At 37.9% G+C, this 72,089-nt stretch overlaps 2 protein-coding genes and 1 pseudogene across 4 annotated transcripts in view; 1 reads left to right on the forward strand and 2 right to left on the reverse strand.

Moving 5' to 3' along the window:
* Positions 1 to 6,670: 6,670 nt before the first annotated feature.
* Positions 6,671 to 24,429, reverse strand: LOC131166501 (2-oxoglutarate dehydrogenase, mitochondrial-like; annotated as a pseudogene).
* Positions 24,430 to 33,232: 8,803 nt separating this feature from the next.
* LOC131165546 (F-box/FBD/LRR-repeat protein At5g56420-like) lies at positions 33,233 to 52,328 on the reverse strand. Of its 3 annotated transcripts, none has more exons than XM_058123446.1 (5): positions 52,052 to 52,327; positions 50,286 to 51,324; positions 49,993 to 50,151; positions 49,545 to 49,894; positions 33,233 to 33,435 (listed from the first exon to the last, which is right to left on the reverse strand). In XM_058123446.1, exons 2-4 carry the CDS (start codon positions 51,306 to 51,308, stop codon positions 49,571 to 49,573), a joined length of 1,506 nt encoding a protein of 501 aa, XP_057979429.1. In that variant the 5' UTR covers positions 51,309 to 51,324; positions 52,052 to 52,327; the 3' UTR covers positions 33,233 to 33,435; positions 49,545 to 49,570. The 3 variants fall into 3 exon arrangements, with proteins under 3 accessions (XP_057979429.1, XP_057979430.1, XP_057979431.1); XM_058123447.1 differs by lacking the exon at positions 33,233 to 33,435 and adding an exon at positions 48,052 to 48,113 and having other exon boundaries at positions 52,052 to 52,315; XM_058123448.1 differs by lacking the exon at positions 33,233 to 33,435 and having other exon boundaries at positions 49,452 to 49,894; positions 52,052 to 52,328.
* A 16,863-nt stretch (positions 52,329 to 69,191) lies between these two features.
* Positions 69,192 to 72,089, forward strand: part of LOC131165547 (cyclin-SDS) — a 6,525-nt gene continuing 3,627 nt past the window's right edge. The window contains exons 1-2 of the mRNA XM_058123450.1: positions 69,192 to 70,504; positions 70,662 to 70,829. Of these exons, the coding sequence (XP_057979433.1) occupies positions 69,284 to 70,504; positions 70,662 to 70,829 (1,389 nt within the window). The 5' untranslated portion in view covers positions 69,192 to 69,283. The remainder of the gene's footprint in view (positions 70,505 to 70,661; positions 70,830 to 72,089) is intronic.

Genomic DNA, 72,089 nt, shown 5'->3' on the forward strand with positions numbered 1-72,089 from the left:
ATCAGAATACTGAAATATCGTAAAACATATCTCCGTACTATATTCATATTCACAAGCCACGCGATACTGTAATACATAATTTTTCATCATTTAATAAAGTGTATAATATTTTAAAAATACCTAGCATAGCATATTTCCCTTATCTGACTACTGGAAAGCCCCTATGGAATACTAACCTAACACCCGCAGGGCCTTCTACACAACACCCTGAAAAAAATATTCGCCAGAACAAAATATCAATATTTCATCGCCTACATCATTTCTTATAACTCCCATAAGGTCAAAAATAGGCTAAAAGGTCTTACCCTGAATTTGGGATGAAATCCAACTTCATTTTCCCAACGATCCGCTCTAGCAAACTTGTAGAGAACTTCGCCAGAAGCGTCATGGTAGCCTCAAATTTTCGATTCGGCGACCGGCGGGGCCAAAAGCGAAGACAGAAGGGAGAGAGACATCGGAGAGAGAGAAAGGAGCGTTAAAAGTGAATAAAAATCCAGTTTTTAGCTATTTATAGGGCCAGATTCGTCGACAAGACACGTCACCTCGTCGACGAGTCATTCATTAAATTAGTTGACGAAACCCTGTATTCATTGACAAAATTCAGAGCAGCTAAAAACCCCCGCTCAGTATTTTCTTGTCGACGAAACCTTGTATTCATCGACGAATTTCCTTATGCACTCATTGACGAAGCCCTGTATTCATCGACGAGTCTTGGCAATCCCTCGAATTTATTATATTCTCCAAAATGCAATGTCATCGGCGAACGCGCGTTCGTCGACGAAGTCTACGGCCTCCTTCTGTTTCTGTTTCTATTTCTCTCCCTCTTATTATTATTAAAATGTTATTATTCTTCAGGTAACTACATACATGATCCCATTTCCATTCGGGAATGAAAAGTGGCTACAACTGACCAACCGGTCTCTAGTGCTTAGCCTTAACCTGCTGACACGTCAAACACTGCTGCACAAATGCTGCTATTTCCCTCTTCATACCACTCCACTAGAAATGATCCCGTAGATCCCTATATATTTTCATACTACCAGGATGAATAATGTATAGAGATCTGTGTACCTCTTCTAGAATCATTTTTTTGATGCTGACATCCGCAGGCACACATAATCTGGTGCGAAATCTGAGGGGCCCATCATCGGTATTACTGAATTCCTCTCCTTGACCATCCTGTATTCTGGCAAGCACCTCCATTAACTTTGGATCATCTATCTGAGCAGCTTTAATTCTCTCATACAATGCAGGTTGTATCACTAAACTAGCAATAAGCACATGAGGATCATTCTTCACTAATTTCACACCGAGTCTTTCCAAGTCCATTTGAATTGGGTGCTGAACTACCGCTGCTAGTTGTGCTGTATCTCTTGATTTACGGTTCAAAGCATCAGCCACCACATTTGCTTTACCTGGGTGGTAACTGATGGTGCAGTCGTAATCCTTAATGAGTTCCAACCATTTCCTCTGCCACATGTTCAAATCTTTCTGTGTAAAGAAGTACTTTAGGCTCATATGATCAGAAAATATTTCACATTTCTTACCATATAAATAGTATCTCCAAATCTTCAATGCATGTACAACCGCAACCAATTCTAGATCGTGAGTAGGGTAGTTCTTTTCATATTCTTTCAACTGCTTGGACGCATACACCACTACCCTACCATGATGCATCAGTACACAACCGAGTCTCTCAAAGACGCATCATCGTAAATCACAAAACCCTCACCTCCTGATGGAATCGTCAGTATTGGTGCAGTGATGAGCCGCTGCTTTAATTCCTGAAAACTCTGCTCGCATTCTTCATCCCACACAAATCTGGCATTTTTCCTGGTCAAACGCATGAGAGGTCCTGATAAAGCTGAAAACCCCTCAATAAATCGACGGTAATAACCTGTCTATCCCAAGAAACTCCAAACTTCCTGTACATTCCTCGGCCTGGCCTAACTCACCACCGCATCGATCTTGCTAGGATCCACTGATATACCGTCTCCTGAGATCACATGACCTAAAAATGCAACTTCCTCAAGCCAGAACTCACACTTTCTAAACTTGGCATAAAGTTTCTCTTCCCCGAGTGTCTGTAGTACCTACCTCAAATGCACCTTATGATCCTCAAAACTCCTTGAGTAGACTAGTATATCATCAATAAAAACTACCACAAATTGGTCCAAATATTGGTGAAAGACTCTATTCATCAAGTCCATAAACACAGCTGTGGCATTCGTCAAACCAAATGGTATAACAAGGAATTCGTAGTGCCCATACCTAGACCTGAAAGCTGTCTTTGCTACATCCTCTGCTTTTACCCTCACTTGATGATAACCTAATCTGAGATCAATCTTAGAATATACCCGTGTACCCTGGAGCTGATCAAACAAATCGTCTATACGGAGTAGAGGATATTTATTCTTAATAGTAACCTTATTTATTTCTCTATAATCAATACACATTCTCATAGACCCGTCTTTCTTCTTTACGAATAACACTGGAGCTTCCCATGGCGATACACTAGGTCGTATAAATCCCCTATTCAACAAGTCTTGCAACTGATTCTTCAATTCTCCCAACTCAGCGGGAGCCATACAATAAGGAACCTTTGAAATCGGTGTCATTCCTGGAGGTAAATCTATAGGAAAATCCACCTCGCGTTTGGGAGGTAACCCTAATAGCTCCTCTAGAAAGACATCTAGAAATTCTCATACGACTGGGGTACTGGCAAGCTTCACTTCATTCTCTGACGCTTCCTTTACAAAAGCCACAAACCCTGACCTCCATCCCGGACTAATCTGCTCGCCCGCACGACTGACACTAGTTGCGTTGGAGCACGTACCCGTGAACCAACGAATCTGAATTCCTACGTACCAAGGGGTCTGAAAATTACCTCTTTCTGATGACAATCAATGTTGGCATGATTGGCAGCCAACCAGTCCATACCTAGTATTATATCAAACCCACACATATCAAATACAATCAAGTCAGCTAGTAATACTTTCCCTTGAAACTAGGATCTAATACCAAAAACCAGCTAATTCTAGCTCAAAACTTACCCTCCTAGCGGGGTAATGAAAACTGTCTCAATGGCGGCCTCGGTCCGCCTATCTTTCTGGGTTCCCTGAAATGGTTTAAGTTAGGGTGAGACACCTCTCTGTAAGGGAAATAAACTAAATACAGTTGTGTGGCAACATGAATATTTAGTATTATAATAAATAAACAGTACATGTCACATGCTTAAAAGCACTGATCATATCATAACTAAGTAAACATACAATTTCATGGTTTTACTAAATCATACTATATTTCACTGTTCATAAAGTCATCTGATATAACTAATAATTCTGAAATTTACCCAGGATGAATAGCTAGTTGATGTCATGTATTATCCCCCATGACGGGTTGTGCGGCCCAAAGATAGGACCCGACAATAGCTGACTGACCATTGCCAGTTTTATTTTGTTTAGTACAAGGTAATAAATGTGTAATTGTAATTTAGAATATAAGATAGGTAGTGTTTTGGTTTTGGGAGAATTTTCTTTTATGAGTATATTTGTAATCTCCCAGTACCCTGAATGTAACCATAGTATTCCTCCGCCATAAGTGAGGGTTAGTAATAAAATAAGTAGTCCATTTTCTGCTAAGAATGGTGTTCAATACAGATAATAAATTTCGAGGACGAAATTTTATAAGGAGGGGAGAATGTAGAGATATGAAGAATTATAGTAATTAAATAATAAAGAAAAAAGAAAAATAGGAAAATTTTAAAAAGGGAACTTACAGGGTCTCGTCGATGAACGCAGGGCGCTCATCAACAATCATCTTTCTTGGGTTCGTTGATGGGGACATTCATCTCATCGACGAGAAATTACCGAGAGAGCCGTTTTCAGGGCCTGAATCTCGTCAATGAGGAGTAGGCACTCGTCGACAAGACTACTGTTCAGACTCGTCGACGAGGTGACGTGGCTCGTCGACGAGGCCACGTGGACAACATTTTATATATAGCCCTAAAACGAATTTTAATGAAAGAAATTCATTTTTACAGTTTCCTCTCTCTCTCTCTCTACACGGTTCCTCTTACTTCTCTCTAGAAATCTGACTCCATTTATCCCCGATTCAACGATCAGGAGCTACCACGATGATCCTGGGGAGATTCTCTACAACATAGTCGGAGTGAAATGTTGATTTGAGAAGTTTGGGAATCATCCCAAAACCAAGGTAAGTGGATTATTTGAGTATTTCCAGTATTACCAAGTTTATTTGAGCTTAAATTTTGTATTATATGAGAATATACTGAAATTTTGTGAAGTAAAATTAAAATATTAAATTTTCAGGAATAGGGTGTTTTGGGACCCTACAGGCAAGAGTTGAGGACCACAGTAGGTGGTATTTCAGGAATCTAGGTAAAATGATATACAGATTATAGTTTAGGAATTGTGCATATATGGATTTGGGGAAATATGTATGCAAGAATTCTTAGGTGAATTCAATTGTTTGAATGGGAAATTATATGTGTATATCTCAGAATGTTGAAATTATAAATGTTGCACATGTGAGACTGTAAATAGCAGCTAGTGTTCAGATAGTCAGGTAAGAGAAATATGTTATGCTAGGAATTTCAGTATGATTATCAGCAGAAATTCTATGTTTTACAACATTATTATTACTTAGATTATAAAGTATTTGTATAGCAGAAAATATAAATTTTAGAGCATGTGAATTTATTTATTTAAATTGTGTGGCATGAGCTTATAGCAAATTAGTACAGTATTTATGCAACTACAGATACCATGTTTTACAGTATATTAGCAGAAAATATCATAAAATATATATATATATATATATATTTAATAGAATGAAGAATTTTCAGCACATATATAGATAGAAATTATACAATATATTTAGAAACATCATTTACAATATATGTACGAAAACATGTATTTTCAGCAAATTCAAAATATCATGATTTCGAAACCATAACACCCAAATACTCAGATATTCAGACAGATATTCAGTTATACAAATATTAATATTCAGTCAGTTATTCAGATTTACAAATTTATTCAGATCAGTTTTATAGTATTATGGTTATTTCAAAATCATGATAAAATAGTAATATGGATATTTCAATTACATAGTGAGAGCCATTAGAAAAAGAACCAAGTGTTGACGATCCCAATAATTGGAAAATTTTTCAGCATTAGTGGCATCTGAAAATTCTAGTTCTGAGGAAGCAAGTTGATCCCAAACATAGTACATCTCAAATAGGAAATTATTGATGGATTGCCCAGTTTGTTGTTGCATGCAGTGTAGGGTGCCCAAAAGTTGATATTGATGAGACAAATCCGCGATGGTGTAACATTTCTCTAGAAAATCCCAAAGTGATTTGACAGTTTTAAATCTCCCAAACTGGAGATTAGTGGAATGTATGCACGTGTTGCAAATCCAAGTGATGATCTGGTGGTTTTTGCTATCCCACTCCTTAAGACGGTCTATGTATTTGCTGGTGGTTTCACCGTCAATTTTCTCCTGTTCGGTGATATCGCCATTTCTTTCTTCCTTTAAGAAAGCTGGGCATAGCCTAAGCCCATACAATGTAATTAGGACCTTCCATAAAGGCAATAGGTTTTAAAGCCTCAAGATGCTCCATAGTTTACTATTGCACAGGTGAATAAAGAGAGAATAATTGTATGAAATCACTCCAGGTAAATTCCCAGGGAAGTGGGGGGTCACAATAGACGACTTAAGTCTCATTATCTTAAACCGAATTTTCTTTCGACATGTAATTAACACAATATATCACTACACCTATACACGACAATAGCTAGCTATTGGGAAAAAGGCAGTTGCGGTCGGAGGCGGTGACCGGAGACGAGCGGTCAAGAGCGGTGACCAGAGACAATCGATCGGAGGCAGTGATCAGGGACGAGTGGTGACTGGAGACAGGCAATAGGAGGCGGTGACCGGAGATGAGCGATGACTTGAGACGAGCGGTAGGAAATGGTGGCAGCAGCCGAAGGCGACAACTAGAGGCAGCCGTATAGGTATGGAGAGGATATATAAGAAGTTTTTCTGATGTGAAGGATCAACTAATAATAGTTGCAATCACAGAGCATACTCAACTCTTAATATACCAAGGCTGCACAAAAAGTATTTCTGATGTAAAAGATCCACTTGTAGTGGCAATCACAGACCATACTCCACTCTTGATAGGCCAAGGACTAAAAAAATAGCGGCTCTGATACCAATTGAGAGAGAGAGAGAGAGAGAGAGAGAGAGAGAGAGAGAGAGGGAGGGAGGGACAATACCTGAGAAAAAAATTGTATTGAATGGTGTAATTTGCATTTAAGAGGGGTATTCTATTTATAGCCTATTCTAAGGGGAAAATTGTTTATCATCCCAATGTGGGACAAGTGTTATATGTTATATACATTAACAAAAGGGAAAGTAAAATTTTATGGAAAATATGTATACATAAAAGAAGACTCCGGTAAATTACAGTAAAGAGGAAAAAGCCACTTCAAATTATCATGGTATAAAATAATGAATTATAATACATTGAACAAAAATTGTTAGAAGGGCATTGAACACTCGGTGTGGATCTTTTTGTCTAATTATTCTTCCCTTTTGAGATTAATTCCCAATGAAACCCCACAAAGAGAATTCACCAAGGCTAGTTGATGGGTTCAGGCTGGACAGCTTTCTGGACAAGCTTGGTCTGTTCTTTTACGTGCACCAGGAAAAACCCGGCTATGGAACCAGAAGGAGCATGACCAACGTATTTGATGTCATCCATCCGTAGTTCCTCTACCAACTGCTTTCACGGCAGCACAGAGCCAGGGTGCTATGTAACTGTATGCACCCATATTCATTGGCTCTTCCTCGCACCAAACAATCTCAGCATCTGAAACAATCACACAAGAAAATAAATCAGAAAATGAATACTCAATTGTGAGTTGGTTCCCAATTTCCCAGCAACTGAAATTTTTAGTAGCCATTCAGGCTCATAAGCACCTGCAATCAATTGTTTCATGCCATCAAAATGTTAAAAAGGGGGAGGACGGATCTGCAGACTGTCAGATATTTGTTAAATATCGCTTGAACAACACTATCTAGAGGTTTTGCTGACAAAAATGGCCATGGATTACATAAACCAACAACATTCATGGAACGATCTTTCTGCCTTTCCAAGTCCATCAGCGTGTCAAAATCTGACACATACAATTGAAATCTCAGTCACCTTCAAACGAGGCTGCCAAAACAACCATGAGAAGTTAATTTACATAGAGGAAAAGAATTCCATTTTTTATGGGCACTTTCAGAAAATAAAACTTGGCAAGACGGGATTGAGACCCACCCAAGGCACACTTGGTCCAAGACACAGAATTCCGGGGTGCAAAACAAGGGATGTGCACATGTACATGTGTGTGCATACAAGCACTTTGGTGCAAACATCTAGACGCATACAGATCAGTTAAAAGTGGTCAGACAAGATTTCATTAGTATCCTGTTCAACAACAAGGAATTGCTATTTACGCACAGCCCTTGGTTGCTTGAATGCAACCCAATTCACCTATCACAGGAGCGCATAAGCAGCAAAGGCTGCAAATGAGCCTGATATCAATGAATTTATGTTAGATGACACAATTATAATAATTATTCCATTTCTTTAAAAGCCCATAAAATAGGTATGAAGAATATTTTCAGCAGAGCTAAGTTCAAATGAGGGACATTGTGTCCCTTATTTTTCGTTCAAGATAAAAAAACACAATATGAATCAGAAGAAGTGCATTCCGATATGTTTCGGAGCTTAGCAGTAGGCTTAAGAGGGAAATCTGAGCGGGCATCTTACTGAGTTGCTCAACGATCTTGTACTCAATCCTTTTCAATTAGTTCAGGAATTCCTCCGCTTCTTTTGATCACTGACAGGCTGCTTTTGCTTCGGCGCCTGCTTACCTTCTTTCCCTTTCAGACACGGTTCAGTTCAGATCTTACCGGGTATAGCTGCAACACGATCGGGTATGAAGAATATTTTTCATTGAAATATGCCAATATTAGCAAAGCTAAGTTCAAATAATGAGGGACATTGTGTCCCTTATTTTTCGTTCAAGAAATTAAAAAAAAAAAATGTGTAGCATTCAAATATTAAATGCTAAAGCTGTCTCCGCAAGTGTGATTCAATCCTCCCTAATACCCCCCCCCCCTCCCCCTCCCCCACAAAAAATAATCCAAAATAAACAAAAAAATAACTTACAACATCAAAATACTATTTATTTTGGATGTGGATTGGTGATTCTCCATTCCTGGATTGCCCACTATGTGATGCTTCCCTTCACTTAATAGGTGTATATTGAATATGAACTATATAGTTATATTACTAGTAATGATAAATTATGAGAATATTTCTTGTTTTGCCCACCCTAACTAGAAATCCTAGTTTTGCCCCTCTTGACTATGTCTACAGTGATGGAGAGATGGAAAAAAAATTATTTAAAAAAGAAAAAGCAACTAATATGGAAGTAATAATAGTACTAAGAGACCATATAATATCATGCATATTATTTTATATATATATACCTTCAATGCATGTTGTGTAGCCTCACACCATGAAAAGGGTGTGCTCCCACTCTGCAAGGTTCATGCCTATTTAAGGTACTTTGCCTTGCACCTTGCTGCCTATGCTTTTTTTTAGGCACCCAGACCAATTAAAAATAAAAAATAAAAAAATAACTATAATTTTTTTAATAGTATAAAATTAAATATAATGATATTTTAATGCAAACAGGTAATAAATTGTGTTTGAGTTGGGCCGTTCTTAACCCAATCAAGTGAACACAAGCCTCAATCCCCCAGACACAGGAAATTGTTGTACTTTCATTGAAGCAAAAATTCAATGGTGAGACTGGTTTTCACACACAACACACACAGATATTTGCAATGAACTCTCCTATCGTTATTGAAATACATGTTTTCGTAACACTTCAGCTCTTGCTGGATTAGGCCATAAGGGAAGGGACAAAGCTGTTCAACCCTACAGATTGCAATGTCATTGTCATTGACTTTTCTTCTATCCTCATCAAGCTCATAATAAACCTAAAAAATGGCAAATGAAACTAATATTATGTACTGCACTTTATATCAGAAACAGAACCAAAGAATTGAAAACCAACAAGACAAAATACAATAGACTTGCTCTAATGATCCAGACTACTTTTTTTTAGCTTTTCTGTTTTTTTTTTTTTTAGGAAAAAGAAATGGAAAAGGATAGAATGAGAAAAGGTGAGGGGGAGAGAGGAAAGGCAGGGTAATGGATCCTCTCCAGTCTTGTCCTGCCTAGAACACAAAGTAACAAACACCTCTCCTGAGCAAAAAATCAAATGTCTGATACCCTCCTCAAGGTCAGAGTGGTCGTTCTGGTTCTTAATAAGGTGCTTGAATCTGTTCCCTTGATTGTCAAAACCTGGGTGCCCTTAGACATCATCAAATTCAGATAGATTAGATTGGGAGTCCTTGTGCTGAAGCAGGTTCTTTGAAGACATCACAATGAGAGGCATTGCTAGTGTATCTATGGAAAAAAAAAAATCTAACACAAGTGCGAACTCTATTAACTGAAAGCAAATTCATATACCAATCTGTTGCACTCACCTGATGCCGTAGAATATGGAACGAATTAGCAGGTGTTGTTACATTAACGACCTGCCAATTGCACTCCTGTATCTGCTTCCGAAGTGTTGGATCCATCTGTGGTATAACATAGGGATTATCATCACTTATCTGCCATTAGATTATATAGAATATATTATTTCAGGCAAGTAACACAAATACTGCTGACCTAAAGGAAAGGACACAAAAAGAAACCATTATTCCATTCGGCTGGAGAAGTTTGGAGGTGAAAAAAAGGGCTATGAAGGATGGAACAAACAGAGTGAGTGCACTCTCCAGCTGCTTTTCAAGGTTGCCTAATGACATCTCAATTGAGCAATAATAGAAATCATAATAGACTAGACCAGGTTTTGGAATTGGGATATTTCAGTGCTCTAAACCAGGAACAGATAAAGTTTATTTTTTTAGAGCATTCCCCTTCCAATCCCTATTAAATGCACAAACAAATAAATACACAAGTATGTATGTTTATTGTAAGCATCTGTGCACAGATATGTGAGAGAAAGAGGGGAGTGGGGGGGGGGGGGGTGGGAGAGAAAGAGCAAGAGAGGGGAGTCTCGTAATGGAAGTTGATACACACTGGAATGTTGACAGAACAACCCTTTGGCCAAAAAAAAAAAAATGGAAAGGATGGACTGAAGTAACATGTGGGGAGGCAATACAAGGCACATTCCAATGCAGTACCTGAAGGAAACGCTCTAGTCGTGCTCTTGAATGCTAAGGGCTCTGATCATCATAACCATGAGGAAGCAACAAAACAAGCCCACTTTGATGCAGCCACTTTAACTCCCCATTACTCAAAAGCTGATCGAATATCACTTGAGCTCCATTAGCAAAATCACCAAAATGAGCTTCCCATATTACCAAGAAATTGGGATTTTCCATTGAGTAGCCCAACTCAAATCCAAGAACACCAAATTATGATAGAGAGCTGCACATGCACACATACAAATGCAGATTGTATCTTACTATAGATCAAGCAAATTTCAAGAAATAATAAGTCCACAAGGATGATATAGTTTCTCAGATATTAAATTACATATATGGTCTAGAAGTCCTTAAGAAGAAAGAAAATGTTCCAACAGCACCATGTTTCAACTCAGAACATAAGGGAGAAGATAAGGGAGTTCTTACCTTCTCCCTGTCCTACAAATAGGACAGGAAGGTCTAAACTTTGAGACATACAAACGGTGACTAAACTCTAAAATAATATACATGCATTTCTTAATCCAGAGGGTTGATAACTGGTGATCAGAAGGTACATGCCTGAAAATTTTATAATCTAACTTTGACATTCTTCTGTAAAATAAGGAAAATTAGAGCACATCTAATAGAAATTCACTAACAAGTTTTACAGTTCTATAATGCAAAAAACATATGTAAACTCGGCAAGTTGAGTGAATGGACTACCTAAAAGTCTAAAACTACCCACAGCTTGAAGAAGAAGACAACCTATTCATCTAGGGCAAGTTAGTGGTTATGGTAGGAAATTCCCACTCCTATGATGTTGTGAGGATTAGAAGTTGCATAACTCCCAGGGTGCTGCAAGGATTAAAAATGGTGTAGACAGAGATAAACTTGTACACTGAAAGCAGATTGGAATTTTTTTTTAACAAAAAAAAAAAAATTTGGGTTCAAACAGTAAGATAAATCACCTTCCCAAAATAGTTTTCCCTCGAAGGCAAAGCTAATGCTCCACCCTTCGGATTTGGGAATGTAAAAATGTTTTCAAATTTAAACGTCCTGATATAATGGATTTAAGAGATACGGTCTTCTTCCAGGTTGACGATTGGTTAAAACTTGATATTAAGTGTTAAAGATTGTTTTTCTTTAGCTGAGAGTCCATTTCTTGTTGATACACTGGTAGAGCTTTTCCTGGAGATGCATGTGTAGCAGTATCCCAGTGTTTCTATATCTCACCCAGGTACAGAGACTACCCCCTTTGTCTTAGCTTACATACAATTACCTTGTCTTAAAAATAATTAGTAAAAGGGCGTCCCCGGGCCATAAGGCTCCTGCTTTTCAAGAGTAAGAGGAGGGTTGTCACAGTGTACGCAGCCTTACCCCTACTTTTATGCAGAGAGGTTGTTTCCTTGGACTCAAACCCATGACCAACAGGTCACAAAAGAGCCAAAAAAAAAGCTTAATAACTTCAAACCCTAAAAAACAAAGAAATAAGATATTGACAAGCTCCCAGATCTTATTCCTTCAAGCCCCATGCATAGAATCCAAATTCTTAAAGTTCCTAAAATTCAGATCACAAGTTATATGGTTATGTGCTTTAAAACACAGAACAGAAATTACACAAACATCCTAAAATAAAGATAAGGGGTGATTTTTTCTTGCAAATTAGGAATTAGGAAAAGTTTGAAAGGAGGATATTCGGATCCACTGCAGAAAAATGCATCAAACCATCCCACTTAAAACACACCTTCCCCTGAATCCCCCTTTCCAAACCCTCCCCTCACACCCCCCCTGCCCAAAAAATAATAATAATAAAAATTAAAAAAGGAAAAAAAAGGTAGGGAGGGGGAGAGAGGGAAAGGCCGAAGTAAACCCGGGCTATACCCTGGTAGTGCATCCAAAATGATTCCAAGCATGCAGATAGCCTCATAAGCTAGGCTTCAAAATGCTGAAAATTCAGCTAAACAAAACATATAATAATTTTTTCAGAAATTGTTAGTCAAAAAAATCATGAAAATTTATTCAACATTCCATGGCAGCATAAGTGAACTATTCTGAGAAAACACTAAATGGAAGGAACCAAACGGAGAAAGCTAAAAAATGATTGTGAACTTATCTATGACTTTTGTGCATTCGGGGTAATCAAAACAAGCTCCATACAGGATAACAGAGTGGCCACTGAGTTGCAGAACCACAAGTAACAAAGAGCTTAAGCCAAAAAAAAAAGATCTATTTAAATACAGATTAACATATACACATTAAAAGCATGATAAATGCTTTGTGTCATAAAAATCAATCCAAGAGGTAGAGAAGGACTTGGGAACAACGTGCAGATCATTGAGACATGAATGAAAATATGGGGCATTCTTCCCGCCTTCCTAGGAATGTAAAATAACTACATATGATAATAGTGGAGATAGAATCAGATACAAGGTCTCCACAATTTACATGTTTCTCACAGTAAACATCTCCACATTTTGGTTCATTATAACATGAACCCAAGGACAGTACTTCTTCCCTGTTTCCTGGTCATGAAGGCATGAACCACAGCATGCCAATGATTAAAAGTACCTCTTTCAACATCCTGACCAATCAACCGAAAATGGCTACTTTCAACTAGCGATGTTGCAAAAGCAAGTGCTTCCCCTAGAACCCAGTCAATGCCTTCCCCAGTTTCAATCATCTGTGCATGCTGTCAAAGTATTGTGTGAATGGCCGAAGGGTTTGGCCTTGAGTTCTGTATATCATATATAGACTTTACAAGAATGCTATACACGGAAACCAAATAAGTTCCCGCATGATTCTAGCCCTATACATGTAAACTATAATCTGTTAATAATATGTGCTAACTGTACGGAATAATTAATGGAGAAATTAGGAAATAATTGTAGGCTGAAATAGGAAAGAAGTAATTGCTGTTCCGTTGACAGCCCCCCTCAAATGGATGCTTGATGCAGGTTTATCAACAAGCATCAATTTTCTACTTAGGAAGCAATGTCGATGACGAGTGAGAGCCTTGGTGAAGATATCAGCAATTTGTAATTCAATGGAAATATGTGGAAGAGTGATAACGTGAGCTTCAAATGCTTCACTATAGAGTGACAATTGACTTCAATATGCTTTGTGCGCTCATGATAGACAGGATTGGCCGCGATTTGGATAGCACTCATATTATCGGCATGTAGAGGTGTAGGATCGGTCTCAGAAAAATCTAGCTCAGCAACCAAACCTCGAAACCAAATAATTTCAAAACAAGCAAGAGACATCGCCTAGTATTTAGATTCCATAGATGACTTATAACCTCTGCCTTGCTTCTTACTCTTCCAAGAGATCAATGCATCACCTAAGAACACACACCAACTAGTGATGAAGCGCGTGTATCCACACAACCAGCCCAATTAGCATCGCTATAAGCAACAAGGCAAGTAGAATTGCCTGCAGGGAAGAATAAACCATGAGCAGAAGTACCCTGAACATAGCGTATGATCCTACGGACAGCAGCCAAATGAAGATGACGAGGAGTCTAAAGAAACTGATTGACTTGTTGTACAGCAAAAGAAATGTCTGATCTAGTAATAGTAAGATAAACAAGGCTACCCACCAACTTCCGGTATAAAATGGGATCAACAAGTAAGTCACCCTCCTCTTTGTGAAGCTTGACATTTAATTCCATGGGAGTATCAACAGAAGTAGCCTCTTGAAGGCCAGCTGTAGCCACCAAGTCACTAGCATACTTATGTTGATTGAGTGAAATACCAGAGGGACTACGATGCACCTCAAGACCAAGAAAATATGTGAGAGACCCAAGATCGTTTATATGAAAGGACTCTGAGAGATGAGTCTTGAGCTGAGCAAGTAAAGCAGAATCAGAACCAGTGATCACAATATCATCAACATAAACCTAAAGAACAACAATACCCACGTCTGATTTCCAAAGAAACAATGAAGTGTCATACTTGCTCTGCTTGAATGAAAATTGTAATAAAGGGGTGCGGAATTTATCAAACCAGACTCTCAGAGCTTGTTTGAGACCATAAAGAGAGTGACGAAGTTACACACATGTGAAGTCCGAGAGGGAAACAAACCCAGGGTTGGCTTCATATAAATACGCTCTTTAAGATCCCCGTGAAGAAAAGCATTCTTGACATCCATCTGATGTTGTGGCCAATCACTGGAAGCAACAAGAGCTAGAATCGTACAAACAGTAGTCATCTTAGCCACAAGAGCAAAGGTCTCTTCATAATGGACACCACATTCCTAATTATTCCCAAGTGCAACAAGGCGAGCTTTGTAATGATCCAAACTTCCATCAGATCAGATCTTAATTGAGTAAACCCATTTGCAGCCCAGAGGAACAATGGTGGGAGGACAAGGCTCAATGTCCCAGGTGTGATTGACCTCTAGAGCGGCAATTTCTTCTTGCATAGCTTGTCACCAACAATCATGCTTGGTAGCGTGTGAGTAGGATGTGGGAATATCTACATTAGACACTGAAGTAGTAAGAGCTGAAACAGAATTGCCAAAACTGGAAGAGGGAAACCCATACCTATCCGGGGGTACAGACACTCGAGGAGAGCGACGTACCAAAGGCTCTGGAGGTCTGCAATTGAATGAATCTGGAGCGTGATAGGATCAGATATCGGGTGAGCCACGGGAAGAGACTGTGGGAGGGAGCGTTTCGTATACACTATACCTGGTTTAAAACGAGAACTGACTTGACAAAGATCTGAGAACTCCTGCTCAAAGGAGGGGAGAATCACAGTAGAAGAGGAGGGCACAGAGGACACAAGAAAGAAAGGTTGATTTTCAAAAATACCGAAAACCAAAGAACCAAAAATTCCATAAGAGAATAGACCCACGAAAACCACAGAAATACCGAAAAAAAATTATTGGGTGCAGCATTGGTCAACACAGACCTAACCGAAAGGCACAAGAGACACCTCTAAAACCGAGAAGACAAGAAAATTCGAGGGAAAATAAGAAATTAGCAGTCGGTTCTAATACTATGTCAAAGTATTGTGTGAATGGCCAAATGGTTTGGCCTTGAGTTATGTATATTATATATAGACTTTACAAGAATGCTATACAAGGAAACCAAATAAGTTTCAAAATAATTCTAGCTATATACATGTAAACTATAATCTGTCAAGCCCTATACATGTAAACTATAATCTGTTAAAAATATATGCTAATTGTATAAAATAATGAATGGAGAAATAAGGAAATAATTGTAGGCTGAAATCAGGAAAGAAGTAATTGTTGTTCCATTGACAGTTCAAAAATCTTCTTTACTGCACTGTGGGGCTTGAAATTATAAATTTCAAGATTTCTGGTTTGACCTCACTAAACAATATAAATTTTGGTAAAAAGAATTTCAAAAACCCAGGATGCCCAAGAGACCAAGATTATAAATGAAACCTGCAAGACACATCCAACATATTTCGGATTTATGACAGTTGTTCAGGTGACTTGAACCCAAACTGTTAAAGAAAGTTCTCAAACACAGTGATGTATGCCTCCTTGAGATTTTCTTATTCCTGCCAGCACGTCAACATTTATTTTATTGCTGATGGTCAAGGACTCCAACATGCAATATGGGCTCTTGTGATGTATTATTGCTCATGCAGTATGGGCTCTTGTATTTGCTGCCTGCACACCAACACAGCAACATGGTAGCAGCTCAGGATTGATTTATTATTGCTGCCTACACACCAACACAGTAGCATGGCAGCAGCTCAGGAGTAATTTATTATTGCTGCCTGCACACCAACACAGCAGCATGGCTGCAGCCCAGGAGTGGTGGCTAAGGAATGCTGAATGTGTATATAAGTCTGTATTTTGGCACAATACCAACTAAGAGACTAACGTCCATCACCATTTTTTTTTCTCCTCTGTTCTTCAGCCACTATGGCCTCTTCAGACTCCTCTGACAAATCCCAAACACCTCCTCCCATCAACACCACAATTCTAAACTCGGCTAGTCATTTTATTACTAGTAAACTCAATATTGAAAATTACTTGCTCTGGAAAGCCCAAATGGTTCCCTTCCTTAAAGGCAACCAATTGTACAGCCATGTTGATGGATCTTCCGTCATCCCTCCACCACGATCGATAAAATTCCCAACCCAGAACACACCCAATGGCTTTTGCTTGATCAGCTTATCATTTCAGCCATCAATTCTTCCTTGTCCGATCATGTTCTCGCGCAGGTTCTGGAATGCACCACCTCGCATGAAGTCTGGACCACCTTGCACAATCTGTTCACAGCTCAGTCTTCGGCTCATGTTATGCAAACGCAATACCAGCTTGCTACACTTAAGAAAGAGGCTGAATCGATTACGGAATATTTTCACAAAGCTAAGACACTTGCTACCTCACTTAGAGCTGCTGGTAAAACTCTCTCTCCATCTGAATTCTCTGTGTATTTACTGGCTGGTCTCGGCACTGGCTTCGATTCTTTGGTTACCTCTCTCACAACCAGACCCAATCCCTTATCTCCTCATCAGATCTACAGCTACTTATTAAACCATGAATCTCTCCTCAACCATCAAGCCCAAATTCTTCTCACGGGCAATCCACTAACAGCCAACCTTACTACCACAAAAACACCCCCATCCTTTCAGTTATCACATAGGGGATGAGGGGGTTGAACCTTTCGTTGGGGAAGGGGTCAGAATAGAGGTCCCTCAAGTTATTTCTCTAATCGACCAGACAGTAGACCATTGTGTCAAGTATGCCACAAACCAAGGCATAATGCCCTCTCTTGCTACCATAGATTTAATCAAAGTTATCAAGCACCAGCTCCAACCTCTCTGACAGCCAATTTTACATCCGTGCCCACACCACCACCTCAATACAATGCTTGGTTCCCAGATACGGATGCTACTAATCACTTCACAACAAACTTCAACAACCTCAATTTGGACTCTTCTTCCTATCAAGGATTTGACCAAGTCAGCATTGGAGATGGCTCATAACTACCAATTCAACACACTGGTTCAGCTCATCTTCGCTCCTCAACTGGCAATTTTCTTCTTTCTCATATTCTTCATATTCCTTCAATTGCTAAAAACTTACTCTCAGTTCGTCGATTCTATCTTGATAATTCCGTTTACTTTGAATTTCACTCCAATTGTTTCTTTGTGAAGGCTATACACAACCAAAAGGTCCTGCTTCAGGGCATCGTTGAAAATAGCTCATATGCCCTGCCTCATGATGTAACAACCCGGCCCTTTACACGGACTCAGGTGTCACTTACATACATCAAATACCTATACCTGTTCAAGATATGGAAACAACCCGCCCTAAACAGGGACATACGGGTGTAAATCATACATAATCATGATGTAAATGTCGCGGAAAAACATAAACATCCATTGGGATTACTACTAGCCTTATACCAGAGTTCACTAATACATCCATAATTTACATACATTCGGACTTAGAGTAATCGTCATATTACAACCCTCCAAAAAAAAGACTTTCATCAAATTTAGTACAAAATTTAGATGCTTACGTAAGCTAACCAAAATAACCACCCCAGTCCCTTTATCTACTAGGACCGACACAAGGACAGACCTGAAAACAAAGGTTGTAAGATAGGGTAAGACACCTCTCAGTAAGGAAGAAGGAGTTACAATAGTGTGTGACTGCATACATGCATATTTTCATTCAACATCTGGAATATAAATCAAATATTTTCAATACAGTAATGCATCAGGTATATCATCATTCATATTACAAAATTCCCACATCTGTCTTTTGACCATTTAATGATTTATCAGATGACCAACAGCAAAATATCCCTATAACCAGTTTTACCCCGTGGCTCGGGTTGTGCACTGGTACTCGTCCAATGCCCTGTTCATGCAAACACTGCCGAGTACCTACATACGATCCGATTGCCTCCATTGGCCCAATATCAGCCAATGGTTTCACCCTGCTAGCCGACCATCTTGGTACCCACATCGTTTAGTACGTGTGGTTGCACGTGTACATCTAGTTACGATATCGTACCGTATCATATAACAGTGGTTTCATTTCACCCTACAAAGAAAGTATTTTTCAACCCTCCCGGGACTCTCAAACTATGGTTCCGTGTATCATAAATTCAATTTATACAAATATGATAACCTGCGCATTTCCAGTATTTTTCACAAATTCACATAATAGCATTGGGTTCAAACCGGTGTCTTTCCACTCAATTTACCCTTCTTTGTTTACTGATGCGGCTCGATGTATTACCAGCCTCTGTTTATTCACATTATCAATATAACAAATTTGGAACTTCGTTCCCATATTCTATATCAATAGTATAGAAAATCCATTCATTCCCATATCAACATATATCACACAAGTTTAATACCAAAACCCGCTAAATGATAGAAATTCAATATACATAGTTTAACTGAATAAATAAAGGATTCGAGCCTCTCCTACTATAGTATAAATACAAATAAACAATATTTGTAAAATTTGGAGATCACACGTCGAAATCCTCGTTTTTACCAAAAATTGTAAAATCGTCAAACCGGCATTTCTACTCGGTAGAATTTCACAAATAAGCATTTAAATCATACATAATAACATAAACTAGTTTTTGAGCGGTTTAGTTTTCCAAAATAGTTGTTGTAATCAAGTTCCCCTTATCTTATATTGGAAATGAAACTTCGTATGAAAACGGTCCAAAATGACAACCCGAGATCCCGAAAACCTAAAACCACAGAACATAACCTTACTATGTTTTCTACTGCTATCCAAATATCCAATCAAAATTAGAATCAGATTCCTACCTCGATTCTTGGGAAAACCCGAAACTCTCCGAAACAACGATCTGATCCACTAAAAGTGTAGAGTTTCCTCTTCTGATCCATGCAGTACCCTCCGTTTTTGGAAACGGATGACGAACGGCGAAGGATCTTAAAGAGAGAGAGAGAGAGAGAAAATGAGAGAGAGAGAGAGAGAGAGAGAGAGAGAGAGAGGGAGAGAGAGAGAGAATGAGAGAATGAGAGAGAATAAGAGAATTTATAGAATAAATCCTAACTTAGCCCTTAAGTAATCTAAATAAATATCTCCTCCAAGATATTTATATATAAATATCTCAAAATATCTTCTCCAAAATATCCTTTTTTTTTTTTTTTTCAGGGTCGGGTTACTACACATGATGTCATGACCTCAACCCCTGCTCCTCCTCAAGCCTTTCTTGGTGAAAGAACAAGACCTCAAACATGGCATATGTGCCTGGGACATCCCTCAAACAGGATCACCTCTTTCGCAATCCGTCGGTTTCAACTCCCTATGACTACTCCCAACATTGATCACTCATGTACAGCATGTTTGCAATCTAAAACACATGTCTTACCTCACCCCTTATCAGCTTCTAGACTTACGCAACCATTCGAATTGCTTTTTCTTGATGTTTGGGGCCCTGCCCCTGTATTATCCACCACTGGGTGTCAATTCTACTTATCCATTGTGGATGATTTTACCAAATACATATGGTTATTTCCACTGCAATCAAAATATGATGTGTAAAAATTTTTCTTAGCCCTTTTACGTTATGTTAGTAATTATTTTTCAACAAATGTCTTGGCTGTGCAATCCAATTGGGGACGGGAATTTCGCCCTCTTCAAAAATTACTTCAATCATGTGGCATTGTTCATCGTATTACATGTCCTTATTCTCATGCCCAAAATGGAAGTGTAAAACAACGTCATTGCCATATTGTCGAGACTGGCCTTTCACTTTTAACTCAGGCATCAATGTCATCTCAATATTGGTCTGAGGCATTTCAAACAGTTGTATTTCTCATTAATCGAATGCCCACTCCAATTCTCAATCATAACTCACCTTTTCAAACTCTCTTCCGTCATCCACTTGATTACAAGTTCCTTCGCACATTTGGCTCGGCCTACTGGCCCAACTTAAGGCCTTACAACCGTCATAAAATGGTTCTTTGATCCAAACTCTGTGTGTTTATGGGCTACAACCAAGACCACAAAGGCTATCATTGCCTTCATGTTCCGTCGGGCTGTGTCTATGTCTCCCGAGATGTGCAATTCAATGAGGTCCATTTCCCCTTCGCTTCGGCACAACCAACTACCCTTTCACAAACTACCTCTTCGCATCTTCACTATCCCTCCTAGCCCACATCCACATGGCCCTCCCCTCAATTGCCCATACCATGCGCCATGTCTTCTCCTGATCCTTCACATCCCGAGTCTGGCCCACCTACACCTACCCACTTCTCCTCAACTTCTTCCACCTCATTACATTCACCCACTCAAATTCTAGAGTCTTTGACTTCTTCTCATGGGTCTTCATTGCCCCACCATGATCGCTCACCTTCTGCTATCCCAACGCAGAATCATCACCCCATGGTTACCAGGTCTAAGGTCAATACTCACTGACCTCTCACTCGTACACATGGTACAATCCCTTGGCCCTCTAGTAAACTCTCCCTTGCACTCACCACCTACCAATTCCAGAAGAACCACAATCTTACACTGAAGCTTCCAAATTTCATAAATGGCGTGAAGCCATGAAAATTGAATTTCAAGCTTTGTTACAAAATCATACCTGAGATCTAGTTCCTCCATCTTCCTCCTTCAATGTTATGGGACCCAAGTGGATCCTCAAAACAAAAAGGAAGGTTGATGGTTCCTTGGAACGGCGCAAGGCTCGCCTTGTAGCCAAAGGTTTCCATCAGCAAGAAGGTCTAGACTACAATGAAACTTTTTCCCCTGTTGTCAAACCAGTTACTATTGTAACTATTCGGATTCTGCTCTCACTTGCTATTTCCTCAAACTGGCCGTTACATTAACTGGACATACAAAATGCATTTTTACATGGTGATCTGGAGGAGGCCGTGTATATGCAACAACCACAAGGTTTTGTAAATCCTGACTTCCCCACTTATGTATGCAAACTGAAAAAGGCAATTTATGGCCTTAAACAGGCCCCTCAAGCCTGGTTTTTAAAATTGAGCACCAAATTGTTTTCTATAGGTTTTACTGAGTCCAGATCAAATTCTTCATTATTTATCTTTCGTAATTCATCACAGGTGGTCTTTGTGTTATTCTATGATGACGATATTTTAGTTACAAGTTCTAGTTCTTCTCTTATTTATGATTTTATACTTGCTCTTAGTGCATCATTTCCGGTCAAAAATCTTGGTCAGCTTCATTATTTTCTAGGTATTGAAGTTTTTTGAAATTCTCATGGTTTGTTCATGTGTCAATCCAAATACATTACTGATCTACTGCATCGCACTAACATGCCCAATGCAAAACCAATTTCCACCCCAATGTCTACTTCTACTAAGCTTACAACTCTTGATGGATCCACGGTTGAGGATCCTCATATCTATCGTAGTGTAGTAGGTAGCCTACAATACCTAGCATTCACTCGACCGGATATTTCTTTCGCTGTCAACAAAGTTTGTCAATACATGCAGAGTCCACAACTACCTCATTGGTAGGCGGTCAAAAGAATCCTATGTTACCTTAAACTCACTCAAAGCTTTGGTCTTCATTTTTCTCCTTCGTCCTCATGCAACCTTTCCGCTTTCTCCGATGCCAACTGGGCTGGCTACTCTGATGATAGAAAGCCCACTGGTGGGTTTTGTGTCTACTTTGGATCGCATCTTGTGTCATGGGGTTCCAAAAAGCAACCAATGATTGCTAAATCAACCACAAAGGCTGAATATAAAGTTGTTGCCAATACAGCTTGTGAGCTTATATGGATTCAATCTCTCTTAAAATAGCTTGGAATATTTTTGTCTAATTTCCAACATTGTGGTGTGATAACTTAGGGGCTACCTACCTGTCGCCTGTCAATTAATCCAATTCTCACTCTCACACTAAACATGTAGAACTGTATTATTACTTTGTGCGAGATCGTGTAGCTGTCAAAACTCTTCAAGTATTTTTATTTCCAGCAAAGATCAAATAGCTAATATTTTCACAAAACCACTTTCCACTTCTCGGTTTTTACTATTACGATCAAGCCTCACCATCTGCCAGGTGCCGCTTGAATCATGGGGGGCAGTTAAAGAAAGTTCTCAAACACAGTGATGTATGCCTCCTTGGGATTTTCTTATTGCTGCCAGCACGTCAACATTTATTTTATTGCTGATGGTCAAATACTCCAACATGCAATATGGGCTCTTGTGATGTATTATTGCTCATGCAGTATGGGCTCTTGTATTTGCTGCCTGCACACCAACACAGCAACATGGTAGCAGCTCAGGATTGATTTATTTTTTCTGCCTGCACATCAACACAGCAGCATGGCAGCAGCTCAGGAGTAATTTATTATTGCTGCCTGCATACCAACACAGCAGCATGGCTGCAGCTCAGGAGTGGTGGCTAAGGAATGTTGAATGTGTATGTTAAAGTCTGTAGTTTGGCACAATACAGTGTGAAGAAAAACTCAGAATCAATGGAAATAATTTGAGGCATTTTGTCAAGCATTTACTTTGCATTCTGTTAATTACTTTAACACAGACCAACAAGCTGAAAGCCAATCACTTTTTTAAGGGACGTAGTCTTTGCTGGCCAAAAACTCCTCATTTAGGATTGTATTTACCTTGTCACATATCCTATCAATGTCTTCCTGCATCACATGCCTAGATACCAAAAGTTTTTGCTAAATCTGAAGAGATGAGAAATGATTACAGGTGACCTGTAAGAACCCAGTCCAGATGTGAATGATAATAATAATTCATTTACTCATACCAAAAGCAGCAGCATAATAAAATAAAAATCGCACGATAAAGAGTACAACTGCAGGAACAAACTTGAAAGAAAGTACCTGTGAATTGAGACAATCCAACTAAATAATAATTTTCAAGAAACAGTGAATTCCAATGTGCTAACCATATACATCTGAGGCTGTGTCAAGGATGGCTCATCAATCTCATTATGGCCAAAACGGCGGTAACACACAATATCAACTACAACATGTGGATGAAAAGTCTGGCGCCACTCTGCTGAAAGCTGACAGGCCTTAACAACTGCCTCCATATCATCTCTATTTACATGGAAAATGGGTGCATCCAAGGCCTTGGCAACATCCCTACAACACACTGAGGATTTCCCCAACTTCAGATCAGGTGTAAAAGCCACTTGATTGTTCACCACGATATGTATAGTCCCCACCAGTGGTGTAGTTTGGAAGAGCACTTAGATGTAGTGTCTCATAAACCACACCTTGTCCTGCAAAACTCCCATCCCCATGAGTCAAAAGATTCAAAACACTCATGTTCTTTGTTCTCTCTACACTCTTGGAGTAATATTGTTCAGCTCTAGTTTTTCAAACCACAAATGAATTTGCAACCAAAGATAATTGAATACTCTTCTCACCTCTTGTTCGACGATCATACGAAGTTCCCAAGTGATACTTAACATCTCCAGTTCCTGTGTAAAGCCCCTCCATGGGCTTTGCACCACCACTAAACTAACTACAAATCTGCTGTAGTTGCTTCTGAACAACATTACCCAGCAATAACTATGCTCTCAACCCCAAGATCTGCTTCCCTGTTAAACATCTCCTTCATCCCGGGAACCAGAGTTTCCCCACCTTCAAGCCCAAACCTTGTTGCTGCAGCCCACTTAGTGGCCAGAAAATTCTCAAACAGCATACGCCATACCAGTCTAATGAGGGTAACCACACAATGCCACCGGCTACATTGCCTTGGTGTCGGGATTTCAATTTTGTCTCTCAACCAGTTACACTCCTCCCATTCTTGAATGTGCCTTTACTCATATCCTCTGCTCCCACAGTATGCCTGCTCAAGACTGGCCAATATTGCTCTTAGGGTCTGCACAGGACGGTTCTCAGATAAAATTCTTAGGAAAATTTCTAGCCAGTTCTGAGATGGGAACTGGCAAGATAGTATGCCTGCTATGAGGCACAGGCCGAGGGACGGGTGTAGCTTCTGCCTTCAATCCAAAAACAGTAGGGTGAAAATATTGATTATGGAAGGGAAGGACCCACGTTCTTGTGGTGTATGATCCAGGCTGAGATAGAGTTCTCCTAATGGCAAGCTTTGCCAAACTGGAACCAACTCCAAACCACCCCATAACTATTGCTTCAAATCTCAGGAAAATAAATTACAACAACTTGCCTTCAGCCAATTTCAAACCTTACTCTTGAACAATAGCATCTCCTCTCCCTGTAATTTGTCCTCTCAATCAATTTAACCACAAAAATCATAATCAAAACAATTTTTGTTCTACAAAATCTAAATAAATCTATCCTGTAGTTATGCAGTTCGGCTGAGTAATTTTTATTGAAAAAAAAAAATCATGCATGTAGCATCTCCTCTCCCTTTAATTTAGGAAAGTTAATTCAGTTGGCAGTTGTGGTAGTTGAGGTTTTTATGGAGCTTGTCGTTACTTAATCAGTGTAATTTTTGCACTTATAAATAGGGGAAGGCAAGAAAACATCTGCATGATTAAATCAAAATTCAATTTCCCACTGTTTGCTTAGCTTCTTCTTCTCTCAGTTCACTGTTCATGATCTGATCAACTAGATTAGATCATGACACAGAACAACCCGAAGCATAACATAAGATGAAAACATTATTCGGCAACGAAACAGATACACAGCGAAATGATTTGGTAAGAGGAACCCGAGATCATAAAAATGGTTTCTGACGGCCTTTAGGAGTCACAGAAACCCTAAAACCGAGAAGATAGATATGAATTCTACAACGAACAAAGAGGGCGGGAGTCCGCCGCGATGTTCGAATCCTTCCTCCGATGGTACATATCCAATAAGGTCATGTTTGCCTTCCGGCTTTCTGGCCCGTGTCCTTCTGGGGTCCGTTTCGTTATTACAATATATTGGCTGTGTTACTGCAGCTGATGGGATAATTTTCGATCATTATTTTTTTTTTTCCTTCTTATATAGTTGTAATTGAAAATGATTTAGAATCCGTTTAATACTAAAAAAAAAATTTATTTTTTATTTAAACTTTTAATTAGTTACAAAATAATACCACCTAATTTTTTAGCCTTTTGATATTTAAATAAAAATTTACAAAACAATAAAGAGATTTTTTAACTTTCTTCTATAAAATTAGAAAATTAAAAAAAAGTAATATTTTCTAATTATATAAAAAATTAATTATTTTTCACAAGTAAACAGATCCTTAATTTTTCTTCTTCATACTAAAAAATTCTTAATATTCTCAATTATTATTTAGTGATATTATTTTTAAAATATGGAAGTATAAATTGCTTTTAAATTTTAAATACATAAAATCTCTCAATAACTCTTTGTCTTAACGAAGAAAAACAAAGTGAAAAAAAAAAAGATTTTGATTCAAGATTCCTAAATACCTCCACAATTTCTCTTTTTTCGTAAATAATAAATATTTGAGGAGTCAAAAAGCATTTACACTCATTTTCTCTAAACATTGTGTGTGTGGAGAGCTTGTACACTCTTACTAGAAGAAGTGTTCAAATAACTCACTTTTCCTTAGTTAAAATTCACAATGTATCAATTTTATTACATTTGTTAATATTTTTTTTATGCAAATGAGATCCAATTATAGGAAAATGTGAGTCTTACACAGAATGAGGATTTAGATTGAGTTTTGTTTATATGAAAAGTTCACACTCATGTAATACCGGCAGATTAAAACAACATAGAGATCCTACTTAGTATCCCTACTCCATGCATATTTTTTTCAACCATAGCAAGATATGGTTTTTCTTTGCCAATACTATATTTGCTAAAAGTATTTTTTTCATTTTGAATGAAATGCTAACTCTAAGAATTGTGTCATCCTCATTAATGGCATTGTGTCACGGGCTAAGCTTGTTCAGGGCATTATGCTTGCCTATGACCGCTTATCTCGTGTGTTTGGGATGGGTTTCCATCATGTAAATACTAGTGTAGGGTTATTTTCTAATATTTCTTTCATTGTAAGCCAAATAAGGCAGTATGACTCCTCGGTCACTTTGATGTTTCCTAGTGCTAGAGTGAGAATGGCCTAGAAAGCTCTTTAGGGGAGGGTGAGTTCATCAATCATTGTAAAACTCACTAGCAATTGACAACGTGCTTAGCCTACTTGCCTCCCTCGCTAAGTACAACATGTCAACGGAGGATTTGTTAATGAATTACGTTTGCTTCAATATTTACTGCTTGGTTGCCACGGCTTTCATGAATTGATTATTATTTCCGCTGCTATCTGATTGAATGTTAATGAAAGTGCTTCGTGGATGAATGTTGGTAAACAAAAGGCTGGATAGTTAAGCAAGAGTGCTTTAGCTAGCGCCGCACGGCCCTTCACAACGGTGTGAAAAAGGCGGACCGTGACATTTGGTATCAGAGCCAAGTCGGTGACACTTGGTGAAAGCCCAAGGTTGAGTTGCTACGTGAATTCGATTGCCTTCGTTGTTAGATTTGGGAAGCTTTGGTAAGTGACCATGGCACCAAACAATGCTGAGAGGATCAGCGTGCTGGAAGCACAGGTTGAAGAGTCAACCAACACTATGGCCGCGGAGGTGGCCCAGATGAGAGAACTTGTTGATGAAGTGAGGGGATCACAAAAACATCAAGCAGGTTTGATAGGCGACATGTCAGAGGACTTTCGCCACACTGTGGAAACTTTGCAAGCCCGGATGGCAGATCTGGATGCAAAGGTAAATGTGATGGTTCTTGCTATGGGAAACTCCAACACTCCGGGAGTTAGCAAAACCAAGGTGCCAGAACCCAGGACGTATGGGGGTGCCCGAGATGCCAAGGAGTTAGAGAACTTCTTGTTTGATGTGGAGCAGTACTTTCGCGTTGTGAGGATGGCCTCAGAACAGGCAAAGGTGGATACTGCAACTATGTACTTGGTTGGTGATGCCAAACTGTGGTGGCGTACCAAGTACAGAGAAATTGAAAATGGAAACTGTGTGATTGATAGTTGGGCAGACTTGAGGAGAGAGCTCAAGGCCCAATTCTTTCCTGAGAACGTTGAGTATAATGCAAGGAGAAAACTGAGAGATCTCAAGCATACGGGGTCAATCAGTGAATATGTGAAACAATTTTCTGCTTTAATGTTGGATATTCGGGATATGTCGGAGAAGGACAAGTTGTTCTATTTTCTTGAGGGGATGAAACCGTGGGCAAGAACTGAACTTCATAGGCAAAGGGTTCAAGACTTGTCAACTGCACAAGCGGCTGCAGAGCGCTTGACAGACTACGCTGGTGATGAGACCGCTTCGTCCAAACGGTTTGGCGGAGAGGGGAACAGTGGAAAGTCTTTCAAGAATGGCAAACCCAAGAGTGGGGGAGCCGACTCTAAATCATCAACCTCACAGGAAGCTTCGTCATCTCAAGGGTTCAACACACCCAATGGAAAGGGGAAAAGTAAAATTGAGTGTTTCTTGTGTCGAGGTCCTCATAGAGTTTTTGAGTGCCCTCACAAAGCATCACTTAATGCCTTACAGGCTTCCATTGTAGAACAGGCAGTGGAAGATGATGGGGAAGAGGATGATGCCCCGAGGGTGGGTTCAGTGCAGTTGGTGAACGCATTGGAAAAGCAGGCAAAAACACCGAAAGTTACATGAGCAAAAGGGTTAATGTTTGTGGACTTGAGGATAAATGGGAAGAGTACTCGCGCTATGGTGGATACGGGAGCTACTCATAATTTTGTTTCGCAGTTGGAAGCAAAAAGACTCAACTTATCCTTAGAGAAGGATACAGGACGCGTGAAAGCAGTTAACTCTGTAGCCCAGCCTACTCTGGGAGTAGCCAAGCAAGTGGTGATAAAGCTTGGACAGTGGGAAGGTCATGCGAATTTCACAGCGGTGCCATTGGATGACTATCTAGTCATTCTAGGAATGGAGTTCCTAATGGGGACGAGGGCAGTGCTGATGCCTTCGGCTGGTTCCCTGTGTCTGATGGGAGATCACTCGTGCATGGTGCAAGTCGTTGCAACGAAAGGAGACGAAGGGAAGTCCCTTTCAGCCATACAACTCAATGAAGGATTGGGTTAGGGTGAGCAGACACATCTAGCCACGGTGGTGGTAGACAAAGAAGTAGGCCAAAAGCTAGAGCCTATGACCATCCAAGCGGTGTTGGATGAGGATAAGGAGGTGTTGCCGGATAAGCTGCCTCACAATTTGCCTTCACGACGGACTGTGGAGCAAGAGATCAAGTTGTTATCAGGAGTGAAACCACCTTCTAAAAGGCCATGTTGGATTGCACCTAGAGAGATAGTAGAGTTGGGGAAGCAACTTGATGAAGTGGAAGCGGGATGTGTTCGCCCTTCCAAAACACCGTTGGGAGTATCGGTGTTGTTTCAGAGGAAACATGAAGAGCATCTACGGAAGGTGTTCGACAGGCTGAAGGGAAACAGTCTGAATTTGAAGAAGGAGAATTTCTCTTTCGCTCGGCGGAGCAACAAATTCCTTGGTCAAGTCGTTGAACAAGGTCGTATCCGGAGGGGTATGGAGAAGGTAAGGATGATTCAAGAACGGAAGATCCCCACAACAGTGAAGGAGTTGCGTTCCTTTCTTGGCCTTACTAGTTACTGCAGGAAGTTCGTTAAGGGGTATTCGCGGAGAATGACTCCAATGACAGGACTACTGGGGAGGTATTATTGGCCGCACACGCAGGATGATGTGGTTGATTATACCAAAACTTGTCTCACTTGCCAACAAGACAAGGGGGAGCGGAAGAAGTATGGTACTTTCATGGCCGCACCAAAGTACTGTTTGGCAAAGGGGACGACACAATTGTTCCTTGTAACTGTTGTGAAACATTGGGGTTTTCCCCAAATTATTATTTGTGACCAAGATTTAATGTTCACTGACAACTTCTTAACAGAGTTTTTCAGGATATTCAGGTCACACCTTGACATCTCTTCGAGTTATCATCGACAGACAGACGAACAGATGAAGAGATTCAGAGAGCTACTAGATGAGTACTTGTGCCATTTTGTCAACGACAACCAGAAGAATGGCGTGCAACTACTTCATGTGGCTCCATTCTGTGGCAATGCCCAAAGGCGCTCAACTACCAACAAGAGCCCTATTGAGCTTGTTACAGACCAGCTGCCGCTGTTACCTCACACAGTGGGCGAGCCGTACAGACGAAAGAGTCCCAGGGCGTACATCTTCACCAGTGAAGGAGGACAAAATGTAGAGTTTGCCCAAGCCTATCTGGAGAAAGCTTCTAAGCAGATGAAGAAGTGGGCAGATCAGCAGAGAAAACCGCAATTTCATGTCAATTGCCTCAAGCCATTCAACGCCAACACCAACGACCTGAGCAGAAGTCAGTCAAACAGCGCAGAGTTGAAGATAGTGCAACCTGACAGACATGATGTTGAAGAGATCCTTGCAGGCAGAAAGTTCATATCCTCAAGGAAGAAGCGGCAGAAGTTCCTAGTGAAGTGGAAGCGCATTGATGACAAAGAAATCAGCTGGATTTCTACGGAAGATTTGAAGCCATTCGTGGACAAAGTTGAAGTGTACCTATCGCCAAAAGTCTACGAGGCCGTCGATCGCATAAGTGGGGGAGAATGTCACGGGCTAAGCTTGTTCAGGGCATTATGCTTGCCTATGACCGCTTATCTCGTGTGTTTGGGATGGGTTTCCATCATATAAATACTAGTGTAGGGTTATTTTCTAGTATTTCTTTCATTGTAAGCCAAATAAGGCAGTATGACTCCTCGGTCACTTTGATGTTTCCTAGTGCTAGAGTGAGAATGGCCTAGAAAGCTCTTTAGGGTAGGGTGAGTGTTCATCAATCATTGTAAAACTCACTAGCAATTGTCAACATGCTTAGCCTACTTGCCTCCCTCGCTAAGTACAACATGTCAACGGAGGATTTGTTAATGAATTACGTTTGCTTCAATATTTACTGCTTGGTTGCCACGGCTTTCATGAATTGATTATTATTTCCGCTGCTATCTGATTGAATGTTAATGAAAGTGCTTCGTGGATGAATGTTGGTAAACAAAAGGCTGGCTAGTTAAGCAAGAGTGCTTTAGCTAGCGCCGCACGGCCCTTCACAACGGTGTGAAAAAGGCGGACCATGACACATTGTCATGTGGCGAAACTATTCTTCTTTTAGTTTACAAGTATGTAATTTGGATTTAACTACCTTATTTTGCACAATAACTTTCGATTTTATTTGAGGCATGATTATCGAGTCTCATGCAAACATATTAGCATATTCTCTAAGTATGGTCAAGAGGGACTTTCTCGGCATTTTCGACAAGGGGGTCTATAGATGTTTTTTCCCTTCAACTCCTTCCATCACCAACCTTTATGTACATAATACTTTTGTCCCTATTTAAACCTTCCCTTTCTATTTACTTGATGTTTTAATTTTGAGATTGTCATAGAACAACTACTTGTGACTCATAGTCAATTCATACGACACAAAATCTCATAAAATGTGAGAAAATTTATTAAAACACCGTGAGTAGAGATCTTGCTTTTATTGAATTTAAGATTTGTCTTCTTAATACGACTTTCACATCAAGTACCATAAATCGAAAATCCTTGTGACTTGTTGAATTTCGGTCCTTTTAGTCATCTAAAGAGAGATGGTTCCAAAAAGCTAAACTATCCCTCCCTCCAAGTCTATTACTGGGACTTCATTACTTTAAATAATCTTTTTCAATTTTTATTGCATCCAGCACTGCAGAGTTAGGCTATCAACCAAAAAAATGCTCTCGCTGTTCACTAGAATTTGATAAACTCTAAAACAGAGCATAATTGTGGGTGCTTTAATACCTATTAGGCCGTTTAGCAGTCAATGTGATGGGCAAGATGGCTTATTTCTTCCTGACATCTCTATTAGATCCCCTTTTTTTTAACAAAATCTATTCAATGGCCTTGGCAAACATTGGCACTCTTACCACTGGTGTTAAAAAATAATAATTTAAAAAAAAAAAAAAAAATGTACTGCATGGGAAGTAGGTTATTCATTTTCCAACCTTCAAGCCCCGTAAAGAAACAATTGGGGTTCGTACCATTTAAAAGAAAAAAAGGAGCACAACTGAAAGATTTGACTTGGGGTGTCAATAAGTCAAGTTTATCCGCAAACTATTCGGACTTGACCCGTTCCCCAAGTCAACTCGACTTGATTCTACTTGAACTCGACTTGAGTTCGAGCTACTCGAGTATTTTAACGACTCGAGTTCAAACTCGATAATAGTACTCAAGTCGATTCAAGCATAATAAAATTTTTTAATTTTATTATTTTTATATTATATATGTAATATAATGGATATTTTATAAATATATTTTTAATATTATATGTACAATATATCTCTTTATATATGTATTTAATATTAATTTATAATTTAGTCAAACTTGAGCTCAAGTTTTATAAACTTGGAGCCGAATCGAATTTAAGTTTAAAAATTATAAATTGATCGAGTTTGAGTATTGTACCGAACCGACTTGATTCGACTCAAATACACCCTTAAATTCAACCAATTAGAGGACTTTTCAAAAAGGTTACATAAAAATTACCACCTACACTATCATATACTCTCATAATCTCGTGTAATGGAATAACAAATTCCATTATTTTTGTTTTTTTAACTTATAAAATAATAATTAAGAGGTAAATTCATTAAATAAAAATAAAGTGCTCCTAATATTTTTTGGATTTCAACTTACCCCCTTCTTCTGTTAGCCAATAAAAAGCAAATTACATTAAAAAACACATAATAGTAAAAGTTGAACTCTTATTAGGTGGGAGGTGGCCTACCAATACCATTACTATTTTTCATAGTATACAAAGTTTGGAAGAAGAAAATGTTTAGAATCCAAGCAATTGATAAAATGGATGCAGAGGGGCACACAATTTTAAGACAGAGAGTTAAAAGATAAAGAACAAAATTAACGCAGTCAATCAGTCGAAATTGCAAATGAGAGGCTTGGTTTTTCGATTTGCAATTTTTCAAATAATTATGAAAAATTATTTATATTAAAATTTTCTAAAAATTTACCTATAAAAATTGGGAATTACTCCTAAGACTCAAAATTGAAATGTTATTTCTAATTTGTATCATTTGATTTGTGAGAAACTCATTTTTATTCTAATTCTAAAGAATCATAGTCCTATGTAATTCACTTCTTTATTCTAACATCTTAGCTTAATATAAAATTTTCAGAAAAGTTAAAAATTTGTCAAAGAAACTTAATCAAAGGACATGTGACAATATTATTTATTAACATATCTAGTGTCAAGAAACAATTACAAGATATGCAGAAAAAGACTAGCTAAAAATTAAAAGATGCTGAAATAGCAAATTTAATAGCTCAGCAGGCAATACAAGCAAGTGCAAGTACATGAGAAGTGCATGCTTGTTGCTTAAGAAGGATGAGTTCCAGCAGTACAAATTTTTTTAAGCAAATATAAGTTATAAGGGGGAGGAATCAGAAAGTTTCAAGCTGCACTGAATCCTCCAATTATTTGGTAGCCCAAGTCGTACCCGACCAACTATAACACAATTCCATTTATTCCATGTTGTCAAAAACCAAAATTCAAGAAGTTTAATGGGGGTTTAAGTCCCCTCCCCCCCCAAAAAAAAAAAAAACCCTTAATTGATGGCGTGGGAAGTATGTTTGAAGAACCAAAAATGTGATTTGCGGTTGGCAAAACTGATGATCCCAAGCATTGTCACTATCATCAAATCATCAGTCAGCCGACCAAGGAATGCTATGTTAACTAAAATGCATTCCAAGGTTGATAAAGATTAAAGGAGAAATTGAGATATCTAGGTCTTCATCGAAAAAGCTTACTGTAACAACAAATATTGTCTCCTTGGTTGACATTGAAATAGTACCAACACTATCCCTTCCTTTTGATGCAAAAAAATTGCGTCTTGAAGTTGAAAATGAAAAAGCTTTTTTTCTTTAATAACAAAAGAAGAGATTTAATTGATAAGAGAAGAATTTACAAAAAGGAAAAAAAAAAAAAACTTCTCCCGACAAAACAATGAAAAAGTTATCTGCATACACCTACCTTAGACATGCTTTGGAAAGGAAATCCCAATTCCCAACTGCCCAACATTGAATGAGCTTATGATTAAGCCAACTTTTTGGACTGTTGGAGAAGTCCTACTGCAACAGGAGAGTATGAAGATGAATGTTAGTTGTTCATCAAAGGGAAATTAAGAAAAACAATATCTAAGGTTAAAACCTCAAACCACCCTAGAATAAAGTTCCAAGGTAGAAAGCTTGCAAAGAAAAATAAAAAGATGAAAAAATAAAAAGTTAAACGAGAAGCAGATTGTTGAGGATGAATGCATCCATCTTGACATTGTCCCTGTAAGTCAAACGAAAAATTTTATATTTCCAAACCACCGTTAGACAAAGAGAAATTGATACAGTTGGATCTTCATTGAAAGGGCTTGATATAGCCTTAAATAATGCTTTTTAGTGACAATGAAATAGTACCTACAGTTCCCCTTCCTCTCAACGTAGTAAAGGTGACTTTCAAAATTGAAAATATAATGGCCTTCATATATGCTTACCCAGACATGCTTTTGGAAAGAAATCGTAATTGCACAATTGTGTGAGGTCATGATTAAGCCAAATTTTGGAGTATGGAGGAAATTCTTTAATGGTGGAAGGAGAATCTGAAGATGAAGGGCAATCATCAATAGGAAATTAAGAACAATCTCTAGGGCTAAAATCCTAGACCATCCTAGAATAAAGTCTTAAGGTAGAAAGCTTACAAAGGAAAATAAGAAGAGAAAAAGAAAACAAAAAAAGAACCAAGTTGTTTAGGATGACTATATCGAGCCTGTCAAAGTCCCAATAACTGTAATAGAATATTTACCTTCTAAATCACTTTATGACCAGGAGACATCTCCCTTCATCAAAATAAATAAAAATAAAGGAATGATAAGGAATTGAGTGAGCCTTCATCTCAAGAAGCTTCTAATCAAGCAAGCTTTTAAGGAAGGTGAACAATCTGCTGTTGAACTTGCATTAAAATAGAAACTATTAGATAATCCTTCAATTTACCCTCCAATCCTGGTTAAATCCTGTAATCCATATCGTGAATCAGTTCGACCCAAAAAATGTTAAATATGATGTGTTGGCTCATCTAAAATGGATCCATGCTCTTGTGAGTGTATGTGATGCTCAGTCATTATCAAATGGCTTCAGAGAAGCATTGTGTTATGCTCAAATGAGCCCTGAAATTCACAAGGAGGAAATTAACCAAGTCTGGTTTCAAGACTCAACATGTGTGCTATGCCTAGTGCATCGCTTTTACTAATGAAGATCTCCAATTTGGGGTTTGAGTTTCAGCCATTGAGGGTCATCTGTAAATCTACTTCCTCTGTCTCCATTCTATGGAGATGAAAGCCAATTATCTCCTTTGATGCTAATAATAGAATAAAACCTGTGTTTACTATGTAGGACAAAGGGTCATGGGCACAATCACATTGGAAGTGGAAATTGGAAAGTTATACTTGATGCATGTGATCAATACAGACAGATCAATAGGTCATACAATGTCTTGCCAGGATGACTATGGCTACTTCCTTCCACACTCCATCAATACTTCAAATCTTACAAGGATGAAGTAAAGAATGTAGTTCCTGACCCTAACCCATTTAAAGGAGGAGATGCTAACCATGCAGATGCAAAATTTTATCGATCAAAATGTTAGGAGCCTTCTCCTCAAGGTATTCATCAAAAGAAGAAAAGAAAAAGGGTCAAACCAACAAAAAACACAGGAAAATTCTTTAACACTTATCCAGCAGAAAGGCAAATAAAATTTCCAAAATGCTTAGAGTTCAAAGGCTATTTTTAGGTATACACCAAAGAACAAAGAAAAGAAGGTTGTCAATTAATGATATGGTGTTGATACATGAGTTACATCTATCAGTTTAGAAGAATAGATCAATCTAATTCACAAACTAACCCTTTCATTTCCACTACAGTTGGAGATGATGAAAGCCAAACAAGGAGCCTTTTCACCATGCAGAAGTGTCCTACATCTTGGAAATTAAAGTTTGTATATATACATATCTAGAAAGAGGTCACAATTGTTACTTTCGATGCACATAAACCAAGTGTTAAAACAAGTCAACATATAAGACTCCAATACACAACGTCCCATCTCCAACTATATTTTCTATGACTTCTTATCACCCTCTTATTATTGTTTTGTTACTACTCTATCATCTATTGCGCTTCCTAAATCTGTTTCAAAAGTCTTAGCCCACTCTAGGTTGAGGAATGTAATGGTTGAAGAGATGGATGCTTCACAAGACAATGATTACTTGGGACTTGGTATCTCTTTCTCCTAAAAAGTATGTGGTTAGTTGTCACTATGTATAGACTGTGAAAGTCAACATTGATAGTTTAGTGGCTCTTCTGAAGGCACGTCTTGTTTCTAAGGGGCATACTCAAGTGTATGTTTCAATTATCCCAACATTTTTTCACTAGTTGCCAAACTTACAACAATACATCTATTCATTACCTTGGCTACCACTTGTCACTAGTCTCTGCATCAGTTAGATGTGAAGAATGTCTTCTTGCACGGTGATCTTGAGGAGGCGGTCTATATGGAGTAACCACCTGGGTCTGTCGCTCAAGGAGAGTCAGGCTTAGTGTGTCAGCTGAAAAGACATTATATGGTTTAAAAACAGTCTCCAAGAGCATGGTTTGGTCGATTGAGTGTTATAGTACTTGAGTTTGGCCTTCGAGGGTGTGCAGTGGATCACTCTATGTTTTATCACCATACTTCATCGGGTAGGATCCTTCTTATTGTGTATGTGAATGATACCAGAATTACAGGTGATGATGATCAAGGTATTCAGAGTCTTAAATATTTTATACTCTGTAAGAAGTATCTAGATCTCAGATGGGAACTATTTTGTCACAAAGGAAGTATGATCTTGATCTGTTGATTGAAACCGAGTTGTTGGGATCCAAACCAATTGATACACCCATGGATCCTAACAGCAAGTTAGTGCTGGATATAAGTGATTTGTTGTCTTGTCTAATTCTGGAGGATACCAAAGATTAGTTGGAAAGTTGAGTTATCTCACAGTAACTCAACTAGACATATCTTTCGCAACAAAGTAAATTTTTAGATTCTCCGAGAACAAGTCATTGGGAACTAAGTAATTGGCATCTTGAGATATCTTAAAGGTGCACCAAGAAGAGGTCTTTTATATTGAGACCAGGATCACACTTATATTCAGGGATATACATATGCAAATTGAGTCGAGTCACCTTCCAACTGAAGATCCACAATTGGGTATTGTATCTTGGTTGGTGGTAATTTGGCTTCTTGGAAGAGTAAGAAACAAATTGTGATAGTCAGGTCAAGTGTTGAGTGAAAGTATAGAGCTATGGCTCACACTACGTGTGAACTTGTTTGGTTGTCCAACAATTGGGTTTTCCACATTCTTAATCTACGGAGTAGATGTGTGATAATCAAGCTACTCTTCATATTACCTCCAATCCGGTCTTCCATAAGTAAATAAAACACATTGAAGTTGATAGTTATTTTGTTCAGGAGAAACTTGTGTAGAAGCTTATTACTACCGCTTAGGTGAAGTATGATATGCAACTTGCTAATTTGTTTACCAAAGTTGTGGGTGGTCGTGTTAAATTTATTTGTAACAAGCTAGGATCATATGATATCTATGTTCTAGCTCAAGGGGGGAGTGTTAATGGTTAATTTAGTCTTCTAGTATTACTGTTAAGTGTGTTAGTGTTATGTTAATTAGTGAAAATTAGTAAAGGTATTATGGTCATTAGAATGTATTTGATTTGTATTATATATAGAGGGAGATACGTATCTTTGAGTTAGGCTATTCATTTAATCAACATCTCAACAATCACAAAAGAAATTTATTAAGAAACAGAATAGAGAAATTACAATCTTGAACAATAAGAAATGCTCAAAGTAGAAAAAACAAAAAACAAAAAACAAAAAAAAAAAGATAATAAAAACAAGGGCAAAAGGCACTAAACTCCCTTGAGGATTGGCAAAAAGACAATGGCCTCCCCTGAGGTTTCAAAAATTCCAGAGACCTTCCCTAAGTTTTCAAGAATTCCAAAGACCCCCCTTCTCTTGAGGTTTTTCAAAAAGACACAAACCTCCCCTTGTATTTTACAAAAAAGACAAGTTTTTTTAGGGGAGGTTTCTATCTTTTTGGCAAACCTCAGGAGAAGTCTCTGACATTTTTGAAACCTCAAATGAGGTGAGTATCTTTTTCCCTAAAAACAAAGCAAGATAGAACTAAACAATCCTAATTAAGAAGACCCCTCTTTAAACCCTTCCCTTCATAATTGATTGAGCTCTGAAGAACTTGCAGATTCCTGATGAACTTTATTCACTTTTCTTTTAGCTCCATCTAATCAAACTTCATTCCCTCCAAGATCACATCCTGCTCACTGATCTTTTCCACAAGAGCAAGAAGAATCCCGTCCTCACACTTATTACTCCCATCCAATTTCTCATCCAACGCCTCTCCTAAAAAATAGACACATTCTCCAAACCTTAGAACAGAGAATGGGAACATAGGAAATATCCCCCCCACCCCCCCAAATGCATCAAAAAAGTCGGATGCTTCATCCAAATTCTCATAAATATTGTCTAGCAATAGACCATTATCACATAAAAAAACACTATCACACCCCCCCCCCCACAATAATTTTTCTCCTTCTGAACTTGGTTACCTATTTCATCTATGTTAGAGTTGAAACAATCTTGAGATTCCTCAACATAAAATTAACCCTCGTCGTCTATTATTAAATTCTGCCTCCCCGTATGTTTGTATTCATTATTCATGCAATTGTTTACAAGCAGACTTCTCTTAGCTTTCCCCTCCTTTTCTGATCAGCACTTATACACCTTCATAACCACAACTGACTTTCATTTCTTTCCATTCTCAAAATTCCCAAAAATGCATACCTCTTGACATGAACCATTGTAAAGACTCTCCTTGTTCTTTCCTCCATCTGATCGAACTTTCTATTCAACTAAGAGATTCTCCCTGTAATATCTTTGATTAAGTTCTCCTCCTCAAACCACCCTTCCCCAATTCAAATAGTCCTTCTCACGCTTATCCCTTAAACCACCCCCCCTCCCAAAAAATCCATTAAACATTGGTTGCTATTAGAACCTTGTTGGGCCTCACGCTGCCTGAACCCCCACTAATAGAAACCAGTGTTGTAAAAGGTCAAAGACATAAGGTGAGGCATTTTACTCCAGCTAAGGCAAGGTGTTAGGGTGTGACAATGTAATGGGGAAAAGGGTGAGTGAGATGCTGCTATAATTGTATTCTTCAGGGATTTAGAATGAATATATGAATATCTGTGTTATCGCTTGTATGGTGATTCTCTTGTAGATGAATAATACAAGTAGTTCTTTTCATTGTGGTGTTCTGTTGCCTTGGATTATGATGTCTCTGATTGTTATAGTCTTATTTGGTGTATAAGAATATATTGCTCATGTGAAATCCTATTGTTCCTTGTTTTCCTTGAGTATTGAGACTCACCTGGTGCTCGTGCTTGCGGGCTTGAACGTGTGAGAGTGGGCTGACTTGTCGAGGGAGAGCTCTCAACGAGTGCCACACGGCCCTTACTTGAGTCCCATTTTGGGGGTCCGTGACAGTTGGTATCAGAGCACAGTGTGTGCGAGCACCTTGCGTGGGATTATGAGAAATAAGTCAGGCAGAGTGAAGCGCATTGAGGCACTTGAGACAAAACTTGCAACCCTGGAGACAACGTGCGGTGACCTCCAAGGGTTGGTGGCAACATTGATAAAAGAGAAAGGCGTGTCAACAGAGCTTGAGGCCGCCGAAAAAAACCCTAGAGAAAATCTCTATGGGGTATCAAAAGTCGTAGAGAGACTTGAGGAACTTGAAAAATTCATTCCAAGTGTGAAATCCCTGGAGAAACGGCCAAGAGAGCTTGAGGCCTTCCAGAAGAGTATCGAGCAGTTGGAAGCCTTTGAGAGCAGGCTACAACATATTGAGGGCATATTGCCATCTCTTTCATCCCAACGGGGAGAGCCAATAGAGCTTGAGGCCTCCTTACGGGAGCTAACGGATAATCTTGATTTTCTTACAGAAGATGTTAAAGTATCCATTATTGCTTTGAAGGAAGATTTGAAGGAGATGGGCAATGTTCGAAGTGCGGTAGTTCAAGTCCAGAGGGATTTACAAGAGATCACTGCGAAAGTGAATGCAGTGGCACAGTTAGCCCGATGGCCAGTTGCACATCCAAATGAGAGTTCTCGATGGAAGGTACCAGAACCTAAAAGTTTTGGGGGTACACGAGATGCAAAGGAGCTAGACAATTTCTTCTTTGATATGGAACACTACTTCACGTGCTCCCGAGTGGATTTAGAAGTGGACCGGGTCAATATGGCAACAGTATACCTGGTTGGGGATGCAAAATTGTGGTGGAGAACTAAATGGAATGATATTCAGCACAATAGATGTGTCATTAACACATGGGAGGGGTTGAAACAGGCGTTGAAGGCCCAATTCTATCCAGAAGATGTGGAGTATATAGCAAAGTGCAAAATAATGGAATTGCAACAGACGGGCTCATTAAGGAGTTATGTAAGGGAATACCAAGCCTTGATGTTGGATATTGTAGACATGACTGAATCGGATAAACTGATTCATTTTCTTCGGGGTTTGAAGACATGGCCAAGAAATGAAATACGTCGGTAAGGTGCTGGTGATCTCTCTTCTGCCCTCGTTGCTGCTGAACGGTTGGATGATTTTTCAGATAATTCTGGGAAGCGAAATTTCCCTACATCCGCCAATAATGATTCCCGTCCCAACAAAGTGTATAAGCCCACAAATGGTGGAAGGGATAGGGAACAAATAGTTCTTGGAAAGATAAAAGAGCGCCCATGAATAAGGAGTGGAGGGGCGGACGAACGGGGGGTGGAGAGCGTCGACCGATCTCTTGTTTTCTTTGCATGGGACCACATCGAGTGGCGGAGTGCCCCGATCGTAAGGCTTTGAATGCTATAAAGGCCCTTCGAGGGGAAACCGAAACCTCGACAGCAATTCCAGAAGAACAACCGAATATGGTGGGAGCCTTGAGATTTTTTGGGGCATTGGAGCGTCAAGTAATTAACAACAAGTCTCAGGAGAAGGGACTAATGTATGTGGATCTACTTTTGAATGGAAAGAAAATCAGGGCCATGATTGATACAGGGGCCACCCATAATTTCATTGCTGATTCTGAAGCTCAACGGTTGGAATTGCAAGTAGATAAAGATGTGGGCAAGATAAAAGCAGTGAATTCTCCAGCATTAACCACGGTGGGGGTGGTACCTAAAGTGGCATGCCAAATGGGATCATGGTCTGGAATAGTTGATTTCACTGTGGCACCCCTTGACGACTTTGATGTGGTATTGGGGATGGACTTTCTTAAAGTGACACGCTCAATGCTGATCCCAGCTGCGGATTGTCTTCTGATAATGGGAAGTGCACCTTGTGCGGTCCCTGCATCCTACAACAATTTCGATGAGAGGAAGTTGCTTTCAGCCCTCCAATTCAAAAAGGGAGTAAAAAGGGGAGAATCTTCTTTCGTGGTTCTACCAATAGTCTCAGAAGATGCAGAAGGAGGGAAATATCCACTTGAGATTAAGGAAGTTTTAGAAGAGTTCAAGGAGGTGATCCCGGAATAGCTACCGAGGGTTTTACCACCTCGACGACAGATTGACCACGAAATTGAACTGTTGTCAGGAGTAAAACCGCCAGCACATGCCCCTTATCGAATGGCGCCGCCTGAGTTAGCTGAACTTAGAAGGCAACTGAATGATCTTATTGCAGCAGGGTTCATCCGGCCTTCAAAAGCACCTTTTGGAGCCCCAGTGTTATTTCAGAAGAAATAAGATGGTAGTTTGCGCTTGTGTATAGATTATCGGGCTCTTAATAAGGTGACCGTGCGCAACAAGTATCCCATTCCACTGATTGCTGATATTTTTGACCAGTTAAGTACAGCTAGATATTTCACGAAACTTGACTTGAGGTCGGGATATCATCAAGTGCGCATTGTTGAGGGAGATGAACCGAAGACCACTTGTGTCACACGGTATGGAGCATTTGAATTCCTTGTTATGCCTTTTGGGCTAACAAATGCACCCGCTACCTTTTGTTCTCTAATGAATCAGGTTTTTCGGGACTACCTTGATCAGTTTGTGATTGTTTACCTTGATGACATACTGGTTTTCAGCGCATCCTTAGAAGAACATAAAGATCATCTTCGAAAGGTTTTTCAAAAACTCAAAGAAAATCAGTTATATGTAAAAGGGGAGAAGTGTGCTTTCGCTCAAAAGCGTATTAAATTCTTGGGGCATATCTTTGAGGAGGGCCAGATTCGGATGGATTCAGCTAAAGTAAAAACTATCAAGGAGTGGCGAGCACCTACATCCGTTAGAGAACTGCGATCTTTCTTGGGTCTAGCCAACTACTACCGAAAGTTTATAGAGGGGTACTCTAGAAGAGTTGTATTGTTAACGAATTTACTGAGGAAGGGGGTACCATGGGGGTGGTCAGAAGAGTGCCAATCAGCATATGTTGAATTAAAGGAAAAGATTGTAGGAAATCCTGTGCTAATCTTTCCTGATGTGACAAAACCGTTTGAAGTGCAAGTAGATGCCTCAGACTTTGCATTAGAGGGAGTTCTCTTGCAAGAAGGGCATCCAGTTGCTTTTGAAAGTAGAAAATTGTCGGGTGCCGAACAGAACTATACAGCACAAGAGAAGGAGCTTCTCGCAGTGGTACACTGTCTTCGGGTGTGGAGGCACTATCTCTTGGGGTCCAAATTTGTGGTAAAAACCGATAATGTAGCAGTTACTCATTTTTTGTCACAACCTGAACTAACGTCAAAACAAGCCCGTTGGCAGGAGAAGCTAGCTGAATTTGATATTGCTTTTGAATATAAAGTGGGGAAGACGAATGAAGTGGCCGACGCTTTAAGTAGAAAAACTGAATTAGCAGCATTGAAAATCATCAGTCATCTATCAACTAGTAGGGTGGCGCTACCTTTGAAGAATCTTATCAAGGAACATTTAAGTACAGACCATCAGGCGCAGTCACTAAGCAAACTAATAGACGAAGGGAAGACACGACAATTCTGGGTAGAAGATGGACTGATAATGACTAAAGGCAGGAGAGTCTATGTGCCTAAAGCTGGAAACTTGAGGAAAACCTTACTGAAAGAGTGTCATGATACGTTGTGGGCTGGTCATCCGGGATGGTGAAGAACTCATGCTTTGATTACACAGGGGTACAATTGGCCGAATATGCAAGATGATGTGATGAGTTATACTAAAACGTGCTTGATCTGTCAACAAGACAAGGTAGAAAGAAAGAAGACTTCAGGTTTATTGGAGCCATTGCTAGTTCCTGTTACGTCGTTACGAAGGTCCAATCAAAGTAATCGAAAAGGTGGGACATGCATCTTATCGGCTTGAGCAACCTGAGTGGATGAAAAGCCACAGACGTCCAGTCCATCCCATGTTTCATGTAAGCAATTTAAAACCATTCCACACAGATGAAGCAGATCCGCACCGACAAAAATTAAGGAGATCAACAATTTCTAGAAGGCATCCTGTCACCAAAGAAGTCCAGGAGATCATTGCAGACAAAGTCGTCAATCTAAAAGGTCGTCAACAACAACAATTTCTGGTTCAGTGGTTAGGACTGGGGGAAGAAGAGAATAGTTGGGAAACAGCAGACAACCTTCAGCATGCCATACAGAAGATTGAAGATTTCAGAAATTCGTAGTCAACGACATCTACATCGACATTAGAAGAGTGAGAAGGCCGTCTACAACACATCGACGAGGACGTCGATAAATTGAGTGGGGGAGGATGTTAGGGTGTGACAATGTAATGGGGAAAAGGGGGAGTGAGATGCTGCTATAATTGTATTCTTCAGGGATTTAGAATGAATATATGAATATCTGTGTTATCGCTTGTATGGTGATTCTCTTGTAGATGAATAATACAAGTAGTTCTTTTCATTGTGGTGTTCTGTTGCCTTGGATTATGATGTCTCTGATTGTTATAGTCTTATTTGGTGTATAAGAATATATTGCTCATGTGAAATCCTATTGTTCCTTGTTTTCCTTGAGTATTGAGACTCACCTGGTGCTCGTGCTTGCAGGCTTGAACGTGTGAGAGTGGGCTGACTTGTCGAAGGAGAGCTCTCAACGAGTGCCACACGGCCCTTACTTGAGTCCTATTTTGGGGGTCCGTGACACAAGGCATAAGCTTGAAGGCATTGAGGCAAAAGCCTTTTGGGAATTTAATATTTATTTTAAAATATATAAAATTAAATTTTACATATTATAAATAATTAAACTCTACAAATAAATTATGAAAATATTTATACAAAATTCTAAGACTTCAATTATATATGACTCCAACTGTCCTTGCCCAAAATGGCAAAGCCACAACGACAGCCACATGCCTCTCCAAAAAAATAACATTACCAATGGGTTATCTTCCAACCAATAAGAATAAAGCACGTTGCTTGAGGGGCAAAGAGGTCCAATGAAATTTCTCATGATCCAAATTCCAGCAGCTCAGCCTTTCTCCCAACTATCTTTCCATATTTCGTGCTTTTCACACATATCATCCTAGAGAGAATCGAATATAAGGGAAATTTTGAGAACATATACAATAGGGAGCAGTCATCAATTGGAGAAGCTCGTCAGAGGGAGGTGGTCAAGAGAGGTCGTCAAAGAAGCAACCCTCCTGCAACCATCAATCGAAGAGTGAAAAAAATGGGCACAAATAAATTTGGGTCAAAGGTGTGAGAGATCAGAGAAGCTACCAGTCATCTCTTCACTTTCTGCTGCAGAGTGAATGAATGAAGTCCCTTAACCCTAATCAATTGTTTTGCTTCTATATTTCTAATAAAAATATATATATAAATACGTGTTTCCACTTTGCGTAATAAATATGTGTTTCCAATACGTGTATGCCTTCTTTAGCAATGCGTCAAAGGTGCGCCTTTTTCTCTTGAGCATGAGCCTATCCGAAAAAAAGCATTCGCTTTTTAGGCCTTACGCCTTTGGAAATGCACCTTGATGCATTTTGGCCCCAAAACATCAAACCATTCACTTCCATCCTTTTCACACAATGGGCCTGTTCAACAGCCTGGCCCAGCTTTGATAATAAAAAGGCTTCTCCTTTATCTAATAACTGGCCCAAGTCTAATACAATCAACAAAGACCCCCAGCCCAATCTTCATTGTGTCATCCTCCCCACAAGAAACCCTAGCTGCCTTTACCACCTTGGCAACTCCAGCCAAAGTTTAGACTTTACAAATCAAATTCACCTATCAAAGAAGATGAATCCCAACTGCTAAGAAAAATAAGGAGAGGGATGCCATGAGAAAGATGTCAGATGTCCTATGCACTGACAATAGGAAGTTTCAAGTATCATGCTATGTACCAACTATTAGGAACCTGTGAGCAACCAGAAAAATATGACACTAGAAATTTAACGTGGTTCGGTCAATATCGACCTATGTCCACGAAGCACACACCACAAATTCACTATTTGCCGGAAAATTACAATTCTCACTCTCTCTCTCCCTCTCTTCCTCCTCTCTTTCTCCTCTATGCTCTCTAAGCTTCTCACTTGTGCATCTCTTGTATTCCTCAGCCTCCTATTTATAGGGCTGATATTTAAATCAATATTTAATCACAATTAAATATAATCGATCACAAATGGAAGGTTTACAATCATGAGATAAATGGAGATTAATTGCAAACCGCGTTCCAACTCATCACGCATCTCCAGTTTCTGGCTCTCCTATCTCCAACTACAACAAGCTCCCACTTGGAGACGAAGACGCTTCCTCAATCAGTATCATGAATAAATGATGTGCTTAAAATATGTCTTCAGGCATGAAAACCAACTGAAGTTGAACACAACTTCAGCTTCTCTGTAGTCACCACCTTCCTGTCTGCTCGATTCCTGCGGACTAATCTGATGGCTGTCAGCTTCACAACTGGTGCAAAGATGCCAGTGTAGTCAATCCCTTCCTTCTATTTGAAGTCTTTGACTACCAACCGAGGCTTGTACCTTCGGGAGTCGTCATGCTCTTCTTTGATTCTGTACACCCACTTGTTGTGAAGGTCTTTGGGCAACTCAACTAGTTTCCACGTTCTGTTGGAGGTGAGGGACTTCATCTTATCCTTCAACGCAAGCTCCGTCTTGCTCGTATCTGCCACCTGACATGCTTCATCATAGCATTCGGGCTCTCCTCCATCTGTAGGAAGTAAGTAATCAATATACCTTTTGTTTGGTAAATGGGACCGAGTAGATCCCCTAAGCTCCGGAGCTAGAGTAGAAGGTGGTGGTGCGATGATTTGTTCCACTGGTTCCTCCACTTGAGGATTCTCGGCATTCTACTGTTGTGTCCCGACACATTCTAAGTGGACTAATTCTAATCTCTTCTTCTTTAGGGCACGGGTGTTCATCTGGAAACTGACTCTCTTCTATTTCCCGACTATACAATCCTCACACATGTCATTCTGCACTGACTGTAGACCACTCAATTTTCCCTTTTAGTGCATTACCCTGAGTCCCTTCTCGCTCATGTGACCGAGTCGTTGGTTCCAGATGTTGATGTCGTCATTTCTTGCAGCAACTAAAATAGACATGGAGGCATTGGAGGTTAGAAAAAGAGTTCCGTTTTTCTTACCTCGCGCAATCGTTAGTACACCCTTAGAAACTTTCCATTCATCGCCAATCAATTTCATCGTGTATCCCTCATCTACCAGCTGACCAACTGAGAACAAATTCTTTCTCAGGTCTAGAATATATCTGACATCCTTTAACTTCCATACTGACCCGTTTATATTGATCTTCACAACTCCCTTGCCGGTTATGTCGCAAGGTTGATCGTTGTCAAGGTACATCTTACCAAAATTACCTAGTGTGTACTCCTCTAGGCAATCTCTGCAGCAAGTGACATGAAATGAGACTCCGGAGTCTAAGACCCAAGACTCCTACTTGCTCTCCAAAGAGCATATCAACAACTCATCATTTTCGAAAGCAATATTTGCTTCTGTCTTTACCCTTGTCTCGTATTCTTTCTTCTGACTTCTGCACTGGTTCTTGTAATGACCAGTTTTTCCACAGTTCCAACATTCAATAACTTTTGTGCTTTAGGAACCTGTGTCTTGATTACCTCTGGGATTTTTGGATTTAGACCGCCTGGGCTTAGATCTACCGTGGTTGTTTGATCGTCCATACCTATTTCCTCTGCCTCGACTCTCCATGTTCAAGGCTGAACTCGAAGTGGAGCCATGGTTCCACTGCATTCTTATTTCCTCCGTCAAAATCATGCTGACAACCTCATCGTATACAAGCTTCGATTATCCTGCGGAGCTACTGATGGCAGTAACAACACCATTCCAACTTTCGGGCAACTGACTGAGATTCAGTAGGGTACGAATTTCATTATCAAACGTTATCCCGAATGAGGCGAGTTGATCCAACAACTCATTGAAATTATTCAAATGTCTGCTGAAACTTTCACCTGCAGACATGCTCATCGTAAATAGTCTTTTCATGAGATGTACCTTGTTCGCCACTGAAGGCTGCTCGTACATATTAGAGAGCGCATCCATCAGAGACTTGGTGAATGATATATGCTTGATATTGAACGCCACAGACTTCGACAACGTCATTCTGATGGCTCCGAGAGCTTTTCGATCAAGCAACTCTCACTCGTTCTCGTTCATGGATGCTAGCTTACCCTTCAACGGTAAGTGCAATTCCTTCCCAAACAAATAATCTTCAATCTGCATCTTCTAGAAACCAAAATTGTTTCCGTTGAACATTTCGATTTTTGAGCTCTTTTCAATCGACATCTCGATTCGCTGATCTAGAGATGGAATTAGCTCAAATGGATAGAGCGGTTGGATTCGAAACGATCGAAAACCTCAAAAATGGTTCAATCCGCTCGAAAAACGGACCCAAAACGACTCTGAAAAACTCAGTCAAAATTTCAGGTCAAACCTAGTCATCTGGTCAACGCTGACGTGGCAATGCTAACGTGGCAGGCGCTGCCGTGGCAGTGGGTCCACCTGCTAACATGGTAGTGGGGTCCACATGCTGACGTGGCGCCTCGAGTTTGGATCGGTTCAAGTCGGATATGGATCCGCGGACCAAGTTGCTAGTTGATCCGATCTGAGAGAGGCTCCAAGTTGGGTCGGGTTTTGACCAGGTAGGGTTAAGGCAATTCGAGCGAGGAAGACGCATGCAACGCGTGCGGCGCATGAGCAGTTGGTCACCAACGCGTGACCGGCGCATGTCGAAGCGTCTTGCTCCGATGCGGCACGTGAGGGCGCGTATGGCTTCATCCTAACTCCTTTCGAGCTTCGGATTGCACGGTTGGCTTCGTCTCGGCAAGTTGAATGTGATGGTGGCCTCAAAACTCAGTTTCGAGCGACAGAGCTCTGATTTTAGGATCACTTCCGATCTGGCTTTCCTGCTCCAACCAAGTTCTGATACCACTTATTAGGAACCTGTGAGCAATTAGAAATATGTGACACCAGAAATTTAACGTGGTTCGATTAATATCGACCTACGTCCACGGAGCACACACTCAGCCCTCTATTTAAATCAATATTTAATCACAATTAAATATAATCAATCACAAATGGAAGGTTTACAATCATGAGATAAATGGAGATTAATTGCAAACCGCGTTCCAACTCATCACGCGTCTCCAGCTTCTAGCTCTCCTGTCTCCAGCTACAACAATAACCTATATCCATTATGCTGTAAGTGTTACAAGCAAATATAGTCAAATTTAAGCTCGGAGTACCAGAGAGTTGTCAAGAACGCCTTTAAGTACTTAAGAAGGTCTAAGCATTTGGTACTTCTCAAAGACCATTATAAATAAAAAACTTCAAATATAGTTCAACTTCCCAGGAGAACATAAACACCAGAAACAAGGAAACAACAAATAGCACTTTATGGTCACAGTAAGAGGGCAAAAATAACACTTTAATCAACGGAGAACTTGATAGAAAAGACACCGGACATGCAGCATGGTTCTTCCATATAACACAATTGGGCTAGGTTGTTGTTGGTTGGGTTGAGGGGGGGGGGGTAGTTGATGGGTTCAAACTCAATGGCTTGGATCAAGATCCTCTCATGTTATCTCATGTTTTCAAAACCTACACCCTGGGAAAGAAAATATATGAACGTACATTTGCCAAAATAGTATCTAATTTTTAAAATAAAATCATGAAAAAATTTTATGCTCGAGGAATTGATGTGGACGGCTTTCCAGTTTTAAGCATATCGACTTCAAACTCTAATAAACCTTAAGGTGGAAATGAATTGGTAATTATTGAACCATATTAGTTTGTCTCAAGGCCCCACTGTTTCCATGCAACTTGCAGCACTTTTCCCCTTCACTCGCCTTACTCTTTATTACTAGCATAATCTATGTTGTTATGTTAAGGAAAGACCTTTGGTGTCTCTCCTTTTTTCTCTCTTAAAATTTCTCAAATCTGCCTTTCTTTCTTTTCTTTTCTTTTTAATTAGAAAATAACAGATAATAATATTTTAAATATATATATTGGGAAATTACCTCTTATAACTGCCGTTTTCCACTACTAGACAATTGCAGAGTTGTTTTCTCTAGCTTCGGATCCTCTACCATGCACCATTGCAAAGCAATGGTGTTTTGCATGTTAAGGTTTTCCTTCATAATAGATAAGAAGATCTCGTTTAAAACTGTCTCACATTGTTTTACCCATATTAATGTCCTTCTATTACGTGGAAAATATTTTAGGATGCAAAGTACCAATGCTATGCATCAATGCATAACCAAAGCCAATTTCTCTAACCATATATAGCGAATTTTTTTAGCATTCATTTTATTTTCTCCAATAATCTAATAGGCCAATACTAGTAATAAAAGGGAACTGCAAATATTGAGCCGAAGAGAAAGGAATCAAGACATGCATGTTGGAAGGAGCAAATATATATAAGATCAAAGATTATGGATTATCCATAAAGATTGAAGAATCTAAAACTAATCATTTGTCCAAGATATTAGAATTCCATAAAACTGGTTTTAAAAAAAAAGGAGGCAGAAAAAGGCAAACAAATTTGCATACATCAGGGTTGAAGCTAAACATATCTTACAATTTTCATTATCAAATATAATGTGTCGTATTCTTACTTGGAAAACCAGAACCAGCTGATAGATCATCCGAATGTGACTTTGAGCTTCCTCTTCAGTGGGCAAGAAGTGGCTATAACACAATTTTCTGACGCTCTGGGAAAAGATATTACTTGTTGACGAATCTCATCTTGCTTCTTCAAGTCCCCATCAAGTTCCCAGGGATTGAAAGAAATAACAAGCCTCTCCAAAACTCTTGCACTTTGAAGCAAAACCTTAACCCCATAGAGCTCATGTTCATATCCACAAAACCAAGAGATTTGAATAGTCTTCAAGTGTGTACAGAAACATGCTGGCAGAGGATCCAGAGTCCAATCATTCTTACCATAACAAGTGGTTGGGCTCAAAGTCTACATCATATAATCAAAGAATCCAAATTTCAGTTGTAATGTCAATAGCAAACTCCCGCATACAACACTAAAAAATCTCTTGGTTCAAGCAAAGTTACCCCTTCTAACTTGAGGGAACTAAGACAAGGCAATTTCTGAAGTATGGCGAGTAACACATCATGTTTAAACAACAAGAGAGTCAAATCGATTTGAAAATGGTTCAAATCATGAAACTCGGGCAGATTGTCAAATAACTCTTGTGCATATGTGGTTAGAACCTAACAAAACAAGTTACAGCCAAATAATTCAGCCATCCAATATAACAAAAACATTAAAGTAATAAAAATAATTTGAAAAAATTAAAATTAAAAAAAGTATTATGTTCGTCAACTTATGGGAAATAGGGAAATACCTCAACAACTCTCTCACACATTGTCAGGCTTTTGGCATTAAAGAGTCCCATAAGAAGCTTAAAGGCACGATAAGCAGCTCTTGTGCGGCCATATTCCATCAAAATGGATGCATTGACCACTGAAGATGAGCTATAAAAGCAATAATCGTCAACAAAACTACCTTTGTAAGAGAAGTTCTCCAGATTAGCACTGAAAATAGCAAACTGGCAAGCATCCTCCATTGTGCATGTATCATCAACAACCCGAGCGTCCTCACTAAAATTCTCATCATCTGACTCAAGAGGGGATGTGGAATGTTTTTCTATTATGGACAATCTTTTAAGCCTAGGGCTATTTATACAAACACCTCTGACACCATCCCAACTGCAAACAATCAAACCCAACTCCTCCAAGACTGGACAAGCATCAAATAGCAGTTTCACTGTGTAATCATTGGTGAATGTAACACGTGTAATATTCAATGTCTTGAGATTTGAAAAGTGCACAAAGTTGGGTAACTCAAGACGATAGATCATGTAAAGATTAAACACCTGCAGCGAGTCGCAAGTAAAAAGGCAACAGGGCAACACAAATGAATCTGAAGCTTTTTTGAACGAAATATCAAGTACTTGAACATTGCGCTTGACCACTGTTGCTATCCAAGCATTAATGCGAGCCCATTCACCAAACACATTACAAGAGAGTGAAAAATTTGTGATGGGTGAGGAATCACGAAGCAAGAGAACCCTTTCCACAAAATCCAAAAAGCATGCTCTCTTATTTAGCACTTCTTCATCATATAGATCAACATCAGCTGGTGCCCCTTCTTCAAAATCAAGATTTGGAACAGACATCCATAGGCATGCCCATCTTTTGGATAGTATGCAAGTCCTAACAGCATCTTTTGTTGGAAGAAAAGACACAATTCGCTGGAGAAGTGAATCATCCAGATGACCTATGCCATTTTTACTCTCCTCATCCACACCATTTTCTTCACTAAGCTTTGGGTTTTTGGCATTGAGTGTCAATGAACTTACATCCATGAATTTGATTTTTTCCCTAACATTACATTACATTACATGTCCCAAATTACATCAGGCGGCGTGCAGAAATGCCACGGTCATAAAATATAAACCACTGTCTTGGAAAATATTGAGGAAAAGAAATAAAATTTTGAAAGAATCTTTTTTTTTTTCATATTTAGTTATCAAGGATGATATATATATCGAATTAGTGAATAAACTTTTGATTTTACACATCCATAACATTTGATTTTTATTAATTTTAATCATACGAGAATATATTTTTATTCTTAATAGCATTTAATATCGAGAGAAAATGTCACAGAAAAAAAAAAAAGCTTCCTTCTTATTTTCCTTTCCTTTTGTTTCCCCCATGAAATCTTTGATCCAAATGGACCAGTGCAGGTTACCACGTATTAGGATTTCTAGGATAATTTTGAAACTAAGGTTTGTTTGAACCACTGACTCTCTCAGGCACAAAAATTTTTGAATGTATTTGTTCAAAAATAGAAGCAGATACATTCATTTGCACATTTCCCTTTTCACTGATTCATATTAAGTGCCTACTCATCATAAAGAAACAACAAGAAGAAAAAGAAACAACAAAAAATCTCTAAGTTATGATGATCAGTTAAGAAGTACCTAAAATAACAAACGCCTTATTTGAGAGCATACTCATTCCAATGAATGAGCCATCAATGCTTGAGAGTGTGTGTGTGTGTGTGTGTGAGCGAGAGAGAGAGAGAGAAAGAGAGAGAGGTTACCTGAGTGGAGGACAGTGTCGGTGGCGACGGCTGCGGCTGCGGCGCGGCGGTGGAGGATGCGGCGGCCGGTTGAGGCGGCGGAGACTTCGACTTACCTTGAGGAATGAGAGAACTGAGCATGGAGGCGTGGACTGTGGAGTAATTAGGGCTCAGTTTCTAAGTAGTTTCTATTACATTTCTTTCAAATCAGCGCGGGTTGCAATGGCTACGGAGACGCACTTTCGTCGTGGTAGCCGTTGGGATCTTTCATCAAAAATTGCTTTGTTTTTCAAGACCAAGAATTTAAAAGATTTTTTTTCCCTTTTATCCCTTTCTATTTAAATACCAAAATATTATTTAAAATAAAAAGTCATATAACTTCTTGAAGATCATTTAACGAGAGAACCTTGAATTTAACACCTCAATCACCCCTACACTTGGAAAGCATAAAATCTACTCTTATTTGCTAGGCTATAATTCAACGCTGATTAAAAGAAGTGCTTGCATCTGATTTTTAAGTAGAATAATAATTTATTTTTTATATTATTAACTGAAAATTATTTTATTTTTATTTTTTGTTAATATAAATTAAATTTTATACTTATAATTTCATTAAATTATTTTGGTCCTCCTAATCAAATCTAAAAATATTAATAAATTTTCTTGATGGTATAAATTATTAAATTGACATTACACATTGAAATGTTGTTATGAATCTAGCAATACAAAACACCCCAAAAAAAATTATTAATGACATTATTACAACTTCAATTGCATAATTAATATAAAATAATTTAAAAATAATAAATATATTTTTCATAACTAATAATATTTAAGTTCCAAACTGTTAGGACCCTGTGAGCATCCAGAAGAAAATGACACTAAGAATTTTATGTGGTTCAGTCAAAAACGACCTACGTCTACGCAACACACACCAACTATTCAATAACTCGCCGGAAAATGTTACAATTCTCTCTCTCTCTCTCTCTCTCTTCCTCCCTTCTTCCTCTCAGCTCTCTCTGCACTCTATATGCTCTCTCTGCACTACTGTGCTATTCTGAGCTATTGTGCTATCATATTGTACCACTTTCCACAGCCTCTTTATATAGGCTTGGTTTTTACATTATAATTAAACGCGAATCAATACAAATTAATCACAGATTTGAAGTTTATAATCAAGAGATAAATGGAGAATAAATTCACACGTCTTCTGACTCAGCTCAACGTGTCTCCAACTGTGTTTTTGGCTCCATCTCTAACAATCTCCCATTTTGAGACAGAGACACCTCCTCAACCAGAGTATCATGAATAAATGATGTGCTCAAAATATGTGTCTTCAAGCATGAAAACCAACTGAAGTTGAACACAACTTCAGTTGCTCTGTAGTCACCATCTTCCTGTCTGATTGATTCCTGCGGCCTAATCCAATGGCTATCTTCACAACTGGTGTAAAAATGCCGGTGTAGTCAATCCTGTCCTTCTGCTCGAAGTCTTTGACTACCAACCGAGGCTTGTACCTTTTAGAGCCGTCATGCTCCTCTTCGATTCTGTACACCCACTTGTTGTGAAGGCCTTTGGGCAACTTCCACATTTTGTTGGAGGTGAGGGACTTCATCTCATCTTTCATCGCAAACTCCCACTTGCTCGTATCTACCACCTGACATGCTTCATCGTAGCATTCGGGCACTCCTCCATCTGTAGGAAGTAAGTAATCAATGTACCTTCTGTCTGGTATATGGGACCGAGTAGATCTCTTAAGCTCTAGAGCTGGAGTAGGAGATGGTGGTGCGACGATCTGCTCCACTAGTTCCTCCACCAGAGGATTCTCGGTATTCTGCTGATGTGTCCCAACACATTCATGCGTGTTTATCTGGAAACTAACCCTTTTATGTTTCTTGACTATACAATCCTCACACATGTCAACCTGCACTGACTGTAGACCACTCAATTTTTCCTTTGAGTGCATCACCTTGAGTCCCTTCTCGCTTATGTGACCAAGTCGTTGGTGCCAGATGTTGCTGTCGTCATTTCCTATAGCAACTGAAATAGACATGGAGGTATTGGAGGTTAGAACAAGTGTTCCGCTTTTCTTACCTCGCACAATCGTTAGTACACCCTTTGAGACTTTCCATTCATCGCCAATGAATTTCGTCGTGTATCCCTCATCTGTCAGCTGACCAACTGAGATCAAATTCTTTTTTAAGTCTGGAATATACCTGACATCCTTCAGCTTCCATACTAACCCGTTTATATTGATCTTCACAACTCCCTTACCGATTACGTCGCAAGGTTGATCGTTGCCAAGGTACACCTTACCAAAATTACCTGGTGTGTACTCCTCTAGGCAATCTCTGTAGCATGTGGCATGAAATGAGGCTCTGGAGTCTATAACCCAAGACTCCTGCTTGCTCTCCAAAAAGCATATCAACATCTCATCATTCTTAGAAGCAATGCTTCTGTCTTTGCCCTCATCTCAAATTATTTCTTCTGACTCCTGCACTGATTCCTATAATGACTAGTCTTTCCACAGTTCCAGCACTCAATAATTTTAGTGCTCTGGGAACCTGTGCCCTGAGTACCTCTGGGATTTCCGGATTGAGACCGCCTGGGCCTAGATCTGCCACGGTTGTTTGACCGTCCATGCCTGTTTTCTCTGTCTCAATTCTCCATGTTCAAGGCTGAACTTGAATTGGAGCTATGGTTCGGCTACATTCTTATTTCCTCCGTCAAAATCATGCTGACGACCTCATCGTATACAAGTTTTGATTTTCCTGCTGAGCTACTAATGGCAGTGACGACACCATTCCAATTTTCAGGCAACTGACTGAGAATCAATAGAGCCCGAATCTCATTATCAAACGTTATACCGACTGAGGCGAGTTGATCAGACAACTCATTGAAGTTATTCAGATGCCTGCTGAAACTTTCACCTGCAGACATGCTCATCGTAAATAGTATTTTCATGAGATGTACCTTGTTTTTGGCTGAAGGCTGCTCATACATATTTGAGAGCTCATCTATCAGAGACTTGGTGGATGTTATATGCTTGATATTGAACGCCACAGATTTCGACAACGTCATTCTAATGGCTCCGAGGGCTTTTCGATCAAGCAACTCCCACTCGTCCTCGTTCATGGATGTTGGCTTACCCTTCAACGGTAAGTGCAATTCCTTCCCAAACAAACAGTCTTCTATCTGCATCTTCCAAACTGAAATTATTCCCGTTGAATATTTCGATTTTTGAGCTCTTTTCATTTGACATCTCAATTTTATAATCTAGATATGGAATTAGCTCAAATGGATAGCACGGATGGATCCGGAACAATCGAAAACCCTAGAAATGGTTCGAGTCGCTCGAAAAACGGACCCAAAACGACCTCGAAAAGCTTAGTCAAAGTTTTCAGTCAAACCTGGTCAAACTGATGACGTGGCGCTAACGTGGCATCTAATGACGTGGCAGTGGGGTCCACCTGCTAACGTGGCGGTGGGGTCCACCTGCTGATGTGGTACTGACATGGCTGTGGGACCCACTTGATGCCGTGGCAGTGGCATGTTGACGTGGCGACTCCGGCTGACGTGGCTCTCGCTAGCATGTCAGCTGACGTGGCGCGTGACGTAACATGGGCGCTAATCTGAGCGGCAGGTCGGATCCGGGTCAACGATCGGGTCTGAGTGATTGCCGGTTCGGGTCGGGTAGCGGATCGGGTCGGGTGGAGGCGGTTCGGGCGAGGAAGATGCGTGCGGCGTGTCACCGGCGCATGGAGAGGCGTCTTGCTCCGGCAAGACGCATGGGAGCGCGTGTGGGCTTGTCTGAACTCCATTCGAGCTCCAGCGGGCACCCTTCTCTTCATCTCAGCGAGGTGAATGCGATGGTTGCCTCAAAACACAGTTTTGATCTTCTGGACAGGGCTCTGAATTTCAGGATCACTTATGTTCTGGCTTTTCTGCTCCAACCGGGCTCTGATACCACTTGTTAGGACCTTGTGAGCATCCAGAAGAAAGTGACACCAAGAAATTTTACGTGGTTCGGTCAAGAACGACCTACGTCCACGGAGCACACACCAACTATTCAATAACTCGCCAAAAATGTTACAATTCTCTCTCTCTCTCTCTCTCTCTCTCTCTTCCTCCCTTCTTCCTCTCAGCTCTCTCTGCACTCTCTGTGCTCTCTCTACACTACTGTGCTATTCTAAGCTATTGTGCTGTCATATTGTACCACTTTCCACAGCCTCTTTATATAGGCTTGGTTTTTACATTATAATTAAATGCGAATCAATACAAATTAATCACAGATTGGAAGTTTATAATCAAGAGATAAATGGAGAATAAATTCACAAGTTTTCTGACTCAACTCAACGTGTCTCCAGCTGTGTTTTTGGCTCCATCTCTAACACAAATGGACATACTAATTCAAGGATGGAGAGACTTTTGTTAATTCTTATTTTCCAATTCACAATCACTAAATTAATTTAAATCACTAATTTTAATTTAATAAAATACAAGTCCTTAGTTGTATAAATTAAAAGCATAGAGACTAAATGTCACGCCTCGAACCCAATAATTGGACCCGAGGGTGAAAAAGTATCTTAACCTGTCCCTGTGTCACCAAAATCAAGATACAGTACAATGAATGAGGGTCTGATCCCGTGGGATTCCCAGACACCCTATATACATCCACATACATAATAGAAACACAGCGGAAGATAAGTCTTTCTATACACAATTTGTACCATACCAGAGTCTATACAAAAGAGTTAAACTTCACAAAAATACAACACAACCCGGGTGACAACCATAACCACAAAAGTCAACTCAATACAGTACTAGTACTTACCCAAGTACCTCTCGCAGTACATCAACCACTACGCTCCCAACACTAAGACGCTAGTTCCAGTTACTCGAAGGACTTGAAAAATATGTACGTAGAGCACAGGTGAGACACCTCTCAATAAGGGCAGATATAGGTTATATCAGTGTGTGACATTTGAGTGTTATCATGACAGCAAAACATACATAGTTAAATACAGTTCCAGTACTTTCACAAAATAGTTTCAAAATAGTGCATACACGCACACACACATGATCAAGTAACCCGGTGTCGTCACACCCTTCGGCCTGATGCTGGTGGCGATACCCGGCGTCGGCCTGTAGTTGACCTGCGATACACGGCGTCCTTGGCACATGGCGAGCCCCAGGCTACACCGATACAAACTGGTGGATCCACACCCTTCTGTGATCAGCTAGTAAGGCTTATGTCCTCGGATATAGAGTCGGACACTCTTGCCAACGTGGCAGGCGATAAACACACACCCTCAGATATAAAACCGGACACTCTTTCAGTACCTGGAACAACTTGGAACCCAGTTCCTATTGCATTTCATCAAAACACAATCAAGCATGCTCATATAATCAAACAAACCACACTCATTTGATAATCTAAAATTATAAATTTCCAAACACGTACAGTTTAAACAAGTCAAGGCACGACTGTCCCTATAACGCAATATATATCACAATATATTTATGGTTTTCCAACAAAACCAAGGATGTAACTCGTCGCCCCCTTTTTCCCAAAACTGTAACATGAAAAACCTACAATTTTACCCGTTAGATCCTCCCAAATAAGTAACCAAAACGCACATAGGACCGTGAACCACAGTTCTACCGAGTATGATTTCAAAAATCACCAATATAAACTAAATCCCCTTACCTTTTCCCGAATGACAAATCTCGAACTCTAAGGCCCCTAAACCGCGAACCGAGTTCCAAAACCTACATACCATAATACAGAATATGCTCACAATTCTATCCTCTACATAACTACCGGATCATAATTGAAAACCGAGTCTTACCTCGATTTCGAGCTAAAACCCAAGAATACCCGAAACAACGATCCGATCTGTAGAACTTGTAGAGAATCCTTCCTTGATCCTCATGGTAACGTCGAATCAGCAATTCCTGCAACGTATGACGCAGAAATCTACAGAGATAGAGAGTAGATTGAGTTTCTAGAGAGATAAAGAGAGAATTTGAGTTTTCTTAACTAAGAAGTAATGAAAATATCTATTTATAACATTTTAACCCGGCCACTCCTCATCGACGAGACTCTACACTTCGTCGCCAAGAACTATAAAGATTTCGTCGACGAACTTTGGTTTCGTCGACGAAACTTGTTTAATTACCAATGTATCCATCTCTTAATTAATTAATTCCCTATATCACGGTTCTGGTTCTTACACTAAAATAAATTTCAATTAATAGTATAAGGATTAACTTATTATTCACTCTTTCATGTTTTGAAAGCTATATTTTCAAAAAATATTCATCATTTATATATTAATATTCAAAATGATATATTCAAGAAAAGTAACAAATTATTTTAAGAAATAATTATATAAAAATAAATATTTATCCATTTAAAGTCATTCACCTACATTTATGTCATCAAAAATTTATTTAACATTACATAATTTTTTTTAAATCAAAATTTTAAAACTAATAGGTGCTCAATTTCTAATGTAGATAAACTATCAATAAAGAAAAGAATATACTTTTCAATCATATCTTTCCTCATTCTTATCATAAAATAACTTTTATGAGATTAAAATTAGAATAATTATTTAATTAATAAAAAAAATGATGATTAACATTTCTAAAAAATTACTAAATCTTTTAATAAAAAAGTTCATAACTACTAATAGTTCCGGGTTGCGCTTTAATAAAAATATTTGTATTTGTACAAATATTTTTTGTTTCATTGATATAATCTCCAACAAAAGTGAGAAATAGATTTGCTAACTGCATCTTAACATTTTTTAAATCTGTACATTTTTTATCTTTTCGATACTTAGTCAATTAGATTAATTGTTGGGTGAGGTGTAGTCAGGGAGGAAATTCTGGCAGTGGGTATTAGTAGAAAATTTTAATGGATTATTTTTACCATATTACCCATAGGTCATAAGTGCTTTTTTTGTTGCAAATATTTATTTATACAATACTATAGTTTCTGGTCACGGACACGTGATCGCACGTGTTCTACAGTTTTTGAGTGATAATTAAAATAAAATAATTATTTTTAAAATAATAAATATATATTATAAAAAATATTATTTTAAGAAAATTATAGGTGATTAGGGGTATTTTTTGGATTATTTGTTTGTAGTTATGGGAATATTTTTAAAACATGTGTGAGTAGTTATAGGAATTGTTTGAAATTTTTATGGGTAATTATAGAGATATTTTTAGAATATTTATGGGTAGCTATAGGGACATTTTAGTGATGTTAAAAACTAGACCAAAAAAGGTGAATCCTTTTTCTAGTAATAAAGATATAATAATACATAAACAATTTAACAAAAATAATTTTTATTTTAAAGTTTTAAAGTTTCTTATTAATTCCCCAATATTTATATAATTTTTTCGTGACTAAAATAACAGTAAATTTGCAACATGCGTTTTATTTGCGTTGTGCACTCTAGATATTATGTATATAAAATAAATTAGACTTAAAATTTCCTAAATTAATTTATAACTAATAATTTAAATAAAAAAATGTTTGATCTACTTTCCTTTTTTCTCTTCGAAATTTGTAATGATTATAGCTTGAGACGGGTTTAGCCCAATTCTCATTAATGAATAAAAAATGACTTGACACATTTGTTAGCACCGGAGGAGTTCATGAGTGGTTTTATGTACATGAGTGAAAAGTTTAAGCCTATTAAGTCTTGGGCCAAACCATGTACATAATCATCCATTATCCACTTAATTTTTTCAACGTGGGACAAACTCACAAGTAGAATTCTCAACAATCTACCCCTTACTTGTGAGTTCCAACTGGTGAATTCCCCAAGAGTTGCTCAAATGGGTCTTACCACTAGCGTTTTGACCATATTTGGATATATCCTAGGCCTAGATAATCCTTATTGGCCTCAGTCACACACTTAAATCCTCCAATTATTAGCACGTCAAGAGAATTAACTTCATGTCCCGACTTTTACGACATCGCTCACTCAGAATTACAAATCGTCGGCTCTGATACCACTTGTTAGCACCAGAGGAGCCCATGAGTGGGTTTAATATACATGAGTGAATACCAACTTGACCCAAAAGTTTAAGTCTATTGGGTTTTAGGTTAAACCATGTATATAAGCACACATTATCCACTTAATTTTTTTAATATGGGACAAACGCATTAGTGAAATTTTCAACAACATTAATTAATAAAAAATGACATGACAAGTGGGTAATCAAAGACTTTTGTTAGAGAGAAATTGGTGTTGTGGGCAAACCAACAATCAACTTGTGCTTATGTATCAACAAATTATATATAAAGTCAAATTGTTTAAGACCATATACATACTTGCGGTTAAAATGCTTTTAAATATAGATTTTTTTTTATTGAAATCAAAATTTTAATATTTCTTTGACTCTTAATGTAAAGTCACTATTTAACAAAATTTAAAAATATTTTATAAAATAGAGAATTATAAATCTTAAATAAATTATTTCCAATAATTATTTTTATTACAATTATCTTACAATTAATTATGAATTTGCATGCACATTTGTCATATTATTTGATGATTGTAATATTATATTTGTTCTTGTTATCCAAGTTAGAATAGAAGAGTCACTTTAAATTTCTATTATTATTATTATTATATATAGTACTAACATTACCAGCTCGACCACTGTTCAACCAATTCGACTAATCCTTAGTTTCACTAAATTGATGATAAGTTCAGGTTTTAAAATCACGATAATGATCATGAACCCATGATTAAACATTCCTTTTCAAATAAATGCTCCCTATTTTAATTTAGTCATTTAAAACTATAGGCCTTATTCCATTGCACAAACTATTAAAACAGGAATTAAGAAAGCCAAAAAGTAATTGCAGCTCTTAACAGCTTATATATATAATTATTTACCTCACTAAATAAGAACTTTTCTCCCACTTTCATTTAAAAAAATTAGTGAGTGCACAATTTACTCACACTCATAGCTTGGGCACAATCCCTAACTTCAAGAAACGCCTAATTTGAAGAATTAAAAATAAAATAAAAATAAAAATTGGTAAGAGGCAACTCGATAAAAGAATAATAATAATAATAATAATTGTAATGACCCGGAAAATAATGGTATTTAAATAATGAAGAGAGAGAAAAATGGAATCGGTAACAGAAGGAGGCAGTAGACTTTGTCGACGACATTGCATTTTGGAGAATACAATTTCAAGAATTTCCAGGATTCATCGACGAATGTCTTCAGGATCTCGTCGACGAGGTCCTGTTTCGTCGACTAGAAAATACCGAGAGATGGATTTGGGCTACTCTGAATTTCGTCGATGAAGGGTAGGGTTCATCGACGAATTTACTGAAAGACTCGTCGGCAAGGTGACGTGTCTTGTCAATAAATCTGGTCTTATAAGTAGTGAAAAATCGAATTTTTATCACATTTTCAGACTTCTCTCTCTCTCTCCTCTCTCTCTCTCTCTCTCTCTCTCTCTCTCTCCTACGGTCTCTCTCCCTTCTCTCTTCAATTTCGGCCCCGCCAGTCGTCGGATCGACGATCCGAAGCCGCCACTACACTCCTGGCGAAGTTCTCTGCAAGTCTGCCGGAGCGGATCATTAGTGAAACGAAGTTGGAATTCATTGCAAATCTAGGGTAAGTTCTTTTATTTAGTTTTTGGCTTCCTGGTATTTGTAGGAAATTATGTAGGCCAAGAAATATTGATGTTTTGTTTTGGGATTTATGATTTTCAGGGTATTGAGTAGAGAACCCTATGGGTGTTGGACCCGTTATAGTAGAAGATTTTTAGCAGGAAACAGGTAAGGAAAATATACTATGCTAGGTTATATGAATATGTTTTCAATATGAAATTATAAATGTTCCACCAAAGCATTGTTTACAGTAGAGATTTATACAGTTTATCAAATGTGATTAATATGTTTTAAAATTACTGTGTGGCTTGAGAATATAGATATAACATAGAAACATGCTTTACAGTATTTTCAGAGATGTGTTTTATAGAATATATAGACAGTGAATGTATTTTACAGAAATTACAGAAATACCATGATTATACAGTTTTACAGTACCATGACATACAGATTTACAGTTAATTACAGAGACACAGTTGATATAAATACAGTTTTCTACAGCATCATGGTTTATACAGTTATTACAAAATCATGGTAAAATAGATAGTAGTATATAGAGATGTATTATATAGTATCAGACCATGTTGGATCATACAGTTATAGAGCACGGTATCGTAGCTACATACAATTTATGGAGTGCAACCACCTATTTAGATAATACGTGGTATAAAGGTCGATCGCATAGAGCCCACGAGTGGACAGACTCCCCATCAAATAAGGGTTGAGGAGGGATGATCAAACTATGGAGTATAGTAATTTATTCCTGATTGACCAGTTAGGGTAAATCCTGCCTATGAGCCGCACAACCCTGTCATAAGGGGTTAAATCATGACACACAGTTATCCACAAGAAAGTTTACCGTTATTATTATGTTTATACAGTTTTATAGAAACAAAAATATATATATATATATATATATATATATATATATATATATATATATTAGCAGTATTTTGAATAGAGACCTAAAGTACATAAATGTTAAGCAACATGAAAAAGATTAAGATTATATTTCTAGTATTGTGCTTTACAGATTTAGTGATACATGATTATATGAAAACAGATTTGCATAATATTGTAATTCATTTGTCATACACTAGTAATAGCATATTTCGTCTTACTGAGCGTTGGCTCATCTCAGTGTTGAATTATTTTTCAGGTGATCCAGGTAGGCGAGCAGACCAGACTCGTAGATAGAGGGGTTTCAATACTGCCCTGTCAGAGAGAGAGTGAGTGTATTTTGGGAATATTTTTGTATACTCCTCACCGGTTGAGGATATTAAGGGAACAATGATATGTGTATATTTTGGGAAATATGTTAGCACTCTGGTATTGTAATGTATATAATTATATATGGATATGTTTATTTGATTTCTGCTTCTTGCTGCTTAGGTTAATAATTGGGTTCAATCCACTATAGTATCAGAGCATGTTAAATATCATAGTATAAAAAAATAAAAATAAAGAACCCATTTAAATAGCAGGTCATTACAATAATAATAATAGTACCCAACATATTTTTAATTTTTACTAATTGAAATCACTACTTGTTAGAATAAAATGATTTCAAGTTGTCCGCAGTCAATCCATTGGCCATCCACAATTTCAGAATGGAACAAAAAGGAATTAATTGATCTTTATTATTTATTTTTTAAATTATTTATTAGTTTTGATATTTTTAGTTGCCTATTTTGAAAAAAATTGTATTTGATGTATGAATTTAATTATAATTAATTATGAGTTATAATTGAATTATGTTGAAAATTTCACTTGTGAGTTTGTCATACATTGAAAATTTTGAGTGATGAGTGCTTATATATATATGCTTGGATCCAAGATTCAATAAGTTTAAACTTTTGAATCAAGTTGATATTCACTCATGTATATCAAGCTTATCCATGAGCTCCTCCAGTAGTATCAGAGCTGACGCGCTGACTTTTGAGGGTGAACTATAGAAACAATAATCATCCATGAAAGTGTGTTATATTTGGAGCACATATCACAAAGTGACACCCAACTGGCTTGGTCCGATGACCTGGACCATCGTTCTAATTGTCTGGATCATCATTCTGATTCTCTGCATCGTTAGGAGAACTAGGTTGTGTCTCTAGCATGGAAAATATTTTAAGCCTGGGGCCATTGATACAAACGCTTTGACATACTCCCAAATGCAACCAAACAAATCCAATTCTTCCACTAGGCAAGCACCAAACAGCTTTGTCACTGTATCATCATCAGCAAATACAATGAATGCAAGTTTCAGTATCCTGACTTGAAAAACGAACATGTCTAGAATATGAGGGAATTTCAAGATAATAGATAACATAAAGAGTAAACACTTGCAGTGATTCATGGATGAAAAGGCATCGAGGCAACACATAGGATTCTCCATGTAACGACCCAGAAAATATTCATATTCAAATATTAAAGAGAGAGAAAAATAGATACAGAAATAGAAGGAGACCGTAGACTTCATCGACGAACACAGGGCTTCGTCGACGAGAAAATGCCGAGAGGGGTTCTGAGGCAGCCTAAATTTCGTCGACGAATACAGGGCCTTATCGATGAAATTTGTGAAGGACTCGTCGACGAATACAGGGTCTCGTCAACGAAATCCCCTGTTTTATAAATAGTTGAAATCCGAAATTTTTATCATTTTCCTCCGAGCTCTCTCTCTCTCCTCTCTCTCTCTCTCTCTCTCTCTCTATGACTCTCTCTCCATTCTCTGGTCATTTCTGGCCCCACCAGTCGCCGGATCGACAATCCGAGGCTACCACGACGCTCCTGGTGGAATTCCCTACAAGTTTGCCGGAGCGGATCGTCGAGAAAACGAAGTTGGATTTCATCCCAAATTCTGGGTAAGGTCTTTTATTGAGTTTTTGACTTCTTAACAGTTATATAAAATGATGTAGACTAGGAAATACTGATGTTTTGTTCTGGGGAATTGCGTTTTCAGGATGTCAGGCTAGGAATCCTGCGGGTATACAGCTAGATTTTTATAAGGGCTTTTCAAAGTTGAGGTAAGGGAAATATATTATGCTAGAAATTTTAATAGAGTTAATAGAGATTTCATAAGCATATTTTTATGTCAGTTTATTATATTGTTTGTATAGAAAATGAGCATAAATGTTTGTGGCCTAAGTAGACTTTTCATGTAAAGAATGAATTTATACAGTTGTTATGAAATATCATACTATACTAAATATAAAGATATAGATTGTATATACATTTGATATGGTTTTCCAGCATATGAGATTATACAGAGATAGATTTATATTCGCAGAGAAATGTACATGCATATATAGTTTTATATGAATAGTTCATGAAATGGTTATATACATATATCCAAATACATGTATACAGATACTCAGATCAGTATTTTATATTGCAATTTATTACAGAATGGTATATACATATATACAGTGTTATAACATGCCATGTTCTTACTATTACCATGACATACAGAACACAGACAGAGTATATATACAGAATACACAGATAGATATACAGAGGTAGCATCAAGATGCTACAGATACAGTGTTTACAGTACAGAAAGACAGAGTTATGGTAATTTTGGAAACACGATGAAAACAGTAAAAGAGTATATATATATATATATATGTATATAGTATCGGATCCTTGAGGAAAGTTACACAGACAGATACAGATTACAAAGCACGGTACCGTTGCTAGATACAGATATAGTGCAACCATATAACTCAGATAGTATGTGGGTACTGTAAGCCGTGCTCGGAGAGTAGGCAGCTCTCCAGTACACTGGGTTGAGGGGGTCGATTTGATGAGGTAGTAGCCAGCCTCGAGCTTAGGAGAGGATCCAGTTTGGCCGGACTGAGGTAGTGTAGAGTATGATGACCTATCTGAAGGGCCGACCAGATAGAGTCCCGCCTACGGGTTGCACAACCCTGTCATGAGGGGTCAAATCATGACGTACAGAATCACAGGGATAAAGTACAGATATTTATATATTTACAGTTTTACAGTATAGTATGATATTATCAGTATGAAAAGTAGAAAAATACAGATGATACAGTGTACTTTAAATTGAGAATGAAAGATATGTTTGAAAGATATGATTTACAGATTGTTTATTGCAATACAAAAACAGTTATTATTTTTAAAAGCATACTTAACTTAGTTGTCACACACTAGTGATAGCATATTTCCACTTACTGAGCGTCGACTCATCCCTTTATTCTAACATTTTTCAGGTGAGTCAGATAAGCGAGCAGATCAGGCTCGCGGATAGAGAGAGTGTTTGGTCACCCTGGTTATAGGGTAAGTTTTTGGCAAAATTGTGTATGTTTTTGGGATAGATGATACTGGAGTGGCATTTTTGTATGGTCTGTATATTCTAGAATCTGGTATTGTACAGTTTATGTATAAATGGTTTCATGATTTATGTTTCCGCTGCGTAGGAATGTTTACTGTATATCAAAAAAAAAAAAATGATAGAATTTTGAGGTCGTTACACTCCACGTCTATTAAGGCGAAGATCCAGTTCTCGAAAATTATGCTTCATCGCTGCAGATATCCAAGCATTAACACAAGCTCCATTTTATAGCACATTGCATGAAAGTGAGTTAGGATTCTTTTTTCAAACGATTTGATTTATCTTTGAAAAGTATGAATGCTGAGTTTGTGACTTAGTGGAATCCTATATATTCTTTTACGTTAATATGCATGTGTATTTTGCTCAACTCTTACTCGAAAATCATGCATGAAATAAAATCACAAGAGTTACAATGAATACTATCTCAAACACTCCCCATTACAAATAATTCTATATTAACCTTCCTTTGGATGTGCTTGAATTATTCCAAGTGAGTGTCCTTTTAATCTTTCTTATTTGATGTCTACTCACTCCAATCTTTGCCTTTGATCCAATACTTTATGTATTTGTCACTTATACCTGTACTAAACATGATATTCAAAAATCATTAGAAACCACAAATAGGTTAATATCATCAAAACACATTAAATATGATTATGAAGCCATCAAAGCTAACAATATATAATAAAAAAATATTAATAATGATATCATAATATTAATATTATTTTTAAAATTTATGCAATACATTATATTATATTAATATAAATTATCATAATATAATAAATATTGTATTTTCATAAATTAGAATTTGATTCGAGAGTAAAAATCAGGAATCAAAATTTAGGTAAAGGGGGAAGTCCCATTCATGCATGGAATGAGAGTCAGAATGAAATTACTGTAAAACAAATATTGCAAGAAAATTTAAATTTTTTAATCACCCTCATTGATATAACAAAAATTTATAGGAATCAAATATCAAAGTCAAAGAACCATCATTACTTCAAATTATAAATACCTTTAAATTAGATCAAAACTTCCCTTCTTCAAATTATTAATCATAAATACTGAATTTAATAGAGATATGACCTTCATTACTATAAAAGAAGAGTACTTTGAGAAGAGGTAGGCATCTTATTCTTATATATTTTTTATTATTGTTACCATCTTATTCTACCACAATCTTTGACTTATGCATCGGAGTAATTCCCACAATACTCCTCGGTCTGTGAAACCTCTTTTGTTTAATTGCTTACAAGTGGTCATAGTCAGAGATTAATCTACATTAATCAGTTAATTTTGACAACAACACTATTGATTTTAAAAGATGATAATTAATGTATTTTTTACATGATGGCCACTTTCTCTCCGAGAGTGCAATAGTTTATAAAATATATTAATTTATGAAATTCTAGAGACATAATTAAAAAAAAAACATTAAATGATGGATGCAAAAAGAATTTATTGGATTAGGAAAAAAATAAAATAAAATCGACAACAAGCATCTAACAATTTATTTAATTAAATATTTTAATAATCCACTAAATTTAAGTGACAATTAAAGTAAATGCTATTTGCACGTTCACTTTATCTCTTAATCTAATAAAATATGCATTTATAAAACAATATTTAAATTTAAGGTAAAAAAAATCATTCTAAAAAACTTATTGTAAAAGTCCGAGAGAAGTTAAAATTGGTGAGTACACATTTATTTTTTGGGGGCCATTTGGACGCGTCATTAAAGAATGCCATTACAAAAGAACTACAACCTGATCCATATATAAAAATATTAGAAAATTTTAATAAATTAGTAGAGACGGAAGAAATGATAATTTTGAAAGTAATAATTTTAATCTACTTAAATTATGTATATCTCTAAAGACTCCAAGCACCAAAGCAGTTTTTTCTTCACAATTTTAGATATTGTAAAAAAAATGCTCCTATAATTATTTATTTGGAATAATTAAAAGAATATATTAATTAAATGAAAATATAATTATTATGAAGATATTATGGATCTCTAATCTCTAATACTATAAAGGGAATTCTATCTTCAGTGTCTTATTTTAAAAATATCAATTTTATCCCTATAATTATATTCATAATTATCTTAAAATACCCCTATAACTATCTATAACTATCCCAAAATGTCCACATATAATTTAATTTCTTGTTATTTTTTTTATATTTTTTAAAAAATTTAGAAAAATATAGAGTCGTGGAGCACATAGCACCTGCCCATATCTAGGTAATTAATAAATAAATAAATGCTCCTCAAAGTTGGATGTTTAAAAGAGTGACTAGCATAGTCCGATTGATAGTAAATAAGATATTAATTATTCACACGACAACTTGTGAGATGAGATGGTATTATAAAGAGCAAGAGAGAAAAATATGTAATTAAAAATATATATCTATTTGTTGTTTTTTAACTAATATAACATCTCATAGCCATTGAAATAACTTCACTAATAATATCAATTGTCATGTGCTTTTTTAATAAACAAATAATTAAAATAAATTATGTTTTAATTAAAAGTTATTTAATGTGAAATTAATATTTTTAGTTAGAAGTTTTTAATAAAAATGAAAGCTATGTGTTGAGCGTGAAGGACTCATTAAAAATTTTAAAAATTTATGAGTAGCATGCACTAAATTCTTGATAGATAGTTAAATATTTAAATCTACAAATTAATAATTTTTATCAACAAGATAATTATAAGTGGCTTTGAAAATTTTTAGAAAGTTGTTCATAATTAAAAATAATGTTAAAATTAATGAAAAATTATTAGTTACACTAAGTTTGATATAATTTCACCATGTGTATAAAAAATAATTATGACTAGTTAAAATATAACAAGTTTAGTATATACACACACATATCTAATATTTTTCTAGTATAATGAAATAATGAATTTATCTTATTTTATATTTTCTATAATAAAGTGTTAATAGTAATTTCCTTCCCTTCAAAAATAGAGGAAGTGAACAAGTGAACAAGCGATGTCACGGTGGGGCGATAACCAATTTTTAACAGTTGAGGGCTGCCGCACAATGCGAAGTGGGAAGACCAGAACCGAGCATGTACCGACGTGCGTGGGCTCCACAGACCATACATATAAAAAACCCTACCTTCAACGTTCTTAACGGCTTCATCCAGTTCACAGTTCTCTCTCTCTCTTTCTCTGATCTGAGAGTTTCTTCACGCGATCAAACCCTAACTCTGCTAGAACGATAGCAGAGATGAAGATCAAGTCAAGTCGAAACAGGCGGAAAGCACAGCCTATAGTTCCATACTCCAAGAAGCCCCGATCGAAGCTTCCTCGCCGGCGACGTTCTCAGATTTGTCCAAATCTCTGTACATCTTTGATTTCAATCGATTCGGATAGGAAGACTAGTTCATCCGCATTTCGTTCTTTTCCACTGGATTCCAGGTGTTCTTCGCACTGTCTGGCCGAAGCATCCTGCAATTCGAATATCGTCTCAGTCGTACCAGATGACTTGAATGTTAAGCATCAAAGGAAGAGAGCTCTTGATGAGATCGCACCTTCCGGAGATGCCGCTCGAGACGGTGAGTTTCGAAGAGTTACGAGAAAGTATTGTAGACGGAAGGAGAATGAGAGAAAATGTGTTAAAGATCTTGATGTGGAAGCGTCTGAATCATCTTGCGTAGAGTCATGTTCTGGAGCAGAGTGGAGAGGTTTCGAACAGGGGAATTCGAAGGAGAGGAACACGGCCAGTAAAATAGCTCAAAATCTGAAGAGAAAAGAAGTAACGGATGATTCGGAAGCAATCTCGCGGTCCGAGATCTCTTGCGTCGAGCAGTTTCTGACGGCAAACGAGAAAAAATTCTCAGAATTTTCTGAGAAAATTTTGGAGTCCACGTCGGAAAGAGCTCGGAAAACTGACAATTCGTCAAAAACGGAAAAGAATAAAGACAATTCGGTCACATCAGGGATAGAATTGTCCTCTGAAACAAATTTTCAAAATGCTTGTTCATCGATCGGTGAATTGGAACCGGATAGCAAAGCAACCGGAGACGGTGAAAACGGAGCTTCAGATGCCAAGTTATCTAAAAATTCACGAAATTCTGTTGATCTGGATTTCACTATTTCGAAGGAAGAATCAACTGCAGAACAGAGCTCAAATAATTCAGGCTGCGACAACGATCTCGTTTGTACGGAACACCTCTCTTCTGACGACTTTCCCGACTACATGTCCAGCCTCGAGACGACGTTTGCAGATATTTTCCCGGGAAGTTCAGAGATAAATTTCTCAGATTACACTCCATCGATATGGTTAGAATCTGAAAGCCAGTTTTCAGAGAGGTCACAGGGAGATTCGACGCCATCGCCTACTTTCTCGTTGTTTCTTCAGTACAGTCAGCAATTTTCCAGAGCGAGCTCTTCTCTGCACACCGGAGTTTCTTCATCCGTTGAAAACGAATATAAAGATGACTTTACAGTGAGTTTTGATCCTTCTCATCAAGCACTAGTTAATCTCACTAAACATCCGTTTGGTTCTCGAGAAACCTGAGGAAAAATGAACGAAAAAAGAAATCCGTACATCTAATCTAATCACATTAAATTCAATTAATGAGTTATGTGATTTTGGTACGTAGTTGCTGAGGTTCGAGAGGGATGAAGATGAAGAGAGCTACCAGAGGTTCAGAAACAGAGAAAGAAGAATGGCGTTTCTCCACAACTACGCCGAGGACTACCGCTGCACGACTGAATACGGCGATCTCATCCTCCAGCAACGGTTAGAGATGGTCCACTGGATAGTTGAGGTCAGTTTTCCTCGCGCCACGTTTCATTATACTTTCCCCGTAGTTCGCTTGCAATTTACTCGTTTGTTATGGCGAAATTTTCCATGCGTGCGGGGAATGGAAGGAGAAATTATATTGGGACCTTCATATTTATTAATATTTAAAAAAATTATTTTCAATAAAACACCCAAATATGTAGAGGGCCCTATATAATTTCTTGAAAAGATGAGAATATATTTTTACAGTAGATAATAATTTTATGCCATGTACACCAAATTTTATGAAAATCTTCCAAGCTTTATGAAAATGTCCGATTTGGGTCACTGAACACGAGTAGAGAACTCTATACGCACCTTTAGTGGACTTAGGTGTGTAAGTGAGTCAAACTTATTCACAAACTACTTTAACTTGACTTCATTCAAAACTGAGTAGAGTTATTCAAATATTTTAACGAGTCGAATTCGAATCTAGTAATAATATTCAAGTTGAATTTCGAGTCTAATTGATTTTCTTAATTTAATTATTTTTATATTATATATATATATCATATAATATATATTTTATAAATATATTTAGTATTATATGTATATTAAATATATGTTTATATATGTATTTAATATTAATTTATAACTAAGTTGAGTTTAAGTTTTATGAACTCGTAGCCGAATCGAGTTCGAATTTAACAATTATAAGATCGATCAAGTTTGAGTTGAATTTTGAGTTTAATATTTTTTAGTCAAATCGAATTTGAGTTTTTTTACTATATCGACTTGACTCAAATACACTCTTAAGTGGACTCCACAAGGAATGTGGGTTGTTTCCTTTAGAAAAGAAAAAATCAATAATCATTAACTATAGGCGCAAACTAATAACAATATCATTGTTAATTAAAATTTATAATTATATATTATTTTGTTTAATAGAAAATAATAGAAACGTTAATTAGCATAAAATTAATTGTCAATGAAAAAGTTTAAATATGAATTAAAAATGTTAATTAGAGCATATTCATTAAAATGATAATTTATTTAATAATATTTATTAATATAATTTAATAATTATATATTATTTTAGAATTTAACTTTTTATGTCTCTCTTCTCACATTTCGTATATAATAATATTATTCATATAATATTATAATAAAAGTAAATATCCAAATGCTAATTATTTTATAAATACTCATAACCAACATTCTAACTTGTTTTAAGACAAAACAAAATGATAATTATGAATTTCAACATTTTTAGAATTTAAAAATATTTATCAATTTCTTTATAGTT

The sequence above is a fragment of the Malania oleifera genome, chromosome 10 (assembly GCF_029873635.1).
Source record: "Malania oleifera isolate guangnan ecotype guangnan chromosome 10, ASM2987363v1, whole genome shotgun sequence".
Taxonomy (NCBI): domain Eukaryota; kingdom Viridiplantae; phylum Streptophyta; class Magnoliopsida; order Santalales; family Ximeniaceae; genus Malania; species Malania oleifera.

Excerpts from the sequence above, each read along its gene's own strand:
- LOC131165546 (XM_058123446.1), bottom strand. The coding sequence starts at position 51,308 with ATGGATGTAAGTTCATTGACACTCAATGCCAAAAACCCAAAGCTTAGT. Across the intron at positions 50,152-50,285 it reads TGTGTGAGAGAGTTGTTGAG|GTTCTAACCACATATGCACA; the intron begins GTATTTCCCTAT and ends TTGTTTTGTTAG. Across the intron at positions 49,895-49,992 it reads GTTCCCTCAAGTTAGAAGGG|ACTTTGAGCCCAACCACTTG; the intron begins GTAACTTTGCTT and ends TATATGATGTAG.